This window comes from Anolis sagrei, chromosome 5, assembly GCF_037176765.1.
Source record: "Anolis sagrei isolate rAnoSag1 chromosome 5, rAnoSag1.mat, whole genome shotgun sequence".
NCBI classification, from domain to species: domain Eukaryota; kingdom Metazoa; phylum Chordata; class Lepidosauria; order Squamata; family Dactyloidae; genus Anolis; species Anolis sagrei.
Window position 1 is genome coordinate 165,838,822 of NC_090025.1, and position 54,030 is coordinate 165,892,851.

Consider the following 54,030-nt stretch of genomic DNA (forward strand, 5'->3'; position numbering starts at 1 on the left):
CCTGGTGGCAGGGGTGACATTTGCAATGGATATCTAAATGTAATATTTTTATCGTATAGAGAATATCTTCTGCATCTTTGTGTAACATCAAGTTAATTTCTAAACAGGTGGTAACATGGGAAACTTAGTCTTTACATTACATTAAGAACCATAGATATGCAGATGATACCACTTTGATGGCTGAAAGCAAGGAGGAGATGAGGAGCCTTATAACCTCCCGAAAGATCTCAGACAGGCCCCCACCTTAGCGGTTTTTAGAAAAAACCTGAAAACCTGGCTATTCCAACGTGCCTTCTCAGATTAGGAACCCCACTACCAAAGCCCAGAAGCACTTTAGTAGAGTCAAGATCACCCTCAACACACACCGCACTTATACTTTAATCTCATATCCCCCCGACACTTTTTTCAGCACTTTTAACCCTGTACCCCACTTCAGCCGGCTCAGTTTTTAATAATGTCCTGTTGTATTGTTATTGCTGTTGTTTTTTCTGCTTTAACTGTTTTATTTGCTATATATTGTATTGTTGTATTGTTGTATTGTGTTGTGCTGGGCTCCGGCCTGTTGTAAGCCGCATCGAATCCCTTGGGAGATGCTAGCGGGGTACAAATAAAGTTTAATAATAATAATAATAATAATAATAATAACCAAGGTGAAAGAAGGAAGTGTAAAAACTGGGTTGTAGTTAAACATTAAAAACATGATTATGGCAACCAGACTGATTGATAATTGGCAAATAGAGGGAGTAAACATGGAGGCTGTGACAGACTTTGTATTTCTAGGTGCGAAGATTACTGCAGATGCAGACTTCAGCCAGGAAATCAGAAGATGTTTCCTTTTTGGGTGGAGAGCAATGACCAATCTTGATAAAATACTGAAGAGTAGAGACAAGAGTAGAGTGCCTTAGACCGCAAGAAGATCAAACCAGTCCATCCTCCAGGAGAGACAGAGAGAAGGATATTAGAGGCAAAGATGAAGTACTTTGGTTAACGTAATGAGAAGACAAGATAGCTTGGAGAAGATAATGATGCTGGGGAAAATGGAAGGAAAAAGAAAGAGGGGCCAACCAAGGGCAAGATGGATGGATGTTATCCTTGAAGTGACTGGCTTGACCTTGAAGGAGCTGGGGGTGGTGATGGCTGACAGGGAGGTCACGAAGAGTCGGAAGTGACTAAATGAATAAACAACAATAAAAACAACAACAACAACATGGTTCTTCCCAGTGATTCGGCACCATTCCTCCCAGTGTAGTTTAAGAGAGTTATTGAAATCATATTTGATCATACATGCCTTCTATAAGTTTTACAGGTCAAGCCTTTCACAGACTCTAAGGTTTCAGGGACAAAACCTCATTTTGATGTCCTAGGGAACACACCCTACTGGTATAAGGATGAATGTTATAAGGGCGCTTTACCTGGTGATGACATCTTAAGTATCAACTGCAGTCACACTTTATGTGCCATTCAGATATAAATGCCAAGTCTAACAAGTGAGGAGCACACACATACATTTTTCAGGGCAATGCTCATAGCATGGGATTCTTCCTGCTAACTCTGAAAACTGCAGAAGCAAGTGGGACTTCAAGGCATCTAGGCATGCTATGCCTGCTCTGTTTGAGTCAAGATTATGATGGCTATGTTATTATTTCAATAATTTATTGTTCATTTATTATATTAAAATAGCTTATTATAATGATTTTATTCCTCTACCGTACAACCATTGCAATATAAACAGCTTGGATATTTATTTTATCCAATGGTACAGAAGCAATACGAAAGAACACAGTAATGAATAAATAAATCTGTGTAAATATGTTGTAAAACATCATTAGCTCCTTGGTCTATCTAATAGTGAGTTGTCTTTGCCTGACAACAGATTCCCAGGGCTTCTGACAAAGGTCTGTGCCAGCTTTGTCTGGAGATGCCAAGGGCTGAACTTGAGACATCTGGCAAATAAACCATGTGCCTCATCAATTGATGTAGCTGAGATATTAAGTGAGCAAAGTCTCTGCTGGGGAGAAAGGACTACAGATACAGACGGTCCCATCATCTCTGTATGGTATTGATAAAACAAAACAAAACAGATACTGAAAGTATAAAAACTGCAGGATGTTTTATTCTCTTTATGATTTTATTTACAAAGAAAAATGGTCATAACCCCATTGTTTGACAAAACACCCTTATTTAATTTCACTATCTCTTCTAATATGGGGCCATGGTGGTGCAGCAGGTTAAACTGCTAAGCTGCCAAACTTAGTAGTAGTTTGAAAACATGCAAATGTGAGTAGAACAATAGGTATCGCTTCGGCAGAAAGATAACAGCACTCTATGCAGTCATGACCTTGGAGGCGTATACGGACAACGCCGGCTCTTCAGCTTAGAAATGGATATGAGCACCACTCCCCAGAGTTGTACTCAACTAGACTTAATGTCAAGGGGAAACCTTTACCTTTACCTCTTCTAATAGGCACATTGAATAGAAACATCATCATATGCATTTAAATTTATTTTTTTTAAAAAAAAACTCCTACTTATCAATGAAATAGTACTTTCGTTTTACAAAGTGCTTGTCACCAGGCATGTATAGAATATAGTTTGGGATCTACAAGTAATTCTCTGGGTAATTTTTATTTAAGGACTTCAGATTTCCAATTGTCTGAAAATAGCAACACTTTTAAAATCAAGATTTATTTACCCAAATCACATTACTGAAAAATAATACTGGAATGAATGCTGCAAGCAAAGGCCAGTGAGCATGTGGGGATATTATCAATCACATAATTCTGAATTCAGCACATGCTCAGAGATAACCTATACCTTTATTCTAAGAAGAAAAAAAGAGATTCTACAAGCCAGGACTCTCTCAATACTTGCTTGATGGAGAACTTATCCTTTTCACAATAATTCAGTTCATTTTCATAGCAACATAATGACACCATTATTCATATATTCATTTTTACACTTGGAGCCCCCGGTGGCGCAGTGGGTTAAACCCTTGTGCCGGCAGGACTGAAGACCGACAGGTTGCAGGTTTGAATCCGGGGGGAGTACTGATGAGCTCCCTCTGTCAGCTCCAGCTCCCCATGCAGGGACATGAGAGAAGCCTCCCACAAGGATGGTAAAACATCAAAACATCCAGGCGTCCCCTGGGCAATATCCTTGCAGACTGCCAATTCTCTCACTCCAGAAGCAACTTGTAGTTTCTCAAGTTGCTCCTGACATGAAAAAAATACATATAAGAAATTTGAGATGGAGAGGGAGTAATGTGTATGGCAACACAGTTCTGCCCAAAATAGAACATGAATTCATGCCTCTCTATGGAGCTCAGACTGGGTAGCACCAGCCGAAAAACATTACCCAGGCACTAATCTTTCCAAACCTGGCTCTCCGCCTGGTGAACCAGCAACTCTAAGTAAGAATGAAGTAAACAACATATTCTTATGAATATCTTCATTCTCCTCAATCACTGGCAGTCAGCTAAAAAAACATAGGAACGTATCACTTCTTGGATGGTTCTTCCAGAGCCAACTCTTGGCTTACGGCTTCTGTCCTGAGAAGCCAGTTTTATGGTAGTCTTGGCAGAAGTTCAGAAGCGCAAAGGAGCTATGTGTCAAGCTCACAAAACCAACTCCCTCTGTGTGTGTGTGTGTGTGTATACATTGGCAAGGCCCCCATGCATTATATTATTTCCTTTCCACTCTGTAACTTTGTCCTTCATTCTGTTCTTCCAAATGAATTAATTAATTGCATACTACATAACTCAAACTGCATAGTTATTTCAGATACCCCGAGACAACATATCAGGCAGGAATTCATGTATGAAAGTTTTTCTGCTTCAAATATACACAAAACTGGGCATCTGCTCTGGCCATTTCCAGGGAAGATGCCTTTCTTCCTGGGTTTTTTTTTAACCCAGGTCATTAATTGATATATTAAAACATTCCAAACGTGCTCCATAGCTAGCAAATGTTGCCTGTTAGTAGTAAGGGAAATTGAGTCATAACTCCTGCAGTGTTATCTGTTTCTTTAGGCTTTGGGAGAGGAAAGAAAAGGCATTTTATTATGCTGCCAGTCACTGAATAGACAGAAAATAGGTGGCTGTTGTTTCCTGCTGCTCAGACAGGAAGAAGGTCTGGATTTTGAATTCTTTTTAGTGGTAGGCATCCACTATGTCCATGTTCTTGCAGTGATGAAAAAGACAGCTCACTTTTTGCTGGCAATCTTTTTCTTACGTGCAGCAACCAGGTCATAAAAGGGATCTTGAGTGATGCTGGTTCTAGAAGAAAGAAAAATGGAAGGGATTGAAGACTTTGGCATCACTTTCTTTTGCAGGATACATGGAACTTGACACAGTAGTAAATCAGGTGGAAGGGCCAGGTTATATCATAGCTACTTCTATGCTTAGAATTAATATAGGCCATAAATAAAATATGTGCAGAATGCCTATTTTTGAACAACTTTATCCAGTATAGCCACATTGGCTGAGGCATTCTGTACCCATCAAAACAAACGCTCCCACCATTGAATTAATACTAGTTTCTAGGAATAAGAACAAAGGAAACTATTGTCTTTCTGCTCGAGGTGTGGGACCATACATGTGTGGCTGGCTCCACTATTAGCAAGGGGAAAGCAACCATATTAGTGAGAGGTACTGAGATATACTAATGGTAGCCCTGCCACAACTGTTCCTCCTAAGTCCCCTGGACAATTCCCTCACTTAGGGAAAGCTTTCCTCCCTTTCTGTGTATAACAGACAGCTTGTTTTGTTTACTGTCTTGTTTGCTCTAGTGTCTTTAGGTAAGTCAGAGCCCCCTGTTAATTGGCCAACATTCAACTGCTGGTCAAGCTAGTTTGGGAAATGGGGAAGGGATTCATTCTTGTCTTTTTTTCAAGCAGAAATATATTTTGGGACAGTCCTGCCTAAAGATCTCTGGTTGTTCACTGTAGCAAGGAGGATGCTGGGCCTGTTGGATTCCTCTGTGGAGCTCTTTTTTTTTTTTTTTTTGGAAAAGCAACTGAACCATGGCATATGCCCCCGGTTGCGCAGTGGGTAAAAGCGCTGAGCTTCTGAACTTGCCAACTGAAAGGTCACAGGTTCGAATCCAGGGAGCAGCGTGAGCTTCCGCTGTTATCCCCAGCTTCTGACAACCTAGTAGTTCAAAAGCATGCAAATGTGAGTAGATCAATAGGTATCACTCCAGCAGGAAGGTAAAGGCACTCTATGCAGTCATGCTGGCCACATGACCTTGGAGGTATCTAAGGTCATGGCTTAGAGATGGAGATGAGCACCAACCCCCAGAGTTGGACATGACTGGACTTAATGTCAGGGGAAACCTTTACCTTTACTTATCTGAACCACCTGATGATCAGCACAAATCTCATGGGGGTGGGGAGGGACTAGGACAATAGTAATGTGGTGTGGCTAATAAAAAGAACAGAACGCTAAACCATTTCTGGGTATTCATATTGGAACAGAGTTGCATATTTTTACCCATGAAATCATAATATTTGTCTCATATTCAATCTCATTGATTACCAGGGATAAAATGTTTAGTTAGTAACTTCAAAATGTGTTGTTGATCTTCTGCACTTGTCCATACCTGTCAGTTTGTATCATCAACAGTTGCTTCTCTGTCATCTCACTGTTTGAAAATTCAGTGTGCTCACCATATCCATGGAGGTTTGGTTCTGGGACCCTCCATGGATATGAAAAATGTGGGTAATCACACCTTATATTATTAAATGGTGGCTATGCAAATGTGCATGGATAAATGTGTCTACATTGACATCATCAACATTTGCTAATATGGGGCATGACAATCCATGATCACTAGGAATCATGGATTCAAAGGATCTACTATTATTCTGAACCCAAATGTGAATATTGGTACATTGCCTTGGACTCATGATGGTAGAAAAATGGGCTATAAATAGAAAATACCTGATTTTTTGAACTGAGAAATACAATTACGTTCTTTATCTCTTGGCATTTTTGCTCTCTTCATCTCCCAGTTGACCCCAATAACCTTTTCCCTCACCGTATTGCTTCAATCCATTGATCACGTTCCTCTGGCAAAGCTGCGGAAATCTTGTAGGATTGGTGCTTGCCTTCCACTACCTTCCCATCCCCATCAGTCTTGCAGGCTTTGATCTTCTGTCCTTTGCAGTTTGCATTGAAGAGCTCAAAACAATTCTGAGGGGAGAACATAGAAGGGAATCAAAGTCCGAAGATCAACAAAGCTAAAAGTTCTGGGATCAGGCATGTGTATGTGTGTGTTGGGCTCCAGGTTAAAAAAGCAGCAAGAAAACCTTTTCTGTGTCTTCACGCATACATATAATGGAATCCCACATGATTCAGCAGCAAGAATATTAGATTGAAGTCCTTGGAATGCATTTCCTTTTCTGACAAGAACTGACTGCTTGATCCCAAGGAAATTGCTACACATCTCATGCCTCAGTGGTGCATTTACTTTCCAATTTGTCGACAGCGTGTTATTTTTGCAGAAGAGAATGCCACAGTATTGACTTATTTTATTTACTGGAGGTATTTATTCTTCGCAAATTTTATCTAAACTGACCTGGCACATATCTTCTGGATCAATGTAAACCCTAGCAAAAGCACAAAAATGCAAGCACACGGTGGAGTCATTCCTACATCTCTCTTTCCACCCCTACTCCCACATATAGGTGGGTGATATTTCTGTGTGCATGTACACAAGCACAGCCACATCAAAAAGTCACAGCATATATCCAGTTTATTAGTTGACTTTCTCAGAATGGCATCAGGGGGTGACAGTTCCTGCTAATCAAAATGTCCTGACCTTTTGATCCTGTGAGATGTGTTTCTATTATTTTAATTGTTTGTTTAGCTAGTTAGTTTATATATTGCCTTTTCTTTAGATTTTGCAAATTTTCTCATCCCCCTTGAATATGTTTATCTCACAAATCCTTTTTTTGTACAGAAACATTGTGCTTTGGGGTACATTTTTGTATATGACCTAACCTTTTTCTACTGAAAAAAATATTAGTGTTTCCCATAAAGTATTTGGGAACCTGTTGTTGAGTCAACACTAGACACATTGAATCAAGCATTGAATTGTAAGCCAACAGGTAGGTAGATCCAGTTGATTCTTGGTGGAACTAACAATCCATGAAGAAGTTGTCCTCTGTTTATAATGCTGGGTGTCACTCTCTAACACATCCAACACTTGCTGAGGGTATTTGAGAGTGCTGACCAACAAGCGAAACCCATATGCTGGATCAAAAAGAAACTCAGAATAAGGCTTGATGTTTTAATGGGGTCTTTGCAATTGTGGACTGCTTTTTTAAAAGCTCAAATTGAAAAATTAAGAAATGTAATGGCAATTTCAACAGAAAGGAAGAAACCATGAAAATGAACAAAATCTGGCTACAAGTATTTTAAAAACTCTAAAATTATAACAGTAAATAAAGAACAACACTCAAAAATGGGAACTCAAGACAAGAAACAATCAGGGACAGCTAATCACCTCTCAACAAAGGATTCCCCCAGGAGGTAACAAACCAGGCCTTGAAACTGCTAGGCCATTAAATGCTAATCAAGGTGGCCAGTTGAAACATTCACACCTACCTCCAACAGACAAGAGTTCTTTCTCCAACCCTGGACATTCCACAAATATATAAACCCAATTTTCATAGTTTCCAACAGGCCTCACAACCACTGAGGATGCCTGCCATAGATGCAGGTGAAACATCAGGAGATAATGCTTTTGTAACATGGCCATACAGCCCAAAAAACTTGCAACAATCTAGTGATTCCGGCCATGAAAGCCTTCAACAATACATTGCAATGGCATAGTTTCACATAGCCCAATCTTATGGATGCTTACTTGGAAGAAAGTTCCATTGAGTAAAGTAAGACCTCCTTCCAGGTTACACGAATAAGGGATTATATTTGCCAGCCTTAGCAGTTTTCTAAAAAAGACAGTATGCTGACCAGCGATCCCTTTTCACTCACAACTAGCTGACCTAATGGAGGGCATTTTGATCTCTATAGCCTTGGCAGGAATCACATTTCAAGTTATTTCCAACTAATGGCAATCCTAAAATGAATGCATCACAAGGTTTTGTTTGCAAATTTGTTTGGGGGAGGAGGGGGCAGGACATTTGCCTTCCTCTGAGGCTGAGATTGTGTGGATTGCCTAAGGTTATCCCAATATGTTTCCAGGACTGAGTGGGGATTCAAACCTTTATCTGCAGTGTTACAGTCCAAGTTTGAAATCATTACACCATACTGGCTCTTAAGAATCACACACCCTGTTGCAAAATTGCCAGTTTAATGGACTCAAATGATTTTCAACAAATTGAATGATTGGTGTCCACTTACAGGCAAAGTGGAGGATTTTTTTAGCACAGCTCTTAGAATTCTCCTGTCAGCATCAGCCAACAACTACAAAATTCACAAAATTCAAAAAGGACACAACCTGAATGGTAACTGAAGATATCAGAAAAGCTCCTCTGTGTGTGTATGTGTGTGCATTATATTTCATCACTGTACCCCACTCAGCATACTGGTTGGGGGATTCTGAGAGGCATAGTCAAAACAAGCTTGGAACAATTTAATTACTGAGTTTTGAGTGCCAAGCTTTTGGAGCAAACTAATTGCTTCTACCACCACTGCTCCTTTGTTCAGTTTCAGCTGTGGCAAGTGGCATTGTGTATCCTTTGCAAAATCCTGATAGAGGAACGGTTCCTCTTTCCTCAAGGGCATTGCTAGTGAAGCTATCAAGGAGTCTGCTGAATTGGGGAGCTCCATTCTTAGAGGAGTGCTATTGGGAGAAATCATTTGTTTGGATCTGGCTTCAGTTTCCCTTCCATTGTAACTTTCAGATGAGATTGTGCAGACTGACATTGCTAAAGAGCACTCAAGATCTTGATTAGACTAGACACCAATAACAAAGCACCGCTGCTCAAGTGTCTTTTTAGACAGGTGTATTCCCTGAGCTGATATCCATCTCTAAAGATACCTATATCCAGAAGTAATTGGGATTTTTTTTCTCTAGCCTCTTCCAGGTACCTATTTCATTGAACAACGAGATTCCAGAATGGGCTTTGAAGGTATTTGAGTTAACTGTGAGAAAAGTCTCACATTACTTGTTGGTGCATTGTGGAGAATTGTTAGGAAGCAGCAAAAAGCAAAGAGTAAAGATCAAGGAGTATTGGGTGCAGAGCTATATGGCTTTAAGGAATTTCCCATCATGTGAATTAATTCCTAGGTATCATAAACAACAACAACAACAACAACAACAACAACAAAAGTATGCTGTTTGACATATGTGCGCCTTGGGCTATATGCTGATATTGGAGTGCTACTTTCATATTGCCCTCATACAACTCTCTGTAAAAGGTAGCTCAGACCTCTGCAAAAGCAATCTGCTCCTTCCCTTTGCCTCTTGACTACACGGAGAAGAAAAGAAAGACGGAACAGCCATGTGGTAGAAGTTTGCTTTCACAAATGTTTCCCCAAATCCATATATTGCAGTTACTGGTACCAACTTACTGGTTTCTTTGGGTCATCTACTTTCCGAATAGATAGATTTTCCAGCGGAATAATCCCCAGAGGCTCTTTGTCCTAGAAAATGGTAAACAGCAGTTATTCTCTGATTCATACCCAATCCCTAAAGAGTTTATGGCAGGAACAGCTTCAATTACACTCCTCCAACCAGAGGCAGAGACCATTCCCAGTTGAGGCATGCATGTCAATTTAGCAATAGAAAAGTAAAATTTTAAACAAGTCACAAAATATATATCTTGGTTAGATGGACAAGCACAGGAAATCATCAGTTGGCTTCATATATCTCTAGGCTAGATGGACAAGCACAAGAAATCATCAGTTGGTTTCTTGCACCTCTGAAATGGCCGCCAAAATAGGTGAATGATCAAATATGGCAAGACAGGAGAAGCTCCAACTTTATAAGGGACATTACCCATCCCAGTATAACCCTACCAGGGATGTAAATCTTCACATTTCACTCTTGGTTGTTTGTTTGTTTTTTTTTAAAAAAAAACAATTTCCATAGTTTATTCTCTAAAGGGTCAAATTACATTTTTTATACTTCTGATTTTATTTTCACAAAAAAAAACCCCAATTAGTATTTTTTCTGTTCCTGTTGATTTTAAAAAAGCTCTAATATTTACATTCTTGTGCAAGACAAGGTAAAATTATTGTGGTAGTGGGTTTCTTCATGTGTCGAGACACTTTTCCTCACTGAGAACAAGAATATTTTCACATAGAGCCATTGGTTCTGCCCATGAGCAGCAGATGGCACTAAGATTGGTAAACCTTTAGCTATTTCTTTTTTCCTATATGAAGATGAATAATGATAGTAATTTTCTACAAACATTCCTCTACAGTATTCAGTCCAAATTCAAAGTGTTGTGGAGGAATTATTCTATGGAGAAAACTACATGAGTTTTCTCTGTGTGTACAAAGGAAGTTTTTTTTCTGTGCAAGAAGTCCACTTTCTGCAGAGAAAACAGTATTTTGTGATAAACATTTGGTGCATTTTTCTCTGTGGAATAATTCCTCCACAACATTTTGGGATGTTCAAATAATGGAAGAGGGGTGCGCAAAATTCTTGTTGATCTCTTATTTTTCCTGGCAGAATTTCCTAACTCATGGGAAACCTGTTTTGTGCCCTGGGAATGAATAATTAAAATATTATTTCCACTTAAAGTCCAGTTTCTGCCTCCTGAGAATTCTGGGGTTTGTAGTTTAGGAAGGAGCCTTTAACAGCCTCACTAAACTACAAACACCATAATTCTGCAGCAGGAGAAACCGGGTTTAAAGTGGATTTTTTCTCTAGTTTGATGAAGCAGAAGATGGTACAATGAAGAGAGTAGAGAGCCACTCCACATCTGTCAGTTTTTCTGGTCTGAGCTGGATGCCACTCCCTTTGCATCTCTCCCCCTCCCCCGCCTTCCAACACACACTTTTCACAAAACCCCACATCTATGCAACTCCGAATTTAGTCCCACATCTTGAATATTATGATCCCATCAATGCATTTAAGGAATTGGATTATAATTCAGATTGATAAAACAATAGGATTTACAATTAGGGCTGCATACAATGACCTCCCTTCCGCACCAAGATATATAATCAAAATATTCAAACTCCAAAACAGATACAATAATTGGAAATCTTTTTTTCTGTAATCTTCCTCTACATATTTGATCTCAGCTGCAGATTACCTAGATTTCCATGCACCCACCCGTATATGGATATATTTGAGTCAAATGCATGTCAGATTTTTCCAGCACTTCATTTCTAATCTGCCAGGTTCCTCCGTGAGATTTTGGAGCCTAGCCGTAACTCAGCCATGCTCCCTACTGGCAAAAGCAGGCTCAGCTCAGCATGCTACTCAAAATTTCATTTGGGAGCCTGGGGCAGCTCCTCTGATCTGTCTGGTTTTTAGTGCTAGCTGTGAAGCAGAAGATGTCATTCATTCTCTTAAAATACACCATTGAGATCGAGTTTGTTTCAGTGGAAAGCAGCTCTTACCGTGGTATATTCGAAGTAGTAGAGGCAGTTATCTGTGAGAATAAACCAACGCCGTTTCCAGGTCTTCACTCTGCCTCCTAGAACAAAAAGAATCAAAATATGCACATATATCAACAAATGTTAGATGCACCTAAGGAATAATGGGGATAGTTGAAAAATTCACTAGATTTGCATTCTAGCATGAGGTTGAGCAATTCACAGTTCCCATAATTCACCACAGACACAGATGCAATTAGTGACTGGAAATCTACAAATGTATGGATTGACAGGTCCATTTCCAAAACAGCAAAAAAAGTTCAAAAACATGTTCATATTTGAACAATGTATATGGGAAAGGAGAACCACATGGTTTGTGTGCTGGGAGACCAGGGTTTGAAATCTCATTTATCCGTAGAAAGCTCTTATGTAGAAAACCCTCAGAGGAAGGCAAGGTCACCCCCCCCCCCCAACAAATCTTGCCAAGAAAACCCTGTAATTTTTTTGTGTGTGTCAGTAGCAACTGCAAGTCGCTTCTGGTGTGAGATAATTGACCGTTTGCAAGGACGGTGCCCAGGGGATGCTTTGATGTTTTACCATCCTTGTGGGAGGCTTCTCTCATGTCTGCACATGGGGAGCTGGAGCTGACAGAGGGAGCTCATCCACACTCTTCCCAGATTCAAACTTCTGACTTGTTGGTCTTCAATCCTGCCGGCTCAAGGGTTTAACCCATTGTGTCACCTAAATTTGCTTTAGCTTAGGGTTGCCAGTCATCAGGAATGATTTGAAGTCTTTTTTTTTTTTTTTTTTTTTTGTCGTGTCAGGAGCAACCGCTCCTGTTGTGAGAGAATTGGCCGTCTGCAAGGACGTTGCCCAGGGGACGCCCGGATGATTTTTGATGTTTTATCATCCTTGTGGGAGGTTTCTCTCATGTCCCCGCATGAGGAGCTGGAGCTAATAGAGGGAGCTCATCCGCCTCTCCCCGGATTCGAACCTGTGACCTGTCAGTCTTCAGTCCTGCCAGCACAGTGCTTTAACCTACTGCGCCACCGGGGGCTCCACATTTGAAGTCATGCAACAAAACAACAATGTGGGCAAATCCATATATTCAAAAAACACATGCTTGATTACTACGAGCAGGATGATGTAGATTTGAGACTGAAGATGTTCACCTTTTGAAAGATGCTCACCTTTTGAAAAATAAGCACAAAATATTTGTTCCCAGAGGAAAAAGAATGCATAATCCTTGTGGAGGCAGAAAGAATGAAATGCGCACGAAATTTAATTGGAGAGACTAACTCATCCCGCCCAAGATGGATTTGATCATTAAATTATATTTGCCCTAGCGTAAAGGTTAATAACTAAAACAAAAAATGAAATAATTAATGAGATTTAACAAGTTATATTCTAATTAGCTTACCCTTCTCCCAATCAGGTTCAACAAGGTTTCAGTACTACTCACTATCACAGTTTAGAAACAGCTTGTCACATTAAACCAGTTATGTGCTAATTCATCTCCCCTTCCTTCTGTGAGGTTTGAATAACAGCACATATAATTCTTGTGGTGCAATAAATAAAATGTTTTGCCTCGTTATTCATTGCAAGGAATGAATGGTTGGGGGGGGGGGGATGTTCAGAGCTGAATGTGTCTTTCTTCAAAACCTAAGGCCAGTATTCTACTGTTAGGAGCAATTAACACAGGCTCATTAAGTCAATGCAACTTGCAAAAGTATTGTTCTGCCAAGTTATCATTGATTCAATGGATGTACTTCACTTGGGAAGAACAATAGCATTTAAGTCTACAACTTCAGTAGGATTAAGTCTACTACTATTTAGGGGTTCTTAATCTATAACTTAACTATAGACATATAGGGGCTCTGTGGATGAATTTCAAGGGGTCTATGATTCTCTTCATGTTACTCTATTCTCTTCATGTTACTTTGAAGTTTTTCTTCAGAGCATTTTTTTGTAGAGGGGCTTCACAGTTTTCATCAGATTCTCAAAGGGGCCCATGACCCAAAAAAAAACTCCTTTAATTCATTTATCTAGTTATGATTAATGCAACAAGCTAAATTTTGGTCTTTGGGATGTTAACAACAACAAATGAAAGCTTTCCCTTCTGACTCTCAGTGTTAACAAATTAATTTTTAAACCTTGCACTTCATGCTCTGATTTCAAAAACACTTTAGAACGAGATAGGAAAGCAAAAACCTTGTTTCCAGGATTGAAGGTATCTAACATTTTATAACCAAGTTCACCATGGCATGTGATTAATTTCATGGTGAATTTGGAATAAAGTGTCTAAAAGGTTGATACCAAGCATTTAGATAATGATCATTTCTTTTTCAACAAAGGTCTTGTTGCAGTTAGCTGACTTTTACAAGAAAACAAATAAGATTCGCATTGGAAAAAGCATCTTTATTCAGCTTTAGTTGTAAGATACTGTTATTATTGTTCTGAAAGATATCACAAACATCACATGCTGAATGGGGGCAAATCATGTAGTTCAGTATTTCTCAACTTTTGGTCCTAAAGCTGCTTTGGAGTTCAGTATCCAGAAATCCTGGCAATTGGCTTTGCTGTCTGAGGGTTCATCTACACTGTAGAGTTAATGCAGTTTGTCGCCCCTTTAACTATCATGCCTCAATGTTATGGGATCAAGGGGGCTGTAGTTTATAAGGTCCTTAGAATTCTCTACCCAATGCTTACTGGTGCCTCACTAAAGTACAACCCCCAGGATTCCTCAGCATGGAGCCATGTCAGTTAAAGTAGTATCAAACTGCATTGTTTCTACACAGAATCGTAGTTGGAAAAAACCTTGTGGGCCATCCAGTCCAACCCCCTGCCAAGAATCAGGAAAATCACATTCAAAGCATCCTGACAGATGTATTTATTTACAATATTTATATACTTCCTTTCTCACCCCAAGGCTGTTTACAATATATCAATGGCAAAAATTCAATGCCAACATACATGTAAAAAGAAAAATCATAATAACTAAACACTGACATATAGCTGTACATTAAAATCATCAAGCCATTAAACATGAGACATTGACAACATTTAAACATTAAAACAAAGCATTAAAATGTCTTAATATAAATATTAAATTCACATGATCCAAAAATTGTACACCATAACCATTCTGCTTGTCATTGCACATATTTCCTAATTGTTCTTTGCACTGTATTATTTTTACCAGCCAAAGGCTTTGTCCCACAACCATGTATTTGTTTTCTTTCTAAAGCCAAGAAGGGAGGGTGCTGATCTCACTGGGGAGAGAGTTCCAGAGCTGAGGAGCCACCACGCCCTGTTTCTTGTCCCCACCAACCTCATTTGTCACAAGAGAAGGGCCTCCCCAGAAGATCTTAACCTCTGTGATGGTTCATAGAGGGAGATACTTTCAGACAGGATGACCATCCAGCCTCTGCTTGAAAGCCTCCAAAGAAGGAGCCTCCACCACACTCCAGAGCAGAAAGTTCCACTGCTCAACAACTCTCACAGTTAGGAAGTTCTTTCTCATGGTCAGATAGAATCTCCTTTCCTGTAGTTTGAAGCCATTGTTCTCCTTGTCTCCGGGGCAGCAGAAAACAAGCTTGCTTCCTCCGCCCTATGACTTCCGCTCACATATCTATACATGGCCCTCATCATGTCTCCTCTCAGCCTTCTCTTCTGCAGGCTAAACATGCCCAGCTCTTTAGGCCACTCCTCATGGGGCTTGTTCTTCAGTCACTTGACCATTTTAGTTGTCCTCTGGACACATTCCAGCTTGTCAACAACTCCTTAAATAGCAGTGCCCAGAACTGGACACAGTATTCCAGGTGTGGTCAGGGCAGAATAGAAGGGTAGCATGATTTCTCTGGATCTAGACATGACACTCCTATTTATGCAGACCAAAATCCCATTTGCTTTTTAGCTGCCACATCACATTATTGGCTCATGTTTAACTCATTGTCCACGATGACTCCAAGATCTTTTTCACATGTACTGCTGCCGAGCCTGGCATTCCCCATTCTGTATCTTTCCATTTAATTTTTTTTCTGCCAAAATGAAATATCTTGCATATATATGCACATCTGGGAGACCACAGATTGAGAACGATTGGTGTAGTCTTATCCATGTCTAAGTAATCCCTATTGTTCAATGGGCTCATCAGAAAGAACTGGTGTTATAAATGGTGTGAAGGGGGGACATTTCACTAAATTCAGATCAACTTAAATTCAATTCAAGGCTCCAGTTCAATTCAAAATTTCATTTTCTCTTTGTCGATCAGAGTCAATTTCACAACTCACGTCAATGTCATCACTCTTACGGCATTTCAGTTGTCTGGTCTGAAGACTCATTGTGATCAATCATTTTTGGTTCAGGAATTATTGTTACTGAGCAGTCTTGGGTTACTATTTTTCCCTCCAGCATTTGGGAAATAAAACAGGAGATTTGTTCAAGCATTACACACCTTGAATCTTGTGAACAAACAGGATTGATTTTTGATTCAATGAACAAGTTCCCTGGGTTCCCTGATTTGAGCACACAAACACCCACCTCTCTGCTCAATCCACTGCATGAACAACATGCCATTTTGAAAAGATTTTCCCAAGCAGCCCTTTCCCTGGGTCTCTTTCCTCCCAGTCCAAAGATTCAAAGGACTGCCAGGTCAGCAGAGGACAGAGAAGAATCTACTTCTTTTGATCCTAGCCAAAGGCAGCCTTGTGCATTCAATCTCGCCAAAGGCAAGCTGTCTGGAGAAACAGGAAGCTTCAGGGACTACACCACAGAACTGAACGCCAGGGGTCACTGTCGCCCCATCACACAACAGAAGGTGGGCTGCTGCAGTCCTAAATTAATTTGAAGACTTTGCCAGTTTCCTTGAGAGAAAAGGTTGATATATGGTGGAGTGTACTAAACTAGCAGGGGGCTCAATGAAATACAAATGTATTACCTAGTTTTAGAAGCCAACCTTCTCGACTTGGGTTGAAGAAGGTGTGGGTGAGATCGTTTCCATCATCTTCTGGGATGGAGAATGGTTCGTTCTTGATGCTATCGAATAGACTCTGGCTCAGGGAAAAAAAGGGGAGAAAGAAAAGGAAAATCCTGAAGGGTGCCAGCATATATCTCATCATGAGAACACAGGAAGCTGCCTTATACTAAGCTAATCCATCTTGCTCACTATTGCCGACTGACAATTACAGCTCTCCAAGTTTCAAGGTGGGAGAGTAATTGTTTATTTCTTTTTATGGTGCTTTTTGTATCTAAAAAAATACATTTTTCTATTTAAAAAAGAAATATATATAAGAGGACATGGATAATAGGAACAGCCACCAAAAGCAGATAATAGGGGAGAATTAATACAGAATATTCAAAAGGCAACTGAAAGCTTGCTCATCAATGATTCTTGGCTCAGCAACAAACAATAAAAAGACTGAAACTGCAAACAGGAAGCTTTTCATTCAAGGTACAGGAATTATGAATTCACTAATTGGTGCTTTGTCAGCTAAGACTGGACATGCTGCAAGTGCAGTTGATTATGTTTTTTAAAAGTTAGGCTGAACTCAGATTTGAAAAATAATGAGGAGTCAACCCAAAAACACATAAACATTTTCTGTAGAACGTGAGTGGGCAAAAAGTGGCTCTTTCACAGAAAAAAATCCTTTGTAGATACAGTCATCATTTCACCACATCCACTGCATCTTTCTCAATTGCATACTTCCATGAACCCATTTCCTCCTCCCATTCACCATTCGCCCATCATGTCAAACCATGACATCAAAGTTGATTCCTGATTTTTAAATAAGTGATGTAAAAATAAGAACATATGCAAATTATTTTTAATTTTCATAATTCATTCTACAATCAGCATGAGGGCTTATTTTAAATGGTGCTTTCTTAATGCTGAAACAATCAGAAATCATCTTGATAAGTTCAAAGAATTAAAAGCACATATGACTCATAGTTAAGGGTATTTTTTTCCTCATTTCTTCTCCAGTAAAGTAGTGACACATATGATGTCACATGTTTTGTAATGCTACTGCAAGTTCCTTTAAATTTTCCAGTCACAGAGGAGCCTAACTTTTCATTCAAAGAGCAGTTCAGTGATTTCTGTCCAAAAATTTAGTGACACCTGAAATGATAATTTAGGATAAGTTTTGATCACTGAAAGGATTTTTATAATTTTTATAATTCCTTCAGACAATGTTTATGATTTATGTGATTCAAATGATATCCCAACATTTTTTTATGCTAGAAACTAATATATCTTTGGAAGGTATACAGTACATGTAGATAATCATAAGAGTGTTGTGTGCTTTCAAATCATTTTTTACTTATGGTGATCCTAATGTGAACCTATCGCAGCAAGATTCAGAGGGAATTGTCTTTACATTTTTCCAAGGCTGAGAAAATGTGACTTGTCCAAGGTCATGGAGTGGGTCTCAGGGCAGAGCAGGGGCACAAACCCTGGTCTCCAGAATCATCATCTAATGCTCAAGCCAACACATTGCATTAGCTTATGCAACACATCTGTCTGTCTAGGACAGTGGTACTCAACCTTCCTAATGCCACAACCCCTTAATACACTTCCACATGTTGTAGAGACCCCCAACCATAAAATTATTTTTGTTGCTAGTTCACAACTGTACTTTTGCTACTGTTATGAATCATAATGTAAATATCTGATATGCAAGATGTTTTTTCATTCACTGGACCAAATTTGGCACAAATACCCAATATGTCCAAATTTGAATACTGCTGGGGTTGGGGGGGGGGGTTGATTTTATCATTTGGGAGTTGTAGTTGCTGGGATTTATAGTTAATTTACAATCAAAGAGCATTCAAAATTCCACCAACGATGGAATTGAACCAAACTTGGCACACCGAACTCCCATGACCAACAGAAATTACTGGAAGAGTTTGGTGGGCATTGACCTAAAGTTTTGGAGTTGTAGTTCATCTACATCCAGAGAGCACTGTGGACTCATACAATGAGATTCTGGACCAAACTTGGCATGAATACTCAATATGCCCAAATGTGAACACTGGTGAATTTTGGGAAAAATAGACCTTGACATTTGGCAACCCCTGTGACCAACAGAAAATACTGTGTTTTCTGATGGTCTTTGGTGATCCCTCTGACATTCCCTTGTGACACCCCCCCCCCCCCCGGGTCCTGACCCCCAGGTTGAGAAACACTTATCTCGGAAGCCCCATATTAATACACGATTACTTAATATTGTATAGTTTTACTTAATTTCTAAACCAATGCGCTCTGCAAACATTTCAGTTTGCAATAAATGGATGGGGAATATGTGCAATGACAACTGGAATGATTCCGGATTACGATCTTGAACTGTGTGGTTTTAATAATTGGTGTAATGTTTAGATGTTTTAATTCTTTGGTTTTAATGTAAATGTTTATTTTAATTGTGTTTTGTTTCTATGGCATTTAATTGTTGCCTATGTGTAATGTCGCTCTGAGTCCCCTTCAGGGTGAGAAGGGCGAGGTATAAATATGGTAAATAATAAATAATATGAAAGCAATCATATGCAACAAGAAAAATAACCTCATATTACTGTTCTTTCAGGAAACTCCCATTGGTATTAGTCTCAGTGAAAACTTGAATTGTTAAAGCTAACATTTAGAGTGCTGAAGGAAAAATGGACTAGAGTATTCTATGAAGCACAAGGTGAAGAGGGGAAATTACCCAAAAATCAATTGGGTATTGACTATAAATAAGTATTACTCGTTTGCTGTACATTCATAGTCTCCAAAAGTGTTCACATATAGGCAGTGCCCTTATTTAGTTGTGATATCAAAATCACCCTGTCACAGAGTTTTGTAATAAGTGGTACTGTGTTTGTTCAATGCTCATTTTAGAGCACCATAATTCAAGAAGGATATCAAGATGCTGGAACATGTCCAGAGGAGGACAAGCAGAATGGCAAAAGGTCTAAAAGCCAAGCCTTATGAGGAGTGGCTTAGGAAACTGGGTTAATTTAGCCTAGAGAAAAGAAGGTTAAGAGATCACATGATAGTCGGCTATGGAATGCCTTACCAACAGACATCAGACAGGCACCTTCGTTGCTGGCGTTTCGGAGAATGGTCAAGACCTGGCTTTACGAACAAGCGTTTGGCTAGGCAATGCAACTAACTAAGGAAGACGGTAACTGAACATAGGAACGGCACAATGACTATGAGAATGGATCTGACTTTAACGGAGGCGCTATATATGTTGTTTGTTGATTTGTCTGTCTGATGTTAATTGTTGTGGAGCGACATTGTCGTCCCGGTTGTTGTATTGCTGTGTTTTTAATTGCACTGTAAACCGCATTGAGTCGCCCGTCAAGGGCTGAAATATGCGGTATAAAAGTGAAGCAAATAAATAAATAAATAAATAGTCATTTTTAAATATTTGAAAGAATGTCATATTGTAGATGGGGCAAGCTTTTTTCCTGCTGCTCTAGACACTAGGGCATGGATTCAAAATGCAGGAAAAGAGATCCCATCTAAACATTAGGATGAATTTTTAGATGGATGAACTTCCTGATTGTAAGAGTGTCCAACAGTGGGATATGCTGCCTCAGAGTCTCCTTCTTTGGAGGTTTTTTAAAAAAAGGCTGGATGGCCATCTGTTGGGAGTTTTTTGATTGTGTGTTCCTGCATGGCAGGGGATTGGACTGGATGGATGTCAACTCAATGATGCTATGACAGAATCTCTATTTTGGATTCTATGAAAGCAAGATTTTTTCAAACGCTCTCATGTGTTCATTGACTATATGATAGAGTGACATAATAGTACCTATAAGTCATCATGCTCTCACCATAGAAATACATATGTGATTGACTAGGGAACCCAGTCACATGGAGAGGTCTCTGTGCTTTCGGAAGCATATACACTTATCGATTGGTGGCATTTGGCTATTAGTTGAACAGTTTGGAGATTGATAATTAGACAGTTGTAGTTTAAAAGTAATCTGCTATGTGACTTATCACAACCGTTCCCCCCTCCAATATTTTATTATTACACTTACAATTTTAAAAACTAAATTGTTATATTTCGTATTGCATTCTTGTTCCTTTTTCCTTCTTAAAACAAATGCAGGATTTAGACTAAAAATTACTAGGAAATTACCCCAAATTTCCTTTTAGTATGAAATATGGAGAAAGAATCCTCTCAAAATGCCTCTCAAATATTAAAAAAGTAAAAAAGGAATGAGTGAACATTACTATTACCCAAAATAAGTCAAAATAAACCAGTTAGTACATTATTTTTAAAAGGGCTGTGACTATGCCATTATAATCCAAAAATGTGATGAACTGCAGTGATGCTGACATTCATCAAGCATTGCTTCCAAGTCCTGGTTTCTTGTGCAACTTATATATTTTTTCCAGTTTGAAAGGCCGAATGCTGCTATCGTTGTTGGAGAAAATAATGAGGGTGCTATTGTGCTCACGTCTTGCTTGTTGGCTTTACTTGTCTATCGGATTAGCTACTGTGAGAACAGCACAAAGGACCAGAAAGGCCTTTGAACTCATGCAGGAAGGTTGTTTTTGCATTCTTATAGAATGCAATAGTTTGATTTCTTTCTTCTCAGAAGCTCACTTGCAGAGGCAATTGTTCCTAGGGTCTTTGTGTAACACGGTCAGCATTGCATACCATGAATGAACAAATGGAGATTCATAAGTTCTCGTGGAGGCCTCCTTTCTTAGTTCAAAAGAAAAGGTTAAAAGAATAAGCAAGAAACCTTCCTACCTTCAGGAGATCTTCATGAAGGTCCTCTCCATTGTTGATGCCTCTGTTCATAGACATAAACCTCTCAAAGGGGGGCTTCTCTTTGACGTTGGGATTATGCAGACTGGTATTCAACATTATAATGGAGAACGAAAGGATATAGCAGGTGTCTGTCAGATACAAGAGAAGGAAATACATAAGTGCCTGATTTCAAGGAAGAATTGCTAGTCAGGGTGATTCCGATATTAAAGAAGAACTTGCCAAAATTCTAACAGTGAGGCCTCCTAGACCCCTCGGGACTTATAGATCAAGGTGGCAGGTGTTTCCAAACTTCAACAGTATCTGCAGGAAGAAAAAGGCCTAGGGCAAGGGCAACTCAAGTGAATGGGAATTCTAGTAATGTTGAATTCTAGGTTGGCAACAGAAGAGCTTCTATTCAATTTAGAGCAACTGGAAGAGGAACAGCAGTGGATTCACCACTCTGCACTGCCATTCCTGGCCTATAGCAGACATTAGAAATAAGATGCTGGGAATCTAACGGCAGCCCAAAATTCATCCTCTTGAAATCAATATCTGACATGGAACACACCTTCAATATTCACACTCTACTGTTTTGTTTTGTTTTTTGCAGTTCTCTCATCAAAACTGTGTAATACGAATTCTGTATACTGTAAACAGAAAACTGAAATTTGATTTTTTTCAAAAATACAAAATAGTCCACTTGGGTGATTGAAATAGTGATTTCTTTGCTTACTGGTGGTTCAATGTATACAAACTTTCTTTCATCTACAAAATTATTTTTAAATATTGTGCATAATGTTACTTTCAGACTATGTGTATAAAGAGATTATGAATCAATGAATTATTACAGTTAGGTTTAGATCACTATGTATATGCATATATTTTGAATTATGAACAAAAAATCAAAAATAATTCTTGTCCCAAGCATTTTAAACAAAAGATACTCAATCTGGACGAGGAAAAAGTGCACACCAATATGTGTATATCCATAACAACAAAAATACGATGCACAGTGCCCTAAATAAACATTTCTCCAGCAGGTACCTGTTGACTGGAAAACTCCAGGGTTGCATTGGCAATACCAGCTGGCAAAAGCCTCCATCATACGGTCAATCTTCTGTGCTTCTCCAGGCAACCGGAAACTCCAAAGGAACTGTCTATGAAATGAAACCAAACCACATAATCAGATTCTTCTAATCCCCATGGGATTAGTTCCCCCCCCCCCCCTTGAATGGGAGAGCCTCCACAAGTAGGAGGAAGGGGAAAGTACTGTTCTTGGAAATATTTATTCTTTGAGACACACAGCTGGTGACTAATAAGTGGCATGAATCTTTCAATTCTTGAGAAACAGAATAGAATGTCTTCATAATAAGAAGTGGAAATTGTGAGGTTAGTTTACACATAAATAGGATCCTACCTGGAGCTACTTTGTAAAAATTGATTGATCCCCATGTGGGGAGTGCCACAAGGGAGGCTGTACAAATGTTGTTCACAGTGGGATGTGAACAGAAGAGATCCAGTTATACAAGGTGGCTTTATCTATTTTTCAAAGACTCCTCCTCCTACATTCTCCCCACACCACAAATGGTCTGAGGAAAATAGACTCCTCCAATTTAACTCTTCTTCTCGCAGATGCCTCTTCATTTGCCTATAGATGGGATCAGTTTAAATGGAGTGGACTAGAATGCAAGGGGATCCGTCAAGTTAGGCACAGGCACTGACCATAAGTGGAGCAGAAGACACCAAGAGACATGACTTCTGAAGATCTCCTTTCCTGACTATAAAGCAACATTCAGAAACTCATGATTCCATTGAAGGGGGGGGGGGGCAGAAGGGACTCCTGTAGGAACAGGATCATGAAATCCATTTCTTCCAGCCCCATGATCCATACCTAATTCAGATGCGACCTTATGTATATGCCCCCATAGAAAACAAGTGTGGCCACAACTTTCCACTATATGTATAAACCACAAATTATGTATGTATGGGATCATCTATTTGTATGGGTTAATGAAACATGCTTAATGTCTACCAAGGTAAAGTGGAGTTGGCGCTTACAAGTTGAAGTCACGAAAGCTTTTGATTATCAGGTTTCCCTGGTCTTACTAATAATGTCATAGTAGTCATCCCAATTGTAATTGAAGGCTTTTGGACTACCATGTACTTCAATGTGTGAATAAAGACAAATCCATTAAAAAAGATCTGCCTCTAGTGAAGATAAAAACAGCCACAACCAAATTGTTGATATGAGACAATAAAGTCACTTGTATTTTTGATATCCTTGAGGATGTGGCTACTGAGGCAGTCATGATGAGTGACTGCACTCTGTGACCATATAGATTTATTGAAGTACCGTACAACAAAGGATTCAAAGAAGAATGCTATCTGAACATAGAACCATAAAATAATTTATTTGGAAGAGACATCAAGGGCTATCCAGTCCTACCCCCTGCCAAGAAGCAGGAAAATCACATTCAGCTGGGCTATTGTTTGCTGATCAAATCCAATGTGTTGTGAGCAAACCAGAAAATATGTCATGTTTTTTTCTATTCTTCTGCTGATTTCTGCTAGATTTAATTTGGGTGGGTTAAGGATTTTTTATGTGTTTAGGGGGAAACAATGCCACTGGGTCCATGCAGCCCAAAGAGTTGATTACTGACCCCCTCCCCCTTCTTGAAGAATTTCGGCAGTGTGACATTTAAGCTGCATGCAGGCCTAGGACCTTTTGTGGATTCTCATACCCCCTCAGGGGTCAAATTTGATTTTCCTTCAAAATGACCTCTAAATGACCATGAGGTGGTGTTGCCTCCACATTTTGAGCCTCCTAGTCCTCCCTGGGAATTTAAAAAGATAACCTTTTTTTTTCAAATATCCCAGTGTCATCTTTTAAGGGATGGGGGACAGACCAATTCAGATCCCAGAGGAATTTTGGGGGGGGGGGCAGGGACTGAGCATTAAGTATTAGGACCTACTTACGGTACCTTAGTGCTTGCACAAGATTAAGATTGGCAAATTGATGACATTCCACAAAGGCCTGCAGAACTTGTAGATTCACTGGATCCCTGGTAGGTAAAACGACAAAGTCAGATGGTGAAAAATCAAAACCATCTTTACACTTATCCTAAACTAAGAATGGAGAAATCTGTCAGCTTTGGTTTCCTTCCATTTCTCATTTTTCTCATCTTAAATATGCCACGTTTTAACCTATGAGACTTTTTCCAGTTTGGTTAATTGTGGATTACAGGATTTCAAAGCACAATAATGGAATTATGTATGGATTTTGGCACATGTTTTCCTAACACATAAACATTTGTATCATATTCAATTTTACAACATAATACCTTTTAACATTATTTTCATTAACATATGCATTACTGTGCAACCCTCTCATTATATTCATATCTATGTATCTTGGAGAACTTTGATAAAACATGGAAAAGAGCAGGTTTTGAATTCTGATTTGTGTATTAGTTGAAAGTGCAAAAGTATACTGTTTACTGTTAAATAGAGAACTATTGCTTCCCTATTTTTTCCTCAAATGAAGCAAAAATAAAATTTAGCAGTTTTATTTTATTGCAAGAAAAATTTAAAAACACATTCACACCATCATCATGTTAGCTACAATTAAATATGCAAAAGATCTACAAGATCTGTAAGATCCCTTTTCATTCAAAAACCATCCAGTTTGTTCCATCAATTCACAATTCAGAACTTTCCACAATTCTGCCCCGAAGTATAGTAGAGGCTCCTTCTTTGGACGCTTTTAAACAGAGACTGGATGGCCATCTGTTGGTGATGCTTTGAATGTGATTTCCCTGCTTCTTGGCAGGAGTTGGACTGGATGGTCCACATGGTCTCTTTCAACTATGATTCTGTTACTTATTTTGTGAAAAATTCACAGGTGATTAGTTTGGTTTTGTGCAAATATCTGCACAGGAAATGTTGCTTTTGTGGAGGAAATGTATCACATTTTCTGTGTAGAAAATAAGAGTTTGGCATAGATTATTTTTTATTTTTTGCACAGGATTTATAAAAGATAAACACTCTTTTCTACAGAAAACAACCACATACAAATTTTGCACAGAATAACTTCCAAACTACAAAGATTCTCATCAGTCAAGGAGTCTTCTTGACAAGGATTATCAACACTCAGAATATCGTTTTCTTCCTTTTCAAATAATTTTCATATTTTCCTACCATTAAGGTTCAAATTAAATGAATTACTCCCCCATCCCCAACCAAGTTTTGCATAGCTTGAAAACCAGAAGCAGAGATTTGTTGAATGAGATAATACAATCTACTTACCTCTGTCCCAGATAATCTCCAATGGCTGTCTTATTGAGTCCTTCTCCTTTGTAAAGGAATTTGGCAATTTCTTCAATATTTGAAGACAACACCTTGTGTTCAGTCAGATATTGGATGCCCTGTTTGGGAAAAGCAGTCGCATCTTGAGAAATCCTGAGGTAGGATACTGCTTTCATGGAGAGGGGAAGAGTAACAGGCAGTTTGCCCATGCTCACACACTGTGGTCATTTAAAGCTCACTACTACTGCTCTAACTTGGATATCCACCAATTACAACACATGCAATACATCAAACACAAGAAGATAGTCTTAAAAATTCAAATGTGTATGCAGAGTGGACATGGTTGAGGGTGGATCAGAAGGAAATCAGATGTGAATTATACAAAAGAAAACTGGTGGTGATGGCACAAACATCTGTACAAAATGCTTTTCGATGCACTTTATTGCACCCTTCAGTTGAAATTAAACCCCACTGGTCATCCCATCCAAACCTCCCACCAGGGTTTTAAAATCTTATCCATTGTATTTGGCCCTGCCCACTCGGCTTAATGTCTTTGTTATTTTGTTGTACCCTGTGTTTATTTTGTATTACTGTCTTTTAATATATTTTATTGTATTTTATTTTATGTATTATTTTATGATTGTATGTTGTATTTGTTTTGCTTTGTTGTAACTGTTTCGGACAGCAGTTTCATACAGCAGGCATGACAGCACTTTGGATGATGAATCAGACTGGAAATGACCATATGGTTTGACAATAATGCTTAAATAGTTTTTAACTCAATGTCTTATTTATTGTTTTAAATTGTTGTTATAGTTGTTTTATAGTTGTTTATATTGTTTGTATGTTGTGGCATTGAATTGTTGCCATGCAAGCCGCCCTGAGACCCCCTTCAGGGGTTGAAAAGGGCGGGGTAGAAATGCTGGAAATAAATAAATAAATAAACTGTTGGGCCCAGCCTCGTGTTAGCTAGCCCGAGTCCCCTTTGGAGAGTTGGAGGCGGGGTATAAATTAAGATGATGATGGTGATGATGATGATGATGATTATGATTATTATTATTATTGTGATTTCTCAAGTTAGCTAAGAGCCAACAGAATATGAACAGTGGAATACTTCTAAAGATTGACCATTTGCATTCCTTTTTGAGCAGGCCGTGTTTTGCCACTTGTCCACAAATGTTCCACTCAGCAAAAAAAAATATTGAGTATTATTATTAATACATTGCCCATAAAATGTTTACAGAGAGTGCAGTCAGTGGCAGCCATACACCATAGCAGTGACATAAGCACCACAGGAAATTACAGAGTTTACCTTTCTCAGAATCCTGCAACCAGCACAGTCATTGTGGATTTCATGATCCAAAAGGTACATTTTCTAAGTTCTGAGAGCTATATGCTATCATTGTAAAGCATGCCCTTTCCTGTGGTAGATGCTGCATCACTGAAGTTTAACTACTTTTTAATCATGGGGTTTTAGCTTTTGATTGTAATGTAGATAGCAAGAGGGACTGAGAGAGCAATTAAGTTCAGAGTCAGAAAGAAGCTTTTTAACAGGAAGTACATGGTACAGTTGGTATAGTGTGGTTGTAATTATAACGTCAAGTAAAGGGAGATAAGGGTACACTAGACACAAGTTCAATTCTCTTCTGTTCAGGATACATTCTATGTTCGAGCTTAACTTAATGTTGTTGTTTGTGCTTTTTTATTAATGAAGGTTCTGCCAAGCAAAGCAAGGAGGGAGAGGAGAAGAGTGAAATAGCAGACTTCTCTTTGCCTTTTCACCCACCACTTCTTCTTCTTCTTGTTGACACTGACAGCAAGGAAGGGTAAGCACCTCACAGGGAAACCCAAAGATGTTTCTGAAGGGGCTCAAGAATCCTCATACTCTCCAAAATTGGAAGGGAAGGTTTTCAGATCAATCATTTTGTCTTGAAAAGGTCTGCCAGGCTGCTGAGGGCAAGGGGATACTATTTATCATTACACTACATGCTCAATATGAGTCTCTTCATATTGGCCTTCCCCCAGTCCTTCTTCAAACTAGGAAGTTAATGGTCTTCTTTCAGCCATTTCTTAGTTGAAGGAAGGTTTATATGTGCTAGGCCTGGGTAACAACGCAAAAATTTGTTTCTAAAATTGATTTGTATTTGGGGGGTTTTTTTGTTTCGATATTTAAAATAATTACAAAATTTTCCTTTTAAAAAGTTCGATATTTACGAAATTTCGTAAATGGTAAAAAATTAACGAATCGATTTCCGAAACAATAACGAATCGATTCGTTAATGGCGGATGCGACCGCGAAATACGCTAAAAAACCTCAAAAAACTTCTGAAGCTTCCCTCTCCCTCTGTTCTTGACTGTTGGTGTGATATTATAATTTTTTTTCACTAATTAAACCATAAAACTGGCCCAGACATGCGGAAATAATAACGAAACGAATTTAAATTCGTTTTTTTAAAATAATTGCTCCAGAATGGTTCGTTATCATTTTGTAATTGGAAAAATTAACGAATTATTAACGAATTACGAATTAACGAAACGAAACCGCCCAGGCCTAATATGTGCCTATACTGAAAGACTGGTATAAAAGCATGACAATGTACAGCAGTCTTCTGGGGTCCCAAAACCTTGGGACAATGTGTCATCTAATCCTGGCAATTGCCCATTCCTGTATCAATGAGTGATAAAAATTGAACAGGCAGTGTTTCTCCAACTAATAAAAATAGCCTGTTCCACTGATGCAAGGGAGAAGAGGAACTATACTCTTCTCATTGACAGCTGTATCCTCCAGTGTAGAGCAAAAATTTAACCAACACTTTCCAATCATCACAGATGGGGAAAGAGGAAGACGGCTTGAGGTCATTGAACTGTTCTCTGCTACACGTTTCTGCTCTTTTTCTATATTTAGCTGGTAGCAGCAGATCTTAGCCTGCCTACCTATCTGGCTGGCTTCCCATCCTACACCCACCAGGCTATCATTGCCATACTTGACTTTTGACCACTACTTATTTTCTTGAGATCTGCTCCTCAGTGCAGCTGTACTTGAGTGCTCAATCTTGGAATAGCTCTCATGGATTCTAGTATTATGCTTCCAGCACTGGGAAAGTGTGCCCTCGCCCCTGGAAAGGATGTCTTACTTTTAAGAACTTCTAATTACATTTTTTCATATGTATATCTATATCCGCTACCTCTGTGTGTGTGTTAGCAGTTAGCACAACACTGATATTAGGTTGCAACCTAACAGATATTAGGTTGCAATGAGCAGTTCAGGACTGAGCACTCAACTGAGAGAGCTTGTTTTATATATTTTGAATGTAGCTAGCAAAAAAAATCACTGGAGCTACTTGCTGTGTGTATTTGTGCATCTTCAAATTGCATGTCAGCCTATGGCAACTCAATTAATTTCAGAAGGTTTTCTTAGACAAGGCATCCTCACAGGTGTTTTTGCCAGTTCCTTCCTATGAAATATTGCTTAAAGGTAAAGGTTTCCCCTTGACATTAAGTCTAGCCATGCCCGTCTTGGGGGGGGGGGGGCTGCTCATATTCCATTTCTAAGCCAAAGAGCCAACTTTGTCCATAGACACTTTCAAGGTCACGTGACCAGCATTATTGCATGGAGTGCCATTACCTTCCCAACAAAGCAGTACCTATTCATCTACTCACATTTACATGTTTTCAAACTGTTAGATTGGCAGAAATTGGGGCTAACAGCAGGAGTTCACCCTGCTCCTCAGATTCAAACTGCTGACCTTTCGGTCAGCAAGTTTAGCAGCTCAGCAGTTTAACCTGCTGTGCCACTGGGGGCTCGATATATTGCCTAAATTCCTACAGCACCTGTATTTATTGTTGTGCTTCCTTTCAAGTACTAATCAGGGCTGACCCTTCTTAGCTTTCAGGACAAGATAGGATGCCTTTAGGGTTTGGCTTTTAAATGCTAAAAACTTACTAGAACCCTTGCTACCTGTCTATGATTCTATGATTCTCCCAGTTGACAAAGTGTATCCATAATACAATATTTCCAATATCTTTCTTTTACTGACAAGTGGACAGTGAAGAATACTGATAGGAAGAAAATTAGTTCAGTGCTGGAAGAGAGTTCTGTGGATACCATAGATTGCCAAAAAGACAAATAAATGGGCCCTAGGAGCAAATCAAAGCTGAACTCTCCCTAGAAGCCAAGATGACTAAAATGATGTTGTCATACTGTAAACATACAATGAGAATACTCTCTAGAAAAGAAGTGTTTGGCAAGATTTCTTTGTAGGAAAAAAGGAAAAGTATGAAAAAGGATGACTCCATCACAGGTGGATCAACACAATCAAGGACGTCATCATGGCTTTGAATTTGAAAGATCTGAGCAGGGCTTGGGATGACCAGGGCTCATTGAGGTTTTTTGTTGATAGAGTCACCATCAGTTGACATCAACTTGACAACAAATTATAGCAGCAGCCCCTGGTAGCACAATGGGTTCAACCCTTGTGCCAGCAGGACTGAGATACAAATTTGGGGAGAGTGTGGATGAGCTCCCTCTGTCAGCTCCAGCTCCCCATGCAGGGACATGAGAGAAGCCTCCCACAAGGATGGTAAAACATCAAAAAAATCAAGTATTCCCTAGGCCATATCCTTGCAGACAACCAATTCTCTCACACCAGAAGCGACTTGCAGTTTATCAAGTTGCTACTGACATGAAAAAAGCAGCAGCAGCAGCACTAACAGCACATATATTCTAAAGAGGCTACCATGTCTACAAATTCCATATATTTATGAAGAAAAGTCTGAGAACTTAAGCTATTTCACTTCATTGCACATCAATGCAAGAAAACAAGAACGGCATTTTGAAATATCAGATTTGTTTCAGGATTCAAAGTTGTTCCAAATAAATCGGTGCCTGTGCAAATTAAATCGGGATTCTATCTGAAGTGTCACACTAGTTTCCAAACTAAACAAGGAGATCCTTGTAGAGCTCTGTTGATTAGTAATGAATGGATCAGGCTATATTCAATCTGCCTCGGTTTTGCTTATATTTCATTAGTGAGCTGTGCATGAATGGCCTTTCTGAAATTCTTCACCATGGTTGAGGGCAAAGAAATTGCTGGGGACTATTTGACCAAATTCATTTGGGAATGAGAAAAACTAATTACCACAAGAAGGAGAGGGCTTCTCTAATAATTTATTTGCAATGGGAATGAGTTTCTTTTTTCACACTTGGGGGGGGGGGTGTGTGTGTGTGTGTGTGTGTGTGCAAATATCAATGACAACAAAATATCCTACAGCAACTAAATGGGATTTAAGTGCTACAACAATATCTCTTACGCCAACCTATGTATCCCTACTTGTAACAGAGTGGGAGAGACCATGTCTTAAATGTCTTAAATGTCAGAACAGATTCTTTTTCAATTAAAGATGAAGTTAGCATCTTAAAATATAATATCACATTCCCACGCATAGAATACAAAATGCACAGAAAACTTACCTTAGTAGGATCCATGTTAAATTTCTTCCTTCCTATGCATAGATCTTTGTCCCTCTGGATCATTTTGCTGAAAATATAAACAAGAGACCTGAATACAGAAGATAGTCCATCTTTCTTTCCTGGGTGCTCCTGGAAGATGTCTCAAACGTTCCGCGTTTTAACTATGGAAAGCTGCATCTGCTTATTCTTTCTATCACAATTAGTGTTCTGTTGTTGTTGTTAAACTTAATTACCTTTTTATTTGTAAATGTGTGAAGCTTGGCATTTCAACAACAGAATAACTTCAATGACGTGTTGCATTAATTGTAAAATGTAATTTTTATATACTCTTATCACTGCTTCCCCAAAGAAACTCAACATAGGCAAGTACCTTGTAGTTGTAAGCAGAATGAGTTGGTGGCTCCCATAATAATGGGCTTAGTTGCCTCTAGATTTTAGGTAAATCTTTAAAGGAGGAAGTCTTGGGACTGAACCTGTTTGGTAGATCATAGAATTCTAGAGTTGGAAGAGATCACAAGGATCATCTAGTTCATCTTCTTGCCTTGCAGGAATGCACAATCAAGGCACCCCTGGTGGATGGCTACCCAGCCTCTAAAAACCTACAGAAACAAAGATTCCACCCTATTCTAAAGCAGATGTATATTCATTCCACTGTCATAGCTCTTCCCATCAGGCCATTTTTCCTAATGTTTAGATGAAATCTCTTTTCCTGTAATTTGAATCAGTTGTTATGCGCCTAAGGTCACATCTACATAGGCTATTTACTGCAAGGTGGTATGGACTAGCAATACTTCAGCCCAACATTGGGGTGACTACATTGCCGACCTGCATCCTGCTGCAGCACTGGCATGGAGCTCGGATGGTCCAGCATACATTTCTGGCTATTTTCTTTTAGAGCAACGGGAACATCTGTCTAAATAAGGTAAGTGGATGACCTATCTTGTCTTGACTACTTAGTGAGGTACTAATTGCTACTCTTTGTGACAGATTATTACAGACCAAATCAGAAAGTGAGGAAAATAATCAAACATAGTCTGCATACTTTGTTGTTTTTTTTCCTAGGAGGGGCCTTCTACTTCATGATAGCAGCTCAAATGCTAAGTCTGTATTACAATATAACTTATGTCTATAATGAAAAGCTGGAAGTGGCAGTCCAGGTACATGGAGATCATTACTTGAAATTGAATCACTAAGATCCAGCATGGATGTGTGCAACTTCACACACATATCTCAAAACCTCCTAGCCCTAAAAGTGTTGACTATCAATTGGCAAGGGGAAGAAACAAGATAGTGTTCAGTTGAAGCCATAGGTTATATGCTTCAATATAGACTTGAACCTGGATCTCTGGGTTCCATGACACCTTGATGGCACTCATGAAGAGTTGGCCCAATACATTTTTCTGAACAAGATGAGACCTCTTTCCATTTCATGTACCTAAACCATTTGGGCCAGCAATTGAGTCTTCTCTCAGTGATAACAATGGGATAAGGTCTTCAGAAACTATCTATTCTCAGTGTCTTTTCCCTGAGGATGTGGCTGCCATGAGGAACATGGTGATCTAATTTTTATCATTATGCCACAGCTACAAAGGAAGAAAGGAGCTATATGTGGAACTTCCCTGCTTTCCTATTTCTCTTCAGAACTTGGTGAAGAGGCTTTTGATGGGATTATAATTCTCAGAACCTCACCACCATTGTCGGTAGTGGTCCTGTTAGCTAGGGAATTTTGAGACCTGTTGTCCAAAAAGTAACTGATCTAAGCCCTTCTTTATCCATGGCTTTCTCACCTTGTTTGTGATTGCTGGAAACGATCAATCTCTTCAAATACACCAGCAATTTCATCCTTTAGCCGCTGTAAGTGAAAGGAGGAGAAAGCTTGAAGGAAGTAGGGAAAGAAGCATTAATCTCACATTGGACCCTTTCCCATCATTCAATTCAGAAGGCCTATGTGTAGGAAGAAGCAAATGGCACACTGCATGCCTTGAAAAAGAATATTGTTGATATCTTTTCAGGCAATTTGAAAGGAACCCATCCTGTCACAGAAATAGATAAACAAACAAACAACTAAACAAATAAATAGGTGGGTGTGTGATAGGAAAAGGGGATAGTACTTAGGAAACATGAATGACAAAAATATAAGCCAAACCGGATGTAGGCATGTATTTTCTTTATTTTACAAATGAAAAACATATATAGCCAAAGAGTCAGACTTCCTTCAAGGACCCTGAGTCTTGTGGCTTTTCAGGGGTAGTCAGACCTTAATTCCCATCTTCTCTCACCACTGACTATAGTAGCTAGGGCCAGTAGAAGGAGCAGCCCATTTACCTCTGGAAGGTAACACATACTTGAAGTAGAGATGGTTGAATACAAGCCTTCTACCAACAATAAAAGGATCTTTCCCACACTCCAGCACATAGTCAAAATGATGCAATGTGATAACATAGCATTTCTCTATAAACAGAAAGTGGTCTTACTCTTACCTGGATGTCCTCCAGTAGCTCTTTTTTATGCTTCTTGATGGTCTCGATCTCAATCTTCTCAGCAGTACTCAAATCATATGACTCTGGAAAAAAAGGCATCTTTTTAGAACTCTATGAAAGGATATGAGAGCCAGCGTAGTGCACTGAGCATTGGACTATGACTCAGGAGGCAAGGGTTTGAATTCCTGCTCTGCTATGGTGACCCACTGGGTGACTTTAGGCAAGTCGCACTTCTTCAGCCTTCAAGGAAGGAAAAGTAGTCAGGATCCAAACCGTATAGGGCTTTGTAGGTAGTAGCCTGCACTTTGAATTGGGCCCAGAAGCATATTGGCAGCCAAAAAGAAAGAGTCAAGTCTAATTTATTAGAGAAAAGAGCTCTAAGGTGGCTATTTTTTCTCCTCTTTTAGCAGAATCTAAGGCTTCTGTGGGATAGTAAAACCAGTTATGGTGGGGTTGCTATTAACACATAGATTCAAGGCTGTGCTCAGTTCCTTTTTTGTATTTTAGGAAATTGGGGTGAATGATGTCAGAGATGAGAAGACCACAGAATGATTCACAACAGACCAAAATGAAGCAGAAGTAGTGTCCGGTTAGGGTCTCAGAATCTATCAATAGACAAAGAATGCTTAGAACATTCAGCAAGAACATGGGGACTGATGCTGTATCTGAAAATAAATATCAAGCAGCAAAAGTCTGTTCTGTCTAATGAAGCTGCAGTGGTTGCCAAAGCTAAACTGGTCACAAAAAAAATGGCTGGTCCTAACATAAGGCAGAATGAGGCATAAGACACTTACTTCAAGCAACAAATACCAAGGGTCACAGCAATGCCAGCTGTTCTTCAAAAGTCTCCATTCTTCTCCAATTGAGATTGGTGGTATTTATGTCCTGCAAGCTGCTGCAAGATTCTATACTAGCTTTCTACCTGAGGTGTCTACCTAAGCATGGCACTTGTCCCACACTGCTAAGTAATATCCAAGTCTAAATGACTTCCCTACATGCAATCAGAAAGGGTTTCATACCATCCTTTGCTTCAGAGAGCAGAGTCCTGGGCCAGCCCCAGTTAAATTTTATATGAAGCATAACAGATTATTCAACCCCTCTCCCCAACTTTCTTCAGTAGGAATTAAGATCTCCTATAGTTTGACATATAATGAGGCAGACCAATTCAAGTGGCAGATTTCAGGATCTTATTAAACAGCATATAATAAGTCACCTGCTCACTTATGGCAACTTTATGAATTTCACAAGGATTTCTCAGGCAAAATATCTCAGACGTCATTTAGCCAGTTCCTACCTCTGAAAGCCTACAGAGCCTGGTATTCATGGGATCACCCATCCAAGAACTAGAGCTGACACTGCTTAATCATCATCGACATAATAAACAACATGCACCAGATCCCATCTATATGCATGTGTATATAAAGGATTTCCTTGTGTGTATTATTTGTTCCTTTATTTGTTTGAGCTACAACTCTGCCAGGGAAGTTTTCTTTGCAAGTACAGCCACTGGCAGTGATAAGGATAGGCAAATCTATAATTTTTGCTTCCTTCAAGATTTTTCTTGTTCCAAACTTAAGATCATTTCGTCATGTTTACTGATCAGTCTATATTTCATTGACCTTCTGTATCCATGGATACTACAGCCATGGATACAACCATGCATGGCTTGAAAATATCCACACATCCCCTCCCCCCACTTGCCACTCCCCTCAAAAAATCCAAACAGCAAGACTTGATTTTGTTGTTATATGAGGGGACATCATTTTCCTATACCATTATATAAAATAGGACTTGAGCATCTATGGATTTTGGTATTCATTGGGGTTCTGGGGAAAAAAACCCAGTGAATACCAAGGGTTCACTGTATTAACATCCTAATGCAGTGGTGGCGAACCTATGGCACACATGCCAGAAGGGGCATGTAATGCCCTCTCTCCTGGCACATATACAACTGCTTTCCATAATGCAAAATTTGTAAGTTTATGAATATTGATATACAATTACATTTCAATTTTTGCTATGGTTTAGGAGGTACAATTTAGACCAGTCTGAATTAAAATGAAAATCAAATGAGATTCTTCACCATACATAGCTGGATTACATTCTCCGTTATATTATTTGTATCTTATCTTTTCCATCTGGAATGAAAGGGGAAGTCTAGCTTCTATGTCCTGGAAACTCTTTCTCCGCTTTGCATTTCTCATGCAAGACCATTGCTAAATTTGTGATTTTAAAAAAGGAAGTAATGAACTAAGGTTCTGGAAAGCAAGAGAAATAGGAAGAACTAGATAAAGAAACAAGGAACTTATTCACAAACACACATCCCACGGCAAATGTGGACAATCTAGGCTCAAGTGCTACATGATGTGCATTTGCCTGGTTTTAAAAGGCCTCTGCAGGCAATCATTTCAGGTTTCTGCAAGCTTTGACTGTCCTTTCTCCAGTATGACCATGGAGAAAGAGATTCTCCTAAGTAGACACATTTGACCCATAAATTTAGATAATGTTCTGAGGTTTTCCTAGTATTATCCTCAGTGTCATTTGTCTGCACTTTGGGATAATTCACCCAAATCAGAAGCACAGCTTGCTATTTGGCATGGCTTCTTATTTGCTCCAAACTTTTCCATAACTTTGAGACAGTGCAGGAAATGTTAGCTCTGGGAGAGGATTAAGTTCTATGTGCATTTTTAGGAGATTTGCATGCCCTGGATAAAGATAAGTCAATTGAAAAACAATGATCTTTTGGGTATTAGTCATACTTCTCAGAAGCTTGTGATGTAGTTCTCCAACACACACACACACACGCAAATAATTCTTACATTAGGGGAAGTACATGCAAAAATGTGTTGTGTGAGAGCCACACAAAACATTACGGGTTGAATATCTCATGAGTAAAGTTTAGATTTTGGAATTTTTGGAATTTTGGAATTTTGGAATTTTCATAGACATACATCATGTGATATCTTGGAGGTAGAATCAAAGCTAAACATTCAATGTATTTATGTTGTGTGTGTATGTAATACACAGCCTGTAGGTAATTTTATATACAATAATTTAAATAATTTTGTCCATGAAACAAAGTTTGTGTGCATTGAACCATTAAAAAGTTAAAGTGTCACTATCTCAGCCATGTGGAATATTTGGAATATTCCACATGTTGGAATATTTCAGATTTTGAAATACGGATAAGGGATAGTCAACCTGTATAGGATTAGTATAGCATAGTGGTTTGAATCTACGTAAAATCCTATAACAAGTATGTCAGTTGAACGCACACAAGAACAATAAGAATGACTTCTGTTACAAAAATTTATAGAAAAACATTTAGAAAAAATGTCTACAAAAATTAACAGATACTTTAAGTTACAAAATAATGTGGAAATGGGAGAGAATGAATATAAGATCAAAAAATGACACAAAATTCCCCATTCCCAGATGATGTAGGGCAAATTTCACAGTGAGTTCATGAGGCCTTTAAACTAGAAGAATGTATAGGAGGGAAATTTCAGAGACAGTCTCATTTAGAGGCAAAGCAAGGAACATATTAGGTCTACATAAATATACCACCATATTTCTCCAATTCTAAGACGCTATCCATTGTAAGATGCACATTTATTTTAATACCATCAACGGAAGAAAAAAAAAGCTTTATTTATACATATATAAAAACACCTGTAATTCTAAGAGACAGCTGATTTTTAGAGAGGTTTAGATGGGGTGGGGGGGGGGAGTGTGTCTTACTTACTTCTTACTTACTTAGGCGATCCCTCATTGGACGAGTAAGATGGTCTTCCATCATGGGTTTCCTTGTGGGTCCGCATGTGGCTGTGGAGCCCTATTCTTGCTCTGCATCTTCTTCCGCAGTGAGGGCATTGGTTTCCAGGTGGAAGGCGGTCTTGGCCGGGGTTGGCTTGACGCGCCTTCCTCCTGGCACATTTCTCTCTTTCACCCTCCACTCGTGCCTCCTCGAATTCTGCAGCACTGCTGGTCACAGCTGACCTCCAGCTGGAGCGCTCAAGGGCCAGGGCCTCCCAGTTCTCAGTGTCAATGCCAGAGTTTTTAAGGTTGGCTTTGAGCCCATCTTTAAATCTCTTTTCCTGTCCACCAACGTTCCGTTTTCCGTTCTTAAGTTCGGAGTAGAGCAACTGCTTTGGGAGACGGTGGTCAGGCATCCGGACAACGTGGCCGGCCCAGCGGAGTTGATGTTGGAGGACCATCGCTTCAATGCTGGTGGTCTTTGCTTCTTCCAGCACACTGACGTTTGTCCGCTTGTCTTCCCAGGAGATTTGCAGGATTTTCCGGAGGCAGCGCTGATGGAAACGTTCCAGGAGCTGCATGTGACGTCTGTAGACAGTCCACGTCTCACAGGCATATAGCAGGGTTGGGAGGACAATAGCTTTATAAACAAGCACCTTGGTATCCCTACGGATGTCCCGGTCCTCAAACACTCTCTGCTTCATTCGGGAAAATGCTGCACTTGCAGAGCTCAGACGGTGTTGTATTTCGGTGTCGATGTTGACTTTGGTGGAGAGGTGGCTGCCAAGGTAGCGGAAATGGTCGACATTTTCTAATGTTACACCATTAAGCTGTATCTCTGGCATTGGAGAGGGGGTGGCTGGTGACTGCTGGAACAGCACTTTGGTTTTCTCGATGTTCAGTGACAGGCCAAGCTTTGTGTATGCTTCTGCAAAGGTGTTGAGAGTGGCTTGTAGATCTTCTTCTGTATGCGCACAGACGACATTGTCATCAGCATACTGGAGTTCTATAACAGATGTTGTTGTGACCTTGGTTTTGGCTTTCAGTCTGCTGAGGTTAAATAGCTTGCCGTCTGTCCGATAGATGATTTCCACTCCGGTGGGAAGCTTCCCATCAACAAGGTGTAGTATCATGGCGATGAAGATGGAGAATAAAGTTGGGGCAATAACACATCCCTGTTTGACACCCGATTCCACCTTAAATGGGTCACTTTGGGAGCCATTGCTGTCCAAGACTGTTGCCATCATGTCATCGTGGAGGAGCCGCAGGATGTTCACAAATTTGCTTGGGCACCCGATTTTTTGGAGGATGGTCCAGAGAGCGCTGCGATTCACTGTGTCGAATGCCTTTGCAAGGTCGATGAATGCCATGTACAGAGGTTGGTTTTGTTCCCTGCATTTTTCTTGGAGCTGTCGTGCAGTGAAGATCATGTCCACGGTTCCTCTGGAGGGGCGGAAGCCGTTCTGGGATTCTGGGAGGGTGTCTTCTGAGAGGGGCAGAAGGCGGTTTGCAAGGATTCTTGCGAGGATTTTTCCAGCAGAGGTTAGAAGGGAGATACCTCGATAGTTTCCGCAGTCTGTTCTTTCCCCTTTTTTGAAGAGGGTGATGATGGTGGCATCCTTGAAGTCTGCTGGGATTTTCTCGGTCACCCACACTTTTTCTATGAGCTGGTGGAGTTGGTGTGTCAGCGCAGGTCCTCCCTCTTTAAAGATTTCAGCAGGGATCCCATCCGATCCGCTGGCTTTGTTGTTCTTTTGTTGGCTGATGGCATTGCTGACTTCTTCCAAACTAGGCAGTGCTGCAAGCTCATCCCTGGTTTGTTGTTGCGGGATTTGTGAGAGGACCTCTTCGGCCACACTGGAGCTGCGGTTTAGGAGGCTTTGGTAGTGTTCTTTCCAACGCAGTGCAATAGACTTTTGGTCCTTCAGGAGTTTGGTTCCGTCTGATGAGCGTAGAGGCTGTATGCCATGGTTTCTTGGCCCATAGATGACCTTTGTGGCTTTGAAAAATCCTTGAGCATTATGGGTATCTGCCAGGTGTTGGATTTCTTCAGCCTTCTTTGTCCACCAGATGTTCTTGAGTTCTCTTGTCCTTCTTTGGACCTCAGCTTTTGCACTGGCGTAGATCTTTTTCTTAGCAGCACAGTTGATGTCTCTCTGCCATGTTTGGAAGGCTTTCCTTTTCTTGTCAATTAGCTGTTGGATCTCGATGTCATTTTCGTCAAACCAGTCTTGATGTTTCTTGGCTTGGTATCCAATAGTTTCTTCGCAGGCTTGGATGATGGAAGTCTTCAGTTTGTTCCAATGTTCCTCAACATTTTCGGGGTGTACTGTGGGTAGATGGTCCTTGAGTGCCGTTTGGAGATGGGCTCGCCTGGAAGGCTCCTGAAGGGCTTGGGTGTTCATTTTGCGCCTTGTCTTTCTTCCTTGGAGTCTGCGCTTGGGGGCAATCTTGATAGCCATCGTGGATCGGATTAGCCTGTGGTCGGTCCAGCAGTCGTCAGCACCTGTCATGGCTCTTGTGAGGAGTACGTCACGGCGGTCTCTGGCACGTGTGATTACATAGTCTAAGAGGTGCCAATGCTTTGACCGGGGGTGCTTCCATGATGTCTTGAACTTGTTTTTCTGGCGGAAGAGCGTGTTGGTGATGACAAGGTTGTGCTCCGCACATTTGGTGAGAAGCAGGATGCCATTCGAGTTGCTGTTTCCAACCCCGTCTTTTCCTATGGTGCCTGGCCACAGGTCGAAGTCTCGCCCGACTCTTGCATTGAAGTCCCCCAGGAGGATGATTTTGTCCTCCTTAGGTATCCCCGATAGGACAGTGTCCAGCTGATAGTAGAATTTCTCCTTGATGTCTTCATCAGCGTCTAGTGTTGGTGCATAGGCACTTATGATGGTTGCCCGTTGGTTTTTGGCAAGATCAATTCGGAGGGTGGAGAGTCGTTCGTTGATGCCAGTGGGTGCTTCGGACAGATGTTTCATCAGATCATTTCTTATAGCGAAGCCAACTCCGTGCATTCTTTGGTCTTCTTCGGGCAGTCCCTTCCAGAAGAAGGTGTAGCCTCCTTTTTCTTCCTTCAGCTGTCCCTCTCCTGCTCTCCGGGTCTCCTGAAGGGCTGCTATGTCAATGTTGAAGCGTCCCAGCTCCCTTGCGATGATGGCAGTTCTGCGTTCGGGGCGTTCACTGTCACTGTTGTCCATCAGTGTCCGTACGTTCCACGTACCGAGGTTCATTTTTCTTTTTTGGCCGCAGGATGGTGACCCCACTGGACGCGGCAGTCCAGTCAGGGATAAGTGAGGCAGACTATGTTTAGGGCACCTTTTCTAGCCCCCTCCCCGTGTGGGGTGAGCAGAGTGGGTCCTAAAAAGGGCTGCTCAGTCGCGGATACAGCTGCCGAACTACTCAACTGCCTCGGACCTTGAGGTAGAACGACTGAGTCCGTACCCACCGCCCATGTGCCAGTCTGTGACTAGGGGCTTCCAGATTTCACAGTCCTGCCCCCGTCGCCACTCGCTGATCGCCATGGGACTTTGGTTGCTTGGTTTTTATTTTCTTTGGAAGACGCCTGTGCGTGGGTTTTTTTAATGTGTGGAGGTCAGTGCACAACTGAACAACACACAGTCTTCACAGATGAGGTTCCACTGGTGATGTAGTTTAACACAATGACCATGGCTTCTCAGTCTGTTGCAGCCTTCTTCCGCCTTCGCAGCCTTTGTAACATGTGCCATGTTATCCTCCGCCTGCTCCACCGTTGAGGTCTTTGGGTCTTCGGACTGTGCTTGGTCTGGGACCTCCCCCGCGGCCACTCCTGGGAGTGCACGACTCCAGTTGTTGTGCCCACAGGTTCATCGGAACACGCAAGCCCCCTCACCACGACAAGGTGACAGTCCATCGAGGGAGGGAGTGTGTCTTAGAATCAAAGAAATACATTATCCCCTGGAAGCAAATAGCACTTTTGCAGAATTAGAAGGTCATGCTCTGATGAATAATATGAGTTATGTGGTATAGTGGTTGGAGTGGTTAGAGTGTTAGAGCAGGAATTAGAAGACCTGGGGTAAAATGTCTCAACTCAACTGTGAAGTTCACCAGTCATTCTCTCTATGGCTACATCTATACTGCCATATGCAGTTAACTGCATTAAACTGCATTATATGAGTCTACACTTTGTCAGACTAACCATCCCAATGGATCTCATCTTAAGCATTCATTTAGGGGGTAAACACAGTTTACAGATAGACATCTGTTAAGTATGCCTTTGAATGCAAATTTATTTAACTGCTCTCTTAGAAACATTAAGAAGATCAGAACTTGAAAACTCACACTTTTCTGAAATTTGCAATGGAGTCCATCCATCAAAAATGCATCCAAAAATAGACTTATCAGAGGAAAATACACCACAAAAATTGTATAGTCATAAAAATAAAAATTCAAATGCATATTTTAGTAAGGATATTATTTGTAAAATATATACTCAAGAAAAAGTATACAAAATGTATGGGTTAAAATGTGCAGAAAAATGCATGCAAACTTTTTTATAATCCTAACCTGTTTTTTTTTAAAAAAAAAAAAATAATTCTCAAAGTTTGGGTGAATTAAATGTCAGACAAGAACACTTATATTCCATTATTCCTCATTTCACAATTGGCCATTCTGGAGAACATTGATAAAAGTTGTTGACGAGTGACATAGAATCATAGAATTATGGAGTTGGAAGACACCTTGTGGGACATCCAATCCAACTCCCCACCAATTTAGACACTATACTCATATTTAGCAGGCTGAAATCCCATTGGCTTTTTTTGCTGCTGCATGACGTTGTTGGCTCATGTTTGACTTGTCTGTGAGGACTATAAGATCTTTTTCACACTTATTGCTGTCGAGCAAGGTGTCCCCCATTCTGTATCTTTGCATTTCATTTTTTCTGCCTGAGTGGAGTATCTTACAATTGGCCCTGTTTTGTTAGTTTTGGCCCATCTCTCTAATCTGTCAAGATCATTTTGAATTTTGCTCCTGTCTTTTGGAGTATTGACTATCACTTCCAATTTGGTGTCATCTGCAAACTTGGTGATCATGCCTTCTAACCCTTCATCTAAGTCATTAATAAAGATGTTGAACAGGACCGGGCCCAGGACGGAACCCTGCGGCACTCCGCTCGTCACTTCTTTCCAGGATGAAGAGGAAGCATTGGAAGGCCAACTGGAAGGCCACAAATTAGCCATCTCATGCTGTGGTTATCACCAGAAACAAATATGTATTTAACTTCGACTGGATCACACCTTGCACTTCCTGGGTGGATGATATATTTACAGTCATGAAGTCAAAAATGAGAAAGTGAAGAGGTCTTCTGTACTCACTGAAGAAAATGAAATGTCTACAGATGTAGTTTGCCACACTTATTAAAAATAATGGAATCAATTAGTATTAATGGTAATTGAACAATTTATTTATTATTTATTTATTTACAGTATTTATATACCACTTTTCTCACCCCAAGGGGACTCAAAGCGGTTTAACACATGAAAGTCCATAGGGTAAACAAATTTCTTGGTCGAAATTTGATACACCAAAAAAGAAGTATTTCATTTACATATTGGCCGAAGAGAAACATCTCAGAGATGATATTCTCCATCACTAATGTAACAAGAAATATTTAAGAAGCTGTTTAGGGGAGAGTAATTTTCCATTCTTGAGATTTCCTTTGTGTTTAGTCAAAAGTGCCCTGGGACTCAGAAACTGCACGCATTAGTACTTTCAAGTTCCTCCTTGGGAGATGTTGGATTTTTTTTTGTTCATTTGTTTTGCTAATTTTCCTGAAATAGATTGAAACTTAACAGAAATATCTGATTTATGGCTAGCGGTATTCATTTCTCCATGTAAAATAAGAAAACCTCAAGAGATTTTCCTGCTGGACAAGATGACACAATTTTTTGCCCATTTTTGAAATGTTCATTTGCATTTTGAGAAAGGTTTTTGCGCCAAATAATCAACTTGTTGATATTTTTCACCCCTTCTCATGAAAGAAGAGTAATATTCAACTATTCTTTACAACCTTAATTAAATTAAATCATAAATGTAGTGAGCAATATATTTCTCAGTCTGGTAAACTTTCTGAGAAAGTTAATTCCAAACATAACACAACAAAGTTGCTATACAGAACCTGAAATCTTATACATACAGGGCAAGCACATTTTTAGCCCACTGGGATTTTCTTCTGGGTAAAAGCAGGGAGAAGTGCATTGATTCAGTGAACCAGAGGAGGAGAAATGATAGAATAGCTAAGTGCCAAAGCACACAGAGTTTGAGCATCCTTAATGTTTTCTTCAAAAGAGATGGTATCAGCAGCAAGTGTCTTCTATCATGTAACTATTAAAAGTGCATAATCCCTGTGCACTTTTCTTTTAATACGCAGTTCAAGAAAGCCAAAGAACTACTTGAGAAACACATACAGCTACTTAGAGAGGCTGTAATCCTCAATCATAATAAAAGTGAAATGGAAAGAAATCCAGGGAGACTCTTGGGTTTTATTGTCTTCTTGGGAATCCATTTTATAATAGCTCAAGAAAGGGATTTAATGAAAAAGGTGATGGAATTGAAATGAATGCAACAGTGAAGGACCATGTCCAAGTGAGATAACAGTTTAGAAACAGTTCAGCAGATTAGAACATATCCAGAGAAGGGGGAAGACAACAAAGATGGCAAATGGCCTGGAAACCATACCTGAGAAGACTGATTGAGGGAGATAGAATTTATAGTTTGGAGAAGACTAAGGGATTACCTGATAACCATTTTCAAATATCTAATGGGCTGTTATGTGGAAAAGGGGGTGAATTTTATTTCTGTTCTTTCAGAAGATTGGACCAAACACAACATTCATAGAATCAATAAGTTGGAAGACCCACATGGGCCATGTCGTCCAACCCCTTTTTTCTGCCATGCAAGAAAAGCACAACCAAAGCACTCCAACAGATGGCCATCCAGCCTCTGTTTAAAAGCTTCCAAGAAAGGAGTTTCCACCACACTTTGAGGCAGAGAATTCCGCTGTTGAATAGCTTTTGCAGTCAGAAATTTCTTCCTAATGTTCAAGTGGAATCTCCCTTCCTGTTATTTGAACCCATTGCTCTGAGTCCTAATCTCCAGGACAGCAGAAAACAAGCCTGCTCCCTCTTCCTTATGACAGTTTTTCACATGTTTATACATGGCTATCATGTCTCCTCTCAATCTTCTCTTCTGCAGGCTAAACATACCTGGCTCTCTAAGATGCTCCTCATATAGATTCATGGTCTCCAGACCTTTGATCATTTTAGTTGATCATTTTAGTTGTCCTCTTCTGGACAACTTCCAGCTTGTCAATATCTCTTTTAAACTGTGGTGCCCAGAACTGGACACAGTATTCCAGGTGAAGTCTCACCAGAGCAGAATGGAGGGACACCACCACTTCCCTTGATTGAGACATTATAGTCCTTTGATGCAGTTCAAAATCTCATTGGCTTTTTAAGCTGCAGCATCACATTGCTGGCTCATGTTTAACTTGTTGTCCACTAAGACTCCAAGATATTTTTCACATGGACTGTTGTCGAGCCATGCATCACTCATCCTATATCTTTGCATTTCATTTTTTTCTACCTTACATGTCGTATCTTACATTTCAGAATAAATATTAGGAACAACGTTGTAATGGTAAGAATTATTTGATAGTGGTGCATTCTTCTTCAATTGAGGTTTTTAAATAGGTTGGATGGACACCTGTCAGGAAGCTATGTATTTTTGAATAATCAGGGGGTTGGATTAGGTTTTCAGTGCTCTTTACAACTCTTCAATTCTAGTTTCCTTTCCTGAATAGAAAGAAAGCTAGCATTTTACTTAGACAAACATTTACCTAATTGTGGGTATATGTGCCTTCTAGTCACCCATTGACTTAGGGAAAGCCTATGAAGTTCACAGGATTTTTTAGGGCAAGGAATAATCAAAGATGATTTTGCTATTGTCCTTTTTTGAAATATAGCCAACAGCACTTAGGTTTCTTTGGCAGACTCGCCATCGAAAAACCTTGCTTAGCTCACACGATCAGACAGGATCAGGTGCTTTCAGGGTATTTAGGTCTACATTCTGCTGCCTACCAACAGATTTGGGTACTATGCCCTTCAAAATGCAAGTAGACAACCTAATATATTATGCTACAGTGAAGAAAACTCCATTTCCACTAGGCTGACTATCTTTTCTAAACTCCTGCATCTGAAGGCTGCAGTCTATCTTGTCAAGGAGTGGGTAGAGGTGACACTGTACACTACTGCCTCTCCTGCAAAACTCTAAGGACACCCCCCTAGCATCTATTGCCTGATGCAACTGCTTCATTTTTCCTTCTACTAACTATTAGTTCTGAGAATATTATCCTATGTGAGACCTTGTAGGAGGGGAAGGGAAAAGATAAGGTGGCTTACACAGATTACTGTAAATGTGATATGAGAGTACTAATTTAGTATTACTGAGAAACACTGAAATATTTTCCTGTACAAGAATGGATAAACACATAAGATTATTTCAGACAAAAATATCATGGTCTGGCTCTGATTGGAATATATGTAGCTATTCTTTTGTCCACCCTATCCCTACAAGAGCTTGCAATCCAAAATTGAAGTCAGAAAGACAAGTTAGAAATGATAAGAGTTAGTGAGAGAAAGGGAGAGAGACTGGCTGAGAGAGGCAAAAATTGGCCTGGTGACAAATGGATTCATTTCCTCATCTATGCCCCAGTTACATTGAATCCAAGAAGTTTAAGAGTCTAGGTTAATACAGACTACAAAACACGCAATCTTACACATGTTCAATCATCAGTAAAATGGACTAATCAGAAATCTAAATGACAAGAAAGCTGTATAATCTGAAAACAGAAAAAAGCAAACCTAGATTTGTTTATATAATGCTTTGTGAAACAATTACAAGATGGAATAAAGATAGGTTTCCAAAGAGCTGGAAGTGACACAGAAAGACCCGTAATACTTTAGAACAGGCGTTCTCAAACTTTTAAAGCCAGAGAGCCCTTTTTGAAGGAAAGGTTTCTCGTGGAGCCCCAATAAACTTTTTTGACACAAGGGCCACATTGCATTTTAAAATTTGACAGATGGGATAGTCCAGATGGATGGGGAATGTTTGTGTGAACTAATTGAAAAAAAATTGAACAAAAAATATGCACATGGCACATAACTTGTTAATAATAATAATAATAATAATAATAATAATAATAAGATCAACTCCAGGGGCCATCCTGTCCAACCTGTTTCTGCCATGCAGTAAAAGCACAAATCAAAGCATTCTTAACAGATTACCATCTTGCCTTTGAAATCATAATAAAAGTAATCATAATAATAATGCTAATAGAAGCAACTCCAGGGGCCACTCAGCCCAACCTGTTTCTATCATGCAGGAAAAGCACCCTCAACGCAACGGCCTGCAGGGCCTTCCCACCGGGGGCAGGGGAGACCCTGCAGAATATGGCAGTGGAGAAGCCCCATAGGCCGCAGCAGCATGCTTCCTAGCTGGGGGGAGGGGGCTCCGAGGGGCCCCTGCAGAGCCTCTGACTGTGCTTCATTGAGTCCTATGGGCTCCATGGAGCACAGTTTGAGAACTGCTGAATGAGAAGATTATACATTAAGCATTGAACTATAACTATGGACAGCAGTATAAAAATCTCCAGTCAATCATGAAAATGCATTGTGTGACTTTAGACAAGTTACATGCTCTCAGAAAACCCTGTGATAGAGATGCCTTAGGGCCTCCATAAGTCAAAAATGACTTGAAGGCATAAAACAACCGTAACAAAGTTGAGTGAAGAAGTAGCAATGGGGACACTGCAGGTACCATATTTGCATTTTAACCATCAGGCAACAAAGCATTGGGAAAAGGGTTCATATTCTCTAATATTTCATAGATAAAAACTGGGACATGTATGACTATGCAATATCAGAATATTTTCAAGATAGGAAATTATATTGGGAAGAAAGTACAGAATATTGGAGAGATTGTAATAGTTTGCTTTTGCCTGAGCCAACTGAAAAGGACAAGATCCCATCATCTTCTTTCTTCCTTCCTCTCTCCTCACTGAGTTAATTGAGTGCAAACTACTTCCACGTTTTGACCTCAGTTTGAAGCAATTGAGGTAAGCTGAGGACAAAGGTGGGGGGGGGGAGCAAGAGAATGAGAAGGAAACTAGGTCATTTTAAAAGCAGCTGAAAAGGCAGGACAACAATTTGAGAGTATGGTGGTGATGGTATCATCCTCTTTAGCTGGGATGGGAAATGTATGGTCTTTCACCAGAGGGAATTTCAGCAGTTGCCGTGCCCCCGCCCCATGACAAGCCATACTTACTAGAAGTCCCTCATCCTTCTTCCCTTTTCTGCATTTTTTAGTCAGTGGGACACTCTTTCCCTTGTGGTAGCTGACTATTTCAAAGGCCCCTCCTCTAAACAACAACCCCCAGAATTCTGCAGGAGGTAGCCACATTATTGGGGTGATTGGGGTGCAGGGTGACAGGATCTCACGCCAGATTCACCTCACTATCACCATTTGAAACTCAATGTGATTAAATCTTTAGTGATATAAGTAAATGTCTCAAATGAATTTTCACTCCACTGTTAAGGTTGCTGGATTTTCTTGGGCCACTCACTGCTTTTGAGTTTCACCTACTTCAAGAGATTGTTGCAAAGACAAAACGAGAAAAAGAATGACATACACTGTCCAATCTTCAATCTCGTTGAAGGGCAGGATAAAAAAAAATGATTCAAGGATTACAGAGTCTGAACAAGAAATGCATACAGTTTGTTTGTCTCATTATGATTTGGAATCTATTAAGAACTACTAACTAAAAGGTCAATGTTTCAATTATTAAGATCCCCAAGTCTTAGCCAAACTCTGTTCCAAACTAAAGGTACAAAACTCTTATCTTTAAGCTTGGCAGAAATGGGGGACAATTCTATAATACACATCTAAGAATGAGAGCCAATATGACATAATGGTTTGAATGTTGGACTACAACTCTGAAGAGCAAGGTTTGAATCTTTCTCAGTCTTGAAAGCTTACTGGGTGGTCTTGGGCAAGTTACACAAACCTAATCTCACCAGAGCATGGATCCACTTTACATCCAGTTTCTGCCTCCTGCAGACCGCTAAGGTTTAGTTTTGTGAGGTCCAGGACCTGGCTGGCTGAGCAGTTTACAGGCCCCTCCCTAAACTACAAGCCCCAGAATTCTGCAGGAGGCAGAAACTGGGTTTAAAGTGGATCCATGCTATAGTGTAATTAGGTCCTTTAGCTTCAGAAAACTCCATGACACGGTTGACAAAAGTTGGGAACAACTTGAAGGCACACAACAATAAATAAATTTCCAAGACTTTGGCATGCATCCATTCACCTCTTTGGCCAAGAAATTACATTTGTTATTCGCTATATGAAAACGTATGTAAAAAGATCTAGAAAACTTCTGTTTCTGAACCCAAATTTGTCTTGAGCCAAGTCATGAGTAGCAAGGGGTCAATGAAGAACAAGGCTTCTCCACCTTCAACACTTGTGTAGAAGAAGGAACTCTATTTAGTGGAGTTTGTAGTTTGTATCATACATAATTGAATTTTTCTGGGTTCCTTTCACACTATGTTTGTGTCCAATGTTTTAATTGTCATGGTTACCACATGTGAAAATTTAGGATTTGTAGTTTAAGGAAGGTGATTTAAAATCATCAGCAAGAGAGTTCTAAGTGTTTTATTAAACTACAAACCCCGGCATTCCACAGGGTGCAGCCATAGCAATAGAAGTAGACTCTTAGTGCTATAATTAGGTAGTAGTATAAAAGGATTCCTGGTCCACTTAACCATTAAAAAGACAAAAATCATGTTCTTCTTTTATTGCACAAAATATAAATGCATAGACATGTGGCCCAAAGAAAATTAATGACAATTTCATTTATACAGAACTCCTTTCACCTGAAAATGGTCTCAAAATAGTTCTGTCTTAAATACAACTTAAAATACAAGCAGACAATTAGAAAGACTTGGGGGAGATTGTAATACAGATACACCAAACAAAATCTTCATAAATAAAATGAATAAATTAATTCCACAAACAAGAAGCTTTAAATCCCTAGCCAGGATCATAATCCCAGTTGACACATTTGTCTCCGGGATCTTCTGATGATGATGCCACATGAGATAGATCCCTTAAACAGACAGTACATATTTTAGTGTATATATCTTTGAATTGCCCATTGACTTATACTGATCCCATGAATTTCATAGGGTTTTCTTAGGCAAAGAGTACTTAGAGGTGATTTGCCATTGCCTTCTGCTGAAATATTGTCTACAGTGCTTGGCATTTGTTGGTAGTGTCTCATCCAAGTATTAACCAGGTCTGACCCTGCTTTCAAGATCAGACAAGATCTGATACCTTCAGGATATTTAGGCACACATCAAAAAGACACCATAAAAAGATCTAGACTCTAGTAATTTAAGAGAATACTTACTAGTTGAACAAGCATCCATCATAACACCTTTCCAAGAAGACAGTTCCAACTCCTGAATTTAGTACAGTGGCTGCGTCATTTTGTCTTTCCATCTACGCTACTTCAGAGTTAAAATGATGTTTCAACGTGATGACAGCCTGAAATGAAGCAACCCAAGGACTCTCCTCCTTGGTGACTCCACCCTTTCCTCCTGGTTCCGCCTTGTGCATTCAGATTGACAGAGGAAACTATTTGCTCTCTGGACAGAAATGTCAGTTCTGCAAATGATCAGAGGTTGTTTCCTGAAAAACCCACAGTGTTGCTGCTGCTACTGCTTAGACTTTTATTTACATGGCAGTGTGGTTTTCATCAAAGGGGGTCTGATGAACTGCACACCAGTCAGCCCAACGAGGTTCATCCTATGGAATCAGATACTTATAATGACCTGATTCCATAGGATGAAATGGTCATGTTTTCACCCCATGGAATTCAAGGATTTGCAATGTAGAGAGGAGTATTTAGAATTCTCTGCCAGAAACTCCTAGTGCTTCATCAAACTACCAATGCCAGGATTTCAGTTAAAGTGGAATCAGAACACTGTATTTGTGTAGTGCAAAAGGGTCCGCTCCACACTGTCACAGGAGGACTACAGTACTCTTAGCCATTCTTTAGTTTTGCCTAACATGGAAGAGAAGGTGTCCCTATGCATTGTTTTTAACATTGTTTTTAGGGTTGCCATATTCCAAAATATTCCAGAATATGTTTGAGTCCTCAGGCTTCTTGTCCACAGTAAGTCTGTGATCAAAATCCAAATGATGGCATCAACTAGAGTAGACAAGTCACACTGGATCATGAGTGCAACTTAAGTATGTGCTGATTTACTCAATGTCAATTTCTTCAGTGGGTCTACTTTAAGTAGGAACTAGCATCTAGAGTGCAGAGTGCAATGGTTTGAGCACTCGGCTATGATTTTGGAGACTAGGGCTCAATCCCACGAATAACAATCCATTAGATGATCGTGGATGAGTCACACTCTCTTAGTCCCAGAAACCTTCATGATACATTCACTTTAGGGCCACCATAAGTCAGAAATGACTTGAAGACACAGAATAGCCACAACCCACCTGGATTTAGATCACCACCTCATGCTGTGCAGTAGGAAATAAAAAAGAGGGCCCATGGAGAACAGATAGAATGGAGCAGGAAGACACCAAGATGATATTGCTTTAACCTCTGCAGAAATACCTACAATGCAATTGTGCCAGAATTTGTGGCGGGCTGTGGTCTGTCTCTCCCATAGAGAAGCAACACAATGGTACATTGCATTCTTGTACCACTTCTCCATAACTTTATCTTTGTTCAGTGCAGGATTGGTGGATACACCCAATGGAAACATTCTTGACTTGATTAGTATACAAACAAAGCTATAGCCAATCTACCATCTTTCAGACATAACAGATAGAGGGAAATTACAAGTTGCCCCTAGATCAGGGGTCCTCAAACTAAGGCCCGGGGGCCAAATGCGGCCCTCCAAGGTCATTTGCCCGGCCCTCGCTTAGGGTCAACCTAAGTCTGTAATGACTTAGGTTGCACACAACAACAACAACAATCCTATCTCATCAGCCAAAAGTAGGCACACACTTCCCATTTAAATACTAATAAATTTATATTTGTTAAAATTGTTCTTCATTTTAATTATTGTATTGTTTTTAAGTGGTTTTTGCACTACAAATAAGATATGTGCAGTGTGCATAGGAATTCATTAATGTTTTTTTTCAAATTATAATCCGGCCCTCCAACAGTTTGAGGGACTGTGACCTGGCCCTCTGTTTAAAAAGTTTGTGGACCCCTGCCCTAGATGGATGAGAATTTGATTTGCTTTTTTTTATATGGACTTTCTAATATTCTTCATAAACATGGCAGAGAGAGCTTGAGCTTTCTTAAAAATAGAGAAAAGGATAATTATTTTAGTCAGTTAACATCTGAATATTTGGTTCTTAAAAATCTAGTTTTCGGTATCTGTGCATTCAGCCTTGTTTGCAGGCCTAAATTAAAACTGACTTTTTTTCTCTAACAGTCTTCTGAACCTTAATAGCTACATGGCAGGCAGGTATACATGGTCCTTTCAGGTGTCTACTAGATTTGGCAAGTAAAGATGATTCAGGATTTATTTGGTTTCTTTTTAAATAAGAGTTTGCATTAATTCTAGAAGTTCCTCTTCAGAAGAATTGAAAGAATAAAAGTTTTAGACAATTAGATAATGAGAGAAATGAAACAGAAACACTCTGCCATCCTTCCTATATACATGGTAAAGTTTGAGAAGTGCACATATACAGTATTTTAGAGCTATTCTCTCTCAATCTCAATCTCTCTCTCTTAGGGTGTATTCACAGTTTCAGCCCACTTTTACTGTTATGATTCAATGCTATGGATTCCTGGAATTTTTAGTTTGGCGAGGCATCAGCACTTTTAGCAGGAAAGGCTAGAGCCTGTGTAAAACTGCAACTCCGATGACTCCATAGTATTGGACCAAGGCAATTAATGTGGTGTCAAACAATGCATGCTCAGTCCTTCATTCATGAAAAAAGCAGATACCAGAGCTTGTCTAAACATAATGCCTTCTAATCTACATATTTTTCTCATCATTCCTAATGCTGCGGTCATGGTGGATGGGATATCTAGTTGTGTATCACCGATTTTTCATCTTTAGATGAAAAGGAGCCCCAGAAGCTGGGTTCAGAAACAGAAAACTGGACCAGCAAGGGTTGTTTAATCCTTTCTCAGGTTTATGATATTGTAAATACATAATTTGCTAAAAACCATTTCCCATCTACTTTTCCAGCCATGAAAGAAAACATGCATGTCCTCCTTAATTTTTCTACAGTGCAAGAGAATATCAATCTATTTGTGGATTTTTAATTTTAGTGGGTTTTTTTAAAAAAAAATGACAAACTGGGTTTTTTATATGCTCACTTCCAGCCTCCTACAGCTAGTTATCTTTCTGATGATAAAACATACCCCTTCAATAATTAAATCACTTGAGCAAATAACAACATATATTAATAAAGAGATTAAAACATATAAAGTGCATAATTCCATTCATCCATAATCCTTGTTCATAATCCTGCGTTCAATTCTGTAATATCCTATTCTTCAAACTGCTGTATAGTCAGGTCTTTAGCTTTTTTTGAAAAAAAAACCCCAGAAGTGCTAAGGACCAACTGGATGTCACTGGGAGGGAGTTCCATAGCCAAGGGGCCACCACTGAGAAGGTTCTGTCTCTCACTCCCACCAATCATGCTTGCAAAGGGGGTGGGGCCAAGAGCAGGGCTCCCCAGCAGACCTTAGAGCTCTAGTTGACTCATAAGTGGAGATACGTTCATACACGTAAGTTAGACCAGAACCATTTAGGGCTTTATAGGCCAAGGCCAGCACTTTGAATTGGGCCTGGTAGCAGACTGGCAATCAGTGGAGCTGACACAACAGATGGGTTGTATGCTCTCTGTACGCTGCTCCAGTAAGGAATCTGGCTGCCACCTGTTGGATTAATTGAAGCTTCCAGGCTGTCTTCAAAGGCAACCCCACATAGAGCACGTTACAGTAGTCTATACGAGATATAACAAGAACATGGACCACCTGGCCAAGTCTGACTTCCCCAGGCACAACTGGAGCTCAAGTTGCAACTTATAGTACATTTATGCTACTTTAATTGCCATTTATGCATCAGATGGAGTCCTGGGATTTGCAATTTAGTGAAGCATTAGACTTCTCTGAAAGAAAACTTTAATTGCATCATGAAACAACAAATCCCAGAATTCTATATGATTGACCCATGACAGTTATAGTAGCATCAAAGTGTTATAATTTTGTAATGTGAAAGAGACCTCACGAATCCCTTTTTCTCACATTAGAGTTTGTTTGTTTTTTTAAACAACTTTGGGCTCTTTCAATCCCTAATGTGATTTTTTTTCTCAATTTTTGACAAATTCTTCCAAAATAAACCAAATCTAAATTCTCCCCCATTTGCTCTGGCCAAATTCAATAGATGCAGGTATTTCTAACATGGAGAGGATGATGTCATAACTGCTTGTAATGGAATAGTTAATAAGAAGAAACTTGCAACAAATACTGATGATTCCCATGTCAGTTGGGCACTGAATGTACTTCAGATTTTAATCCACATTTAAAGGAGCATTCCAAGGTACTGACACCTATCCCTATGGAGATTCGGCTTTTTGAATAGTTCTTCTAAAACTGAAGAGACATGTTTCCCAAGC

General features: G+C 39.8%; 1 protein-coding gene across 1 annotated transcript; it reads right to left on the bottom strand.

The window, feature by feature from the left end:
- Positions 1-2,515: 2,515 nt before the first annotated feature.
- On the bottom strand, positions 2,516-49,937 carry CYTH4 (cytohesin 4). Its single transcript, XM_060777000.2, has 13 exons — positions 49,775-49,937; positions 33,517-33,599; positions 32,824-32,888; positions 31,037-31,103; positions 25,567-25,685; positions 24,243-24,323; positions 22,306-22,418; positions 21,262-21,410; positions 16,455-16,566; positions 11,540-11,616; positions 9,536-9,607; positions 6,036-6,190; positions 2,516-4,273 (listed from the first exon to the last, which is right to left on the bottom strand). Exons 1-13 carry the CDS (start codon positions 49,794-49,796, stop codon positions 4,201-4,203), a joined length of 1,188 nt encoding a protein of 395 aa, XP_060632983.1. The 5' UTR covers positions 49,797-49,937; the 3' UTR covers positions 2,516-4,200.
- Positions 49,938-54,030: the final 4,093 nt, after the last annotated feature.

Coding starts and splice junctions, on each gene's coding strand:
- CYTH4 (XM_060777000.2), bottom strand. CDS start 49,796: ATGATGGATGCTTGTTCAACTA. Junction 22,419..24,242: donor AATCTTGTGCAAGCACTAAG/GTACCGTAAGTA, acceptor TTCATTTCATAG/ACAGTTCCTTTGGAGTTTCC. Junction 4,274..6,035: donor CAATGGATTGAAGCAATACG/GTGAGGGAAAAG, acceptor TCTTTCTTCTAG/AACCAGCATCACTCAAGATC.